The sequence below is a fragment of the Protomyctophum parallelum genome (assembly GCF_964188405.1).
Source record: "Protomyctophum parallelum genome assembly, chromosome: 5".
NCBI classification, from domain to species: domain Eukaryota; kingdom Metazoa; phylum Chordata; class Actinopteri; order Myctophiformes; family Myctophidae; genus Protomyctophum; species Protomyctophum parallelum.
The window spans coordinates 46,869,771-46,941,859 of NC_139702.1; the positions used below are offsets into that span (position 1 = coordinate 46,869,771).

The 72,089-nt window shown below is 39.5% G+C and overlaps 2 protein-coding genes across 2 annotated transcripts; both read left to right on the plus strand.

The window, feature by feature from the left end:
* Positions 1-9,720: 9,720 nt before the first annotated feature.
* Positions 9,721-16,949, plus strand: fgg (fibrinogen gamma chain; the record flags this gene model as incomplete). The annotated part of the gene is made up of 9 exons (XM_083764510.1): positions 9,721-9,783; positions 10,017-10,067; positions 10,539-10,725; positions 10,867-10,951; positions 11,606-11,736; positions 12,785-12,918; positions 14,428-14,612; positions 15,492-15,769; positions 16,765-16,949. 9 exons carry the CDS (start codon positions 9,721-9,723, stop codon positions 16,947-16,949), a joined length of 1,299 nt encoding a protein of 432 aa, XP_083620636.1.
* A 5,212-nt stretch (positions 16,950-22,161) lies between these two features.
* Positions 22,162-37,050, plus strand: plrg1 (pleiotropic regulator 1). The gene is made up of 15 exons (XM_083764702.1): positions 22,162-22,310; positions 25,387-25,493; positions 25,778-25,896; positions 26,666-26,719; positions 27,206-27,299; positions 27,655-27,739; positions 28,179-28,277; positions 28,732-28,824; positions 28,946-29,095; positions 30,947-31,048; positions 32,023-32,125; positions 32,594-32,702; positions 33,307-33,446; positions 35,283-35,476; positions 35,933-37,050. Exons 1-15 carry the CDS (start codon positions 22,302-22,304, stop codon positions 35,990-35,992), a joined length of 1,518 nt encoding a protein of 505 aa, XP_083620828.1. The 5' UTR covers positions 22,162-22,301; the 3' UTR covers positions 35,993-37,050.
* Positions 37,051-72,089: the final 35,039 nt, after the last annotated feature.

Sequence of the window (72,089 nt, forward strand, 5' to 3'; positions counted from 1 at the left end):
TCATTAACCTCATTTGTAGTTTAACAGTAGTTGTGTGTGAGAGTTTATGTGCACATGTTTGTGTTATAGGATTTTTCTTTTTTTTTACATTAATCACTTGAACCCTATAGAATTCCTTTTCTGAAGGGAACCTTAGCCGAAAATCTGCAAGCTCACAAATCTGCAAGCTCACAACGCCTCATGCTGTGAGGCCGGCATTGTGAGCTTGTATCGGCATTTCTTTTTTGCAAAGAGGTTGGCGTATAGGGGGAAAAGACAGATCACGTTTCAGCTTAGATCAGCCTACACATTTTCCAACTAATGTGTGCAAGTGGTTAACTGTCTAAAAATGCGAATCCAACACTGAGGATAGTGCTGTCAAACAAGTCTATCAAATCTATGAAAAGGTTTAATCTGCAACATAATGTTTATGCAACGGTATGTTGTGGGGGTCCCTGCTGGCAGCTAAGGGGTCCTTGGCCTGAATAACATCGAAGACGCCTGCATGATTTTTTTTTTTTTTAAGATATTTCTTTGCGGCTTACGCCTTTTATTGATTTTTTAAGGGACAGATAGTAGGCTGACAGGAAACGGGAGAGAGATGGGGGGATGACATGCGGTAAAGGCCGTGTCGGGTTCGGGAGTCGAACCCGCGGCACACCGCGACTGGATCATCAGTCCGGTGCCCAGACCGTTACGCTACGGCCTGGGCCGCCTGCATGATTGATGGATCGCTGAGTCAGGGAAATATATGGTTGTGAGACTTATACTTATTAGTAACTTATTGTAGTATTTTTAGATCTATAGTCTGACCTTCAGCTCAGCCCCCAATGGATAACAATACTTCAACATGCAGTCAATACCTCCAAAGAGTTAGAAACTCAACTGCAAAAATGCTGCACTGACAAAAGTGACAATACATTAAATGATAAAAGCAAGTAACTAGTGATCATATATTTACACAGGCCATATATTTTTTAATATATTTACACAGGCCAGATATATCACGCCTAAAACACACAAAAAACAGACAAACCAATATCTTTGGACAAACTGTAAAGGAAAACCCACAGTGGTCATAATGAAATTTAAAGTAGGCCTAATTAATTAGCATCAACCCCAAACGTGCAAGTGGATGACGTTCTTTTAATTATGGGGTTGTTTTTTTCTTTTTTTCTATTAGGGGTGCAGATATGACCATTAGGGGTGCAGGCCAGGGTCTAGCACTCCCCTCGTCAGGAAAAGCATTTGAATACCAGCAGTGGTCTAAAGTAAGTACTAGGTAAATACTGCACTTACAGTAAGTACAATTGTAATGTATTTTTTTACTTTACTTGAGTACTTCCAACTTTCAGTACTTTTACTTCTACACTGTACCATTTCTCTGCTAGAATTATTTGAACACTTTAGTTACTAGTTACTTTGCAGATTTGGATTAGTATTACCAGTAAGACGCCTGAGGGCGAGAAGCGACCTCGCCCTAAATGGCGTGGCCACGTGCACGCATTTGCCTGGGTGACCGCAGACTGCTGGGCGAGAGCTGGCGCTTTGCATGGATGGTCAGATCAACATATGGGATGAATTCTGTACTGGCCATATATGGAGGAGTGTGCAGGGTTTGATGTGGTCAGATCAACATATGGAATGTCAGAACAGGTCAGTCACTGACTGACTGATGGGAAATGCACAATTTCATAGTTAACTGCGACCTGTGGTCGCAAACAAAACATGCATATTGCCCACTTCATACATTTCGGTCATTTTAAAATACAATGTGTCATGGTTGTAAGCTTGTAGATTTGCTATTTTCAATAGATTTTTATACATATACAAACTTGTGAAATTGGAACATTGTGCATTTTGATACCAATAATGCTTTTGTACATTTTGATACCAACAATGCTTTTGTACTTTTAAGTAAATGTTGAATTCCAGACTTCTACTTCTAACATGAGTGTTTCTACATTGCTGTTTTGATGCTTTTAAAGAAAAAAGTGAGTATTGTTCCACCACTGAGTAGGCTATCAGTGATTCTGTCCCAGTTGGGGATGGCGATGACATGAGAATGGAGGCAGCATGGGGGGATTTAGTTAGTGAGAGAAATAACCTTATGAGCTGAAACATCCAGCAGCCAATTATACCTTGTAATCCTGTATGGACTCTTTAGGAGGAAAGTTGAGAAACATCATAAGCCTCTTTTGGAGCTTATACGATTTTACGACTTTTTTTTACGACTTTTTTTCCTTGACCTAGAATCCTAGATAAAGCGCTAGAACATCTACTGATATCGAACATGAATATCTTCAAACTATCTTAAAACTTTGCCTCTTTCTGTAAAGAGCACATTTGTGCCATTCATAATTGTCACTCTTGTACATGCCCTTTTTTAAATACATTTTAATACTCTAATATTGTTGCTGTCGGGCAGAAACCTCTTATCTTTTACAATTTGTTCAAACATGTATATCTCTGCTGTTCAGAGGAAACCTCATAACACCAAAATGTTCATTTTTCAGGAAATGAAAAAAATGTTTTTTTTAAAGGAAATGAATAAAACCATATATTTTTTAAATGATGCAATACTGCCTCATCAAAGTTGGTGTTGTGACTTTAGATATTGTCAATTACTTGCATGAGAAGGAGAGAGGTGGTGGAGTTAGCTGTCTTAGCAGACAGTTTGAGGATCCAATGGAGTTAAGAGGTTTTGTCCAATGTGTTTTTTTATTACTTTCCATGAATTGGTTCAATATTTTTTAAACGACACACAGACGTAAAGGGTGTTCAATAGCACAGATTCATGGAATAAAATCTAAAACCTAAAAAATTGAGTTATGAGGTTTCCTCCGGACAGCAACGTAAGTTGTTTGTGAAGTGAGTAAATTGGCAATGAAATCACTTTCCCATAATGTGCCTAATTGCTGTTGCAGATTATATGCATATGTTCTGTGCTGTTTCACAAATTGTATCTTGAAGGCCATTACAGTATATTTAAGTGACTGGGGACCTCCAGGTGTCTAGATCACATCCTTTATCTGCTCTACAACAAATCTCTTCACCGAAAATAGAGCAGAGCTATAAGCTCACAACACGTCACAATGAGACCCCTTATGAGCTTGTATATCTGCTATGTTTCCCCAAGAATGGGGACACTAGGGTTAAATAAGGTTTTCTAATTCTAAACAAAAAAATGTCTATTGTGGTCCAGACAGCCCCTCTGTCTGTATGTAAACTAAACAAACCAAAATAAAACAAAACAAGTGTTGATCAATGGCCAGACCCTGCTCATGAACTTGTGTCCTCTGGGTATAAACAGAAGTTTCTGGAATGAGATATGATGTGCTGTAACTGTAGGCTGACCGCAACACAACTCATGTTTTCACTAAGAGCAATGCCGGGATGTTAGACATGTTATCCAGTCTGAATTGTAGATTATGTTAATACAATACAATAACTTATACAATTTTGGTGGTTGTATTTTGTCTCCCTGCTCTTTGAGACGTTTAGATTGTGTCAAAGATCATGTCTCACCTAAAGACACAAAATTTGATCTGATGGTGAAGACTCATTTATCCTGTGAGCAAGCAGGCAGGCTCTATTGGATCAATGGGAAATATGTCAGCAGGAAACAAGGCTCCCATCTGGGGTAGAAAATAAAAAGTACATAATAGTGCAGCTTTACTTTCAACCTGGCATACCTATTTTGGGCATGTTAATATAGGCAAACATTTGCTCACATTGTCAACCCAATCTGCTATTTAAAAAAAAAATTAAATACATGCTATGAAATAACCGCTTTGGGACATCACCAGATAGAAAGTGGTTCAAATCATCAAATGAGAGCCTAGCAGCTATTTTATATGTGATGTTTTTATCACTATGCCAAAGTCATTGCTGCACGCACGCACGCACGCACGCACACACACACACACAGTGAGCTGTGGGGAGGGTCACCGCATTCATCCAGGTCATACCATGTTCAGCTGAGGGAGCTTTAACCCTGCGACCACATGCTGGACCTTCAGGCAGCATTAAAACAGAACCTTTGCCCTCTGTGTCACTTATAAGATTTTCTCCTTGGCCAAATGGCCCCATACTTATAGTTATGGCCACTGGGGGACTCTAACTAGACCCTCTAAACCTCAATTCCCAGTGGGGGCCACCTGTGAACTGTCTGTGAATGGCTTTGTTCCGCGTGGCCTGTAAACTTGAGCTGATTGATTGCACAGATGCATTTTTTTTGCATTTAGAGTTCAGTCAGCGCCCTGATCAAATAATGATGAGGAACCAAATGTAGTAATCGGTGATCAGTTGTATACAGTCCAGAAAAGAGCTGTCAATTTGCAAATAACTTCCTCCAACAAATCAGTAAAATATGAGCCGCTTCTGTACGTGTGTGTTTTAAAGAACATGATTCTGGAGAACCGCTGATCTGATCAACTAAGACTGTAGGTCGCAAATACTATGAAAACCTGCATCTCCCGTCCGTCCGTCCGTCCGTCCGTCCGTCCGTCCGTCCGTCCGTCACCCATGCCTCCATATATGGTCATGCCCCGTGACATGTCTCCATCCATATATGGTCACGCCTCATGACATTAAGTGACATCATGAAGACCCTTAGCTCTCCATACTGTATGGTGTCTCGTGACACATCACGCCACCATATATACCCATCTCCATATATGAAGATCACAACACTGACCTCATCTAACCCCGGATAACCATACATGGAGAAGACTGGATCATCACCTAGATCTGCATATATGGCCAGGAACTCTACATCTGACCTCAAACCCTTAGATCTTCATATATGGAGCTGACCTGTTCTGATATTTCATATGTTGATTCCCCCCACCCGTCCTTCCGGTTCTGACATTCCATATGTTGATCTGACCTCATCAAACCCTGTAAACGCAAGACACACTCCATTTATGGCCAGTACAGCATTCATTCCATATATGTTGATCTGACCCCCATGCCAAAGTGCCAGGGCTCGCCCAGCAGTCTGCCGTCTGCCGTCACCCAGGCGGTTGCGTGAACGCTTCTTGTCCTCAGGGCGTCTTACTGGTCCGTACTTTTAGTAGGCTACTTAAAATATAATCTTGAAGCCAACAGCCACTTTTGTACATTGACTCAAGTGAAGTTCTGAATACAGCATAACAGAGTATTTCTATTACATTGTGGTATTATTGCTACTTCTGGACTGGTCTGGAGTACTTCGTTGAGGTCTCCTCTGTGTCGTGTCATGAAGAAGCACTTTCCATCTGGTGTTCGCTTCAGTTCAAGCAGAGTTCACCACTGTTTAGGTTCACGGGTCTGGACAGTTCATTCCCAGGTCAGCCAACAGGCAGCATATCTCTGCCTTGTGCCTGCGCTTTCCGTTCCTTTTTCCCATAATAAAACTAGGTCACCAAAAGGTAGCCGAGGTGTCATTCATCATGCAGTGTCAACATCGGATCCTGCAGATTGAAGCTATATATTAATCTGTTATGTTATCACATGTACCTTTAAAAGTTTGCTCTGCTGTCATCATAAAGAACCAGGTGATGCAGTTGTACCGTGAATATGCGCTTGTTTATCTGTGAGCTTGTATATATCTGTGAGACAATTGTATATGCTATTTCTCTGAAAAGTATCCGTTTTGGTTTTCCACCCGACAGAGATGATATGCATTAAGTCAAGTTAAATATATTTACAAAGCACATTTCATATGGCAAGCACAGACTTAATGTGCTTCACAATAAAAACAGAAAAATGGTAATGGTCAATGAAAACAATTCACACAATTACATAAAACATAAAAATGAATTAAAATGAATGACACAACTGCACACCTAAAACCTAACTAAACCTTGTGAAAATAGATGGGGGTTTTGTCTGCTTTTAAAATATTTCACTGTAGCAGGCTTTTAAAAGAGGACACTGTACCAGGCCTTAGATCAACTGTATAGAAAAATCAGACCACAAACCCTCTTTTCATTCAAATTGCTATATTTCTGGGATCTCAATCCACACTGTAAAATCCAGTGTCTAATATAACTCTGACAGTGTACAAATGGAACCAAAATGTCCGCAGGCCTGATGTTGAATGAGAACCAGTGGTATAGCGCACATTAGCATAATCATGTACAGTGTAAACAATAATTGTGGTATTTTTGTCCAAAGCTTAGTCCAGACATTGAATAATTCATCCTTCTTTGTGGTTGCTGTACAGTAGCTCACATTAAGCGTTATCTCATGGTAGCTTTATTGAGCTATTGTATCTCTCTCTCTCAAGAATGATACATTGCACACTTAATGGTGTGTATAATTCCTGTGGTGTCGGGAGACGATTAGCTACTATATCTTTTTTTCCCTTCCCGCGGAAAGGAAGTGATGAGTGCATTGACCCACTGACTGCATGTCTGACCCTAAACAGTAAACCAAGCAAAACCATGGAGACAGTAGACTGAAATCATTCTCCCTTGTATGGGCGGAAAAAGCAAGTGGACTAAAAAGCAACTGCATTAGATTAATAATAATAATAATAATAATAATAATAATAATAATAGTACAGTTGCTTACTTACTTACTTACTTATGCCTATCGCTCTTCATGGAGCATAGGCCGTTGACTACAGTTCGCCAGCATCCTCTATCTTGGGCCTTCTTTTCCAGCTGTTTCCATGTCAGTCCACACTGCTTGGTGTCAGTGTCAAGGTCCCTGCACCAGGTGTTCTTCGGCCTCCCTCTCTTTCTTGTGCCTTGTACTCTAGTACAGTAGACTAGAGTAAATGTACTTATAGTTACTTTTTACACTACAACCAGAAAGGTCGGTAGGTCAGGCTGGAGGAGAGTGAATGTACTCACATCTGATTTCGCAACCTCCTTTCATAGTTAAATCCCTTGAGAACACGCCAGTAGTACCTGCCTGGGCAGTGGGCACAAATTCGTAAAAGTACCAAAAAGTGCTATATTCAAAAGTTTTGTTGAGTAAAATGTACACAAATATCAACATATACTTACTGTACCAAAAGTGCTCCAGTTTTTCAGAATTTGTGAAACGTTTAAAAAAAAAATCAGATATACAAGATCACAATATATCGCATTGTGACACGTTGTGAACTCATAGATCAGCTATCTTTGAATAGACAGTATAAAATACAGCCTGATTGGTTAATGTATGTTCTGTCAGTCTACAAAGTAACGTGTGTAACTAAATAATAACATGTAGTATTTGCCTCTGAGATGTAGTAAAATTGACATAGGCTACTCAAGTAATTGCCTCAAAAGTACTATAGTACTTTTCTGTATTTTTCCGCCACTGTTTCACAGCCAGTATATCACACTGCCACCGTAACAGGAGTCAGGCACAATGTGTTTTTTAATTAACCACATTGTTTATTAAAAAAATATACATTTCTACATCCAACAGGATGGAAAAGTGATGGCTCCATTGACCCCCTGACCTTTTCACCCTATAACCTTACCTTACAGTAGACAGACATAATTCTCCATTGAAGTACAGTATATATGAAAAGCTTTCCAACTGCGTTGGCCTATGAGCGATCGGTCATGCCCAGGGTAATGTGTCTCACGTGACACCATTAACAATGATAGTTTAACCCTGTAAAACTAACCGTTGCCATGGTTGACTGGTTATTTGGCATTTTTACCCTAGTGTAAACATAACATTTGATTGTTTGATATATAGTCCAACATCTCAGAAAGAAATGACGCAGTACAATGGCACAGAGTCAAGCAGAGAACAGTTATTGTTTTGTTGCCGTCTGTTCCTCACTAAAATCCCCTCCAAACAGCTTAGCGATCAGTGCTTGCATGAGCTCCCAGCTTGCTGCACTTAAAAACCTTTGGCATTCTGCTGCATTTAGAACAATCATCAAGTTCAAGAATAGAATAATAAGCCCTGCATTGAGCTTCACACTGACTGTTTGATTGTTTCTTGTTTGACTACTACTACTACACCACCTTGAATGAATGTTGGCACATGCACCTCTGGCAGTTCTTTGAGTTTTATACAAAGTTTGGTCTCACCAAATTACCCTGGAGAGCATCCATGAACCATAATGAGTGTCACAGAGTTCTCTACAGCAGTTGTTCTCAGTCTTTTTAAACCGCAGCTCCCCCACCTAAATAAAGGAAATAAAAACACACTTTGCTTTGTTTTTGATGCAGTAATTTTTAGAGGTATAGGCAACACAGTCTTATGCACAGGCTAGAGTTATAAGAATGATCTTAAAAGTATTAATTGTCACTTTAGAAATGTGCAGATACCCTGATTACTTTTCATACACACACACACACACACACACACACACACACACACACACACACACACACACACACACACACACACACACACACACACACACACACACACACACACACACACACACACACACACACACACACACACACGCACACACACCCCTCTGGGTGTCCCAACCCACAGTTTGGGAAATATTATTAGTATGATTATTTTACATTGTGGCTGTTTCTACTTTTACTTAAGTAAAATCAAATCTCAGTACTTCTTCTATCACTGGGTCATGGTTACATTTAAATTGTAGGCTCTCAAAAGTATCTGCATGGTCCAAAGAGGCATCATGCCCACTAGTGGTTATGTGAATAACTGCAGCCAAAGACCCAGGTGGATGGTTGTGGTAATCTTTTCTTTGCTGGAGATTACTATCATGTCATCAACTCTGACCTTTCTTTTGGACCACCACACTCTGACTCATGGTGTGTTACCCGTTCAAATCATGTCATAGAAATAACGGTGATGGGTCGCATCACAGCCTTCATCAGTGTCACACTGATGAAGGCTGGATAGCCGAAACGTTTGTCTATTATTCACTATGCAAGAATAAAAACTAAAGCAGTTCTTGGTGCATGCGACCCATCACCGTTATTTCAACTCTGACCTTGAAATCATTTACATTTACCTTACTGAAAGAATGTTTGGACCCAAAAAGAATGGATTCTGTTTTGCCAAGATGTAGTGAGTTTGTTAGTTCGGGCTTTAGTGTCGTCTTCCGAGATCAGCAGTGCTGAGTCGTCAGAAAACGGGAAGGATTTGCCGTTACAGGCAGCATTCATGTCGTTAATGTATAGTAACTTAGTAAGAACAGTATGACGACCCTAGTATGCTTACTTGGGGAACCCCCCACAGTTCACTGGGGAGAGGACATGGTTCCATTGATGTCAACCATTTGTTCTCTTCCCTCAAGGTAAAGGATTTCATCCAGTTTAATGATGCACTATCAAAACCGATTGCCTTCAGCTTGTCCCACACACATTTTCCCATGGACCACCCCATACATTGATTGAATGAAGTTCATTGCACTAGACTAAGTAAAATCATTTTAATAACATAATAAAATAAATAAACATAATAAGCCTTAATTGGATTAATGCGTCTCAGTAGAAGACTCTTTGAAACTTGAGACTCATTGACTCTGCCGGTCATCAAATTAGAGCATAAATATTTGTCCTACCATACATGTACATGTAATATTGTGCACAACAAAACATGTTTGTACGGTATATTCGGGAAATGATCAACAAACGGGGACATTTGACTCATAACTGTGAGTCAGACGGTGTGTGTGTTGTTTACACGTGCAGTCCTTATCAGACATCGGAGCGAGGACCTTGGTCAGATAAATATACGGCAGTGGTCCGTCTTCTCCTCATTCTCCATAAAGGACCCCACATCACCACAGCGGCGGCACCTGACACAACCATGGCTCCTACACTTCTACACAGAGCAGTGGGACTTCTCTTACTGCTGTCCCTCTTGTCCGTTGTAAGTGATCTTAGAGGGGGATATGACTTAAACTCACTATCACGCAGTGTTTTACCGGATTCTCAATTAATTGATTGACCTACATGAGCAAGATTAAGTTGGTTATTCGTTTTATCCATATCCGTTTGTATATATTTGTTCTGTTAATTGCCCAGCCCATATTTTATTTTTTTGTCATTCAAAGCGTTTTACAAGCAACAGGAATCTAATTCTAAACTGTTTCTCCCCCACAGGAAATGAGAGGAGACAGTGCAGCGGATGCATGCACACCAGACGACAGATTTGTAAGAATCTTTTGATATTATTATACAATATGTTACTATATTTTTGTTGACTTTGAACACACTTTTATTATTATTCCCAAAAGGAAACATTTGTTGATTACTTCATCATTATTATTATTTCTAAAGGAGTCAAGTGGAATATTTTGGCAACTATGAAGTATGGATGTAAATAGCCTGCCATCATATCAACAGCACAATACATGTTTTTTTTTGTGTCTTTAGCCTTTATTTTATATTTTTTATGGAGGGACAGACAGTAGGCTGACAGGAAATGGGGAGAGAGATGGGGGGGGGGGAGACATGCAGTAAAGGCCGTCGAACCTGCGGCACACTGCCAGACTGGATTGCCAGCCAAGGTGCCTGAGCCACGGCCCAGGCCTCAATACATGGTTTTAATGACATCTGACAGTCATGAGTTCATAATAGGTATGAAAGCATAATGCTTAAACATAATCTCTGTCTGTATTTTAGGGGAAGTATTGTCCCACGACATGCGGCATATCGGACTACCTGTTCACGTATCAGCCATCGGTAGACCATGACCTGGAGGAGATGCTAGACGAGCTGGACAGAATTGCCAACCTGACGCAGGAGGCAGAGGATAAGGTGGTTTATATGAAAGACTCTGCCACGTCAGCCCAGAAGAGCTCCCAAGGAGGTGAACACGATCAGAACAGAAATGGTTTTCGGCGCAAAACTCTTCCTTTTACGGTTTATAATTAAAGTTGAATATTGTGAACCTTAAGTGTGTGTCTACTGTACTCGTACTGAAGCAGATTGTTGCTCTCATGTCCTCCAGACACTTACATCAAAAGCTCATCCAGCATGTTGGACGACATCCTTCGCTTTGAGAAGACAATCATCACTCAGGAAACGCAAATGTAGTAAGTTCTCAAACATTGAAATTAAGCCCAGAACAAAAAGACAGAACAATAAGTCTAACTATGTGGTAGTTCACATTAAAACCCCTCAACAAACTGTGTTAAATTAGGATTAGTTTTTACCAGAATATCCCACTTAAGTTGAAATACTGTCAAATGGCACAGTACATAGACTACTGACTGACCATTTTGATATGAGTATGTCCTGTCAACCAAATCCATATTCCGTTATGTTCTCTAAAGTGGTGGTGACCGTCTTTTCTTTATCAGAAAACACTCTGAAGGTTTACGAGGGAAACAAGGTTAAAACAAAGCAACTTCAATTGAATCTCCTCCTGATTGTGACATAAACTACTCTGAGATAGTAGAGTCAGTTGAAACTTTTAAGACCTGAGGCTGATTCTACAAATTCCTTCTAAATTAGTAGTTCTCACACTTCTCAAAAATAGCAGATGTACAAGCTCACAGTGCATCTTTTTTTGTATTTTTGAATAGCCAATGCTAAAACCTAGAATGACACAGATGCTTTCCCGGTTTTAATGCGTTAATGTGTTTGGGAATGGACTACTAAACTACATGTAATTAATTACATGACTTTCTTTCACCGAATATGACCACAGTATAACGGGTGTATTTTTATTTATTTTTTGTAACCAGTGAACTTCAGAATCAGATAACAACCAATGAGAGGCGGATGGCTGACCTCCAACAGATGACTCTGCAGTTGGTACAGAGATGTGACGAGCCATGCAAGGACTCTGTGGAGATCCAGCCCACCACGGGAACGGGTAAATAAACAGCATTTGTCCCCACTGTCCCCCCCCGTCCCCGTCCCCCCCAGACACACCCCGGTTAACCACGGGTCGTCAGGTCCAGCGTTTTGTCCTTGTTGATTTAAGTTCAGACACAAATCGATAGCTGGCAGCCATGGGTACACTGAGTGAGTGGGCTGAGGGTGCTGCTGCTGTGTAGACCTGCTGTGAACAAACATGAAGTAATGTTCCTTTGTTTATCAAATTTGAATTATGTTCAGATGGATGGATGGATGGATATTCTTGGTTTTGTGGTATTTCGTAAATGAACGCCCTACATGATCCTACTACACCATACTACAACAAAAGAGGCAGATCAGCTACTTTTGATACTTCTACATTTGAATCCTGAAAAAGAACAGTTTTGGACATATGCGGTTTCCACCTGACAGAGACAATATTAGGGATGGGTCCGATTAATCGATTAATCGATTATCGTTGATAGGACCCGAAATCAATTATGAAAATTAATAATCGATAATCGTTTTTTTCTTCTTTAAAAAAAAAATGAAAATCTGTTGGAAAGGCAATATTGTCATCCAAACAGGACAGGGCTATAGGCCTACCAAAGTGTGCCTGGGATGTGTCTGTGTAGCTGCATGACTGAGAGGAGTGTGAGTGGAGATTGATTCCAATCAAGATACAGGTTTGGAGGATTTAGCAGGTGTTGGGAATTTACCTAATCAGGCCTAGGCTGGGGTTGCTATGGTGATCAATTGGATCAACAGTGGTCCAGGGACCACCAGTGGTCCTCATTTAAAAGAGTTAGTAACCAAATGGACCCTATTTAACTCTCAAGAGTTACAATTATTATTAATCAACTACATCAGGGGTTCCCAAACCTTTTTGACTTAGGTACCCCTTGGGGGGAAGATTTTTATTTATTTGTAGGGTTCATAAAAAAATAAAATAAAGAAATGATACCCCCCCCCCCCCCCCCGTTAATATTGAATTATACAAATCGATTTTCATTTTGGACACATTTACACATCCCTAGACAATATATGAATGTATTGTTCCTCAGACTGTCAAGACATTGCCAACAAAGGAGCCACCAGCAGTGGGTTGTATTACGTGAAGCCCAATAGCGCCATGGATCAGTTCCTGGTCTACTGTGAGATCGACAACTATGGACGTGGTTTCACTGTCCTGCAGAGGGTAGGAAACACTTCATGTAAAACAATGCTACTGTGTTGTCTATGCATACACTGTGTGTTTAGACTGTTTACCCACTTAAAGGAGTATAGTTCACCTGAAAAATGATAGCCATGACTTATTTTCGGTCAATTACACACCTCATGAAGCCTTGAATTCATGGATTTTGTTTTTATGAATTATTTTGCTTTCCTGAGCCTATATTTGGATGACTGGGTGGCTGGTCAGTAGCAGAGACTCCACTGGTCATCAAATTAGGAATGCAACAAAAGCAAAAAACATATCCATGACTTCAAGGCTTCATGGGGTGTGCAATTGACAGAAAATAAGTAACTTTTTGTGTGAACTACTCCATTAAACCCTACTATGTTGACCTCCCTCCCTTGCCCTCTACACCAAATCTTCTTCTGCGATAATACGTGACCGAATGTAAGCCCCCAGAAGAGGGATGGGGTGCTTCAGTTACGTAAAAGTGTGTGTGTGTGTGTGTGTGTGTGTGTGTGTGTGTGTGTGTGTGTGTGTGTGCGTGTGCGTGTGCGTTATTACTTTGTGGCTATCACATTTAATGAGGCAAAACTGCACTTCCTGTTTGTAGCACTAGATAGATTGCTTATAAACATGACTTTAACCAGGACATTGTTATCTGGAAGATTCACTGACCACTGTAATGATGTTTCTAAATACAGAAGAACGAAATAGATGGATTAGATCCACTTGTCATCTTACTTTGACTTGTTGTGTCTTTTAGGGCTAAAAGCCACGACAGAAATATTGGTATGATATTGTATGAATAATAAGCAATGCCGTAACTGTCAGCTACTTTGCCCTTTATGTTTCCTATGAATCTTTTACTCGTTTTACTTCTTCTCCTACTTTAATTCCTTCTACTCTTTATTTCTTTTTAAATGCTTTTGTATGCCTTATGTCAAGTATTTTGAATTGCTGTTGTGTATAAAGCACAGAGTATCACTCTATGATACTTGCTCTTCACAGGTGCATATAGGCTACATACAGTAGAGTAGCACCCATGCACCTGTGAAGAGCATGTATGCAGTAGGTCTTACAACTAGAACACATGCATGGTTATGCTTATATATGTTTAAATACTGTAGAATATACTGTAGATTAGAAGACCTAAACTTAGTTTTTAGTAAAACAATAGTGGACCAGGGCTGGCTCTAGTCTGTACTTGGTCTGCTCTTTTTACTTGGTCTGTGATGTCTTTTTAAAGCAAACATTTTTAACTCAAATCTTTGCTTCTGGGGGTCCCTGGGAAAAAATATATATTTTGAGATTGGGGTCTGCAGACAAAAACATATAAACTTGGGGGTCCTTGACATGAAAAGGTTTGAGCACTACCGATATAGTAACATAAGTTTTTTCACAAACTGTTTTAGATTTAGAAGACATTTTTCAGCCATCAGGTCTGTATACTGGCCCTCACTGCATGGTGAAGAATGGCACATTTGAACATTGTGTGTGTCTCTCTCTCTCTGTGTCTCATGTCTACAGAGACGCGATGGAAGCGTGGACTTCCATAAGAACTGGATCCAGTACAAGGAGGGCTTCGGCTACCTCTCCCCCGACGACACCACAGAGTTCTGGCTCGGAAACGAAAAGGTCCACCAGCTCACTGTTGCCTCTAACATCCCCACCGTGCTGAGGATCGAGTTGGTCGACTGGGATGGCAACAAAAAGTATGTAAACCCCAACATGTCTTTGACATTTTGAGACGATATACAACTATACAAAAAGTTTTTTTTTTGCTATATCAGGACTACAGTGAAGGCACGCAGTTCCCAATTCAGAGGCAAATTAATTCATGCTCACAACTTGTCAGAATACAGGTTGTGCCTTTAGTTTAAAAAGCACTGCATCAGATTCCAGATTATGCAAGAGGAGGAGGAGAGCAAAGACCCATGAGACAAGGCAAACATAACCCTGTCAGGGTCCATTGTGGGCTAACTTGTAAAACATATATATGTTGACTTGGCTAAAAGTTACGCTTGTGTGCCGATTTGACCGTCTGAGTTGGAGCAGGAGCAACGTACCTACTACCTTCCCAACTCAGTGGAGGGGGTTAGATTCCTCCACGGCGCCTCTGGCTTGGCCCGTCCAGGAGACCGGGCAACACAATTGGTCACTTTTGGCGAGTCCCAGTTCAAATATGATGCTTTTGGGGGGTCCCCCGTTCAAATATGATTATTTTTGGGGAGGTCCCCACTCCCCAGTTCAAATAATATTATTTTGGGGGTCACAGCCTGAAAAGGTTGAGAAACAATGGATTACACACCATATACACGTAGATACTGCCTTGGCTGCTGCTTCTTGTTGGAGGGCTGCGTCAACGGGGCCTCCATATCCTCGAGAGCCTCGACTTCCTAATGCATGTACATGAAGCAGAAGATCTCCACTTTTAAAATGGTAATTCTCAATGCGGTGCCAATGTGGTGCAGTAGAGGTGAGCAGTGAGAGGGACTGTAAACATAGGGGAGAATTTATGGGGGAGGGAAAGCAACTATTGCTTGCGTGCCAAATCCACGCATCCAGTTCTAATCCCATGCGATCCTCAACAGGTATGCTGACTACGCAATGTTCAGGCTGGGGGCCGAGATAGACATGTACCGCCTGACCTACGCCTATTACTTCGGAGGTGACGCAGGGGACGCGTTCAACGGCTTCGACTTTGGAGACGACCCCAGTGACAAGTTCTTCACCTCCCACAACGGCATGCAGTTCAGCACCTTCGACAAGGACAACGACAAGTTTGACGGCAACTGTGCCCTCCAGGACGGCTCCGGATGGTGGATGAACAGGTGTCATGCTGCCCATCTCAACGGAAAGTACTACCAAGGTGAGACCAAAACATACGGTGAGACCAAACCTTATGGTTAGACCTAACATTATGGTTAGACCTAACATTATGGTTCGATCTAACCTTATGTTTAGACTATAGTCTCGCCTAACCAGACAACTATTCCACAATTTCCGAATGCTATATAGAGTCAGGAAGCTGTCACCTGTTCGTCATTTCCGTTCACGAAAATATATATTAAAATATCTTTACATTATTTATTTTTTAGTGCTGTTTATTATTGCCATTGCTGCTTTTGATTTATATTCGCATAGTTTTGCGTGGTTGTAAAGATGAAGTGGGAAGGAGGCACTATATGGTTACACCAAACCTTATAGTTACACCAAACTTTATTGTTACACCAAACTGTAAGATGAGACCAAATCTAAGTTGAAGGTCCTATCTCCACTCACTACCTACCACACACACAAAATCAATTCGGACGCTTTTCCACATGCATGCACTGTAGGCCTAGTGCTTTTGTTTGGTTCAAATGTCAGTCTAGCCAAATTGAAAAGGTCTCTACAAAACGCTGAATACAAATGTAATGCAAAATAGGTCTACTAATAGGTTTTCTTTCACATCTTGAGAGAATGAAACTTAACTTTGAAACACTTAGAAACTTTCACATGACTATAAATAATACAATTTAGGAAGGAAGGATGTGGACCATTGAAAATGTGCCCTCGTGCCACAATTGGCTCACAGGGATGGACATGTGTGCTTTGTAGCACTGTTTCCCAAACAGTGGGTTGGGACCCATCTTTGGACCCCTTAGATTTTTGGTGAATTGCTCCGTTTCCTACATTAAAATATGTGTTAGTTCAAAAGATTTAAAAGGGTTAACCCAATAAAATTAAAGACAATTCCAAAGTTTTTCTAACGTATTTCACGAAATAATGTTTAAAATAAACGTCTTCATTTCTCTTTTAGGGTCTCTTGAGCTAAAAAGTTAACCCTGCTTCATATGGTAAAACCTCACTCTCTCCATCTAGGTGGAAGGTACACCGAGAAGGACGCGGGCGAGTTCGGCTACGACAACGGCATCATCTGGGTCACATGGCACAACCGTTGGTACTCCCTGAAGGAAACCACTATGAAGATCATCCCCATCAGCAGAATCACGGCAGGCAGCGGGCAGCAGGACAACCTCAAACAGTTTGGAGGATTAGGCATCTAGAACCATCAAACGTTCTTGTCTCAGATCACCCCTGTAAATAACTTTTTCATACAAGGCACACCCCCCCCCCCCCCTGAAATACGTTGATACTTTATAGAACCTTACATTCATGTTTACAGTATGTACACATGTCAATCTTTTCCCCTAAGATACTTGTGTCACAAGGAAAACTTGAGAGAATAGTAGTTTTCATTATAACTTTATACTTTAACCACTTGAACCCCAGCATCCCTATTCAGGGGGGAATCTTCACCAAAGAAAAAAAAAGAAAACTCACAGCTTCTAAGTTTGTAGATCAGCTATTTTTGCGAGGAGATTTGGTTGTCCGTCTGACTAAGTCTAGAGGGTTTAAGTGGTTAAACTGAAGTGATATTGATGAATTCCAAATATTATCGAAGTATTCTGGACTTCCCACTTTGAGAACGACTGATCTAGAATATGTTATGCCTTGTTTTATTGTTCTATACAGGTGGCAAACTGAACTGTGGCTTGAACTGTTGGTGCACCTGACTATCTTGACCACTTAATCCCTATATGCTGTACTTTAGTAGACTGGGGGTATACCCCAGGGCTCCACTAGTACACTGGTCCAATAGTACACTGGTTCTTGACAAAGAAAATATCTGAGAACCACTGCACTAGTAATGTCCCAGTAGGCTACACCAAATCTCTTCATCGAACATCGCTGATCTACAAGCTCGAAGGCATGTACATCTGACATCTGCTATTTTCACCGAAGGTTCACCCCAGAATTGGGATGCCACAGTTCAAGTGGTTAGAAGCAGCATTTGCATTATACAGTATAGCACCCCTCCAATCAATCCCAGGGTGGTTGATTCCGTGCGATGTGTAAAATGTGCATCTTGTGTGCATTGTGAGATGTCTGCTCGCCACTGTCCTGTCAGCCTCAAGATGTCGTCTTTAACCCCCTTCACAAATGTTTTGACCTCTAAATAAATGTCTCTTCTTTATCTAAACATGTTTTGTCTTTGATTAGAAATCGGTTATGATAGATACACAGACAGACAGACAGACAGACAGACAGTCAGACACACACACACACACACACACACACACACACACACACACACACACACACACACACACACACACACAGATACAGGAAAAGACAGAAGTAAAAAGATATCACACCAGTGTGAACTGAGTGGTGCAACTCCCCTCCCCCCTCCTCCCTCTCTCTCTCTCTCTCTCTCTCTCTCTCTCTCGCTCTCTCTCTCTTATTAGCAGGCAACAGTGCAGCACGTGCAACACTATCTCTCTCTCTGTTTCTGGCACAACAGCGCCCCTACTGGTACTAATAGTCATTCTGGTGCTTATGGCCACATACATAGGCGGACACATAGGTGAACACGGACATTGCTGTTCCTTGGAGTGGTTGCACTCAATAATAATAAACAAAACAAAAAAGTAGTAATGCAAAGGAATTAGGAGTAAAGTAACAGAACCAAATCAGATAGGCTATAGGTATACTACGAGTACCAGCTCCAAAGCCACCCTAAAAACCACAGCACATTTCATTATAACATGTGTTCTGACAAATTCAAATGAGATCAGTTTTTAATTGATTTATTGATATTGGTCTGCTATTACAATTTAAAGCATGTATTTTTTTATTCTTGATGCCTATACAGATCGACACTCACTCACACATGTACACGTGCACGCACGCACGCACGCACGCACGCACGCACGCATGCACGCACACATTAAGGCAACGATAAATGGGAGGCAGTATTTATTGTCATAACACTGCACAGGCTTTTGACTAATGGACAGCGTGGCTTCACAAGGGAGCTTTTAGAGATATTAAATACAAGAACTGGAGAGAAAAAACAAGAGAGCATTTCACAGATGCTCTTTGTCAAGAGCCCCTCAAATTAGACCGACCAATTGGTTCCAGTAACTTGCCCAAAGGCACTTTGACAAGGAAGGACAAAGGTCAGGGACACATTGGCACACATGCTGCTTTCTCTATTATGTTCAGCATGCTAAACCATGGCTGTTACTGTTAGAGGCAATGGGACACTCCTTCTGTTAAGGGATATTAGTGTAAGACAGTGATACCTTTATATGTTTTACTGCAGCAAAATAATAACTAGATCAAATTCCCCTCGGTGCACATGTCTCTACTCCACCTGGGCAGGTCAGGTTGTGGCCTCCTGGTGGCGCTATAATAGGCCAATGTGAAAGGGGTGCCATTTCTTCTTGCGCCTTGGATGGCAATTGGATGATTTGAGGCATTTTGTTCCAAAAATGTGTTTCGCATAAATCCACCTGTTGTTATAACAGGCCAATGTGAAAAGGGTGGGATATATTCCTCAGCCTAGTAGCCCAAGAAAGATTTCACGTAAATTGCACGCTGCGTTCATGATTTCAATCAATCAATCAATCTGTATTTATATAGCACATTTTTCAGGCAGCGAGTGCAGTTCAAAGTGCTTTACAGTGAGCAAAAAATCAAAAAAAAATCAAAACATAAATAAATATATATATATATATATATATATATATAACAAAGAGCAAAAACACATAGTAATAACAAAACAAAAAAAGAAAAAAAGTCAGCCTACTGGTGGCGCTATAACAGGCCGTTCTGGAAATGTTGGGGCAGAGGTTCAGCGTTGGCATCTAGGGCGTGTGTATGCAAAATTTGGCATAGACCGGGTTAACGGTGCCAGAGATTATAGCCTACACACGGACACACACACACACACACACACACACACACACACACACACACACACACACACACACACACACACACACACACACACACACATGGACGGACGGAGTGCAAAACATTCCTTCGGCCTGGTGGAGACAATGATAATAATAATAATTAAATTAACATAGAAGGTATGCACGTGACATCATCATCAAACCAAGAAGTTATGCAGGAATGCCTACTGAGTGGCTAAAAACTTTGCCACTGGATTTGCCACTCTATATAGGAACACAGTAACTGTTTGTGTTTGTTGTGATTCACAAAGACTTGCTCCCAAAACAAGATGCAGTTCAACCCAACCATGAATTAGTTGAGAGATGCAACAGGTTCCATTTACAGCAGGGGTATTCAACTAGATTAGGTCGGGGGCCACAGCTGTAGAATGGTTGTGTGTGGAGGGCCGCACAGCGTGCGCGCGAAGCGCGGATTTTTTTTTATTCTACAAAAGCATTTTGTGTTCAAACACAAAGATCTATGTAGGCCAGGGGTCCTCAACTAGAAATGCTGAAGGTCCACAAATAATAAGTAATAATAAATATGTTTTGAATAAGACCATGGTCCAGTCTCATGCGTGCGCAAATAAAATTGCGGGTCGCGGGCCACGTGGGCCCCATGGGGTGGGGCTGCCCCCCTCGCCCCCCACCCCTAGAAACAACTATGCCTGATTACTCTCATTATGATAATCTAGCACTTTATATACTGTATCGCACACATCATACCTGTAACTTTATCTCTAAAAAAAAAAAAAAAAAAAAAAAAAACATTTTTTTTTTTTTTTTTTTTTTCCAATTATTATTCCAAGGGCCACTAGGGGGCGCGCGGCCCGCGGGCCGCCAGTTGAATAGCCCTGATTTACAGTATACCCACGTTCTATTTGCTATTTTATTTGTCAAGTACATTGACCTTGATTAATTTATGTACAATATGTATCTGCTACCTCCCCAACCCCAACATATGGCATTGAGTATACACACAATATAAATATTAATTGGAATATTAATATATTCATATTGTAGGCCTATGTAGCCTATAATGCAAACAGTGAGGTTCTCGCATAAGCCCCCCTAGGGTTTCTTAACTGCCGCCTAACTGACATCTTCTGACTTTACCATATTATGCATAGGCCTATGTAGATAACTGTTGTGCAAATAAAACCATGCACGCACGCACGCACGCACGCACGAACGCACGCACGCACGCACGCACGCACGCACGCACACACACACACACACACACACACACACACACACACACACACACACACACACACACAGACACACACACACACACACACACACACACACACACACACACACACACACACACACACACACACACACACACACACACACACACACACTCTCAATCTTTTTTGTGTGTTTTATGCTTTTGACTGAGATGTACAAACATCAGAAATGTTTTGAGTTTATAATGAACTTTATTTTAGAAACATTTACAGGATGGAAACATTCTCTTGAAATTGATAACTTTATAAGGTAAAAAAAATAAAACCTAAAAAGAAACACAACAACATTCCAAATTTGAGTCTAGGCCTTATTTTATGTACATTGAATGATGACATAGGTGTGTGGGTGGATGCGTGGTTGTTTGACATGCAGACACATGTTAGCCTATGTGGGTGTATTTGTTGTCTTACAATGCATCAGTACACTGACCAATTGAGTCAATATTACCCAACTATTCCCTCTGGCTTGCTGTAAAAGGATGTTAAAAGACCTGCCATACAAATTGTGATACACATTCAATTTAAAAAAATTGAATGTTTGTTGAATTACATAATCACATTTTCCTTCCTAAATTGTTTATAGCTACAGTAGAGTGGGCCTATGTAAGGCTTCTTAAAAATACTATAATTTACTATTTACCATGTAGTTGACTATAATATAGACTATTTTCAGTTTTTACTGACATATTATGTTAAAAGGGAAATCCAAATAAATGTTGACATAGCTACTGCTTTTTTATTAAAATCTGAGTGCCTTTCTAGTGACTAACATCATGGCTTTGAAGCATTTAGATAACCATTAATCTATGTACCTTTTTAGACAAACAATTTTCAGAGGTAGGCCTACATAGCAGGCTACAACACAATGCAAATATACACTTTGAACCCATGGTCCGTATCACATATATAACTAATATAATTATAACTTACACTTATTTATACTCATCATGTTATAATGCTGAAATACTGCACAATGGGCGTGTGCGAAGTGTACTGTAAATTCTACAAACTGTTAATAAATATTTCAATCAATCAATCAATTTCTTTATTTTTCAACCTTGCTGTAATGAATAGTTTGAAGGTTGTTTGTGGCGCTTGTATTTTAATTCATACAGACCACTAGATGGCGCACATCAACAGCCAGTGTAGTTTTTAATAGATTCTGAACCGGAAAGAAAAAGCCCGTACCGCTCTCCGTGTCCATTGTTTATATCCGGAGCGTTCATTCGCGCATCGTTTGTAATGTGTGTGAGTTTTGTCTAGTGTGGAAACTTATTACATTTTAAACACAATTAACTGCAAATAAAGTTGTTTATCGGAGGACTCGACGCTGTCTTTCAGCCACCTGTTGAACGCCACGATGACGGAGGTAAGGGAACATTCCTCGTGTTTTGTTTTGTTGTGAATACGACGAGCTAACGTGTTGTAGCTACGTCCTGTGTTCAGGCAGCCTTCATTTATACTGGGGAAGAAATGGCAGAAACTTGCAGACTCTTTAAATCTCACAGCGGTTGAAGTAAATTCACCCGATGCACTCAACTATAACTACACATATTATTTAACTTTGTTTTAAGAACCGTTCTTATCCAAGTGGATGGCTGAGTTTAGCCACAAGTAACTGAGATGCTATGCATGCTATCTGCTAGCCCCCTCCATCATAGACAGCCTCAGAAAAGTCCTGAATCTAATTGTAATATATAATTAAACAATGGTTATCGCATCAATATTGTACCATTATGGACAGCTTGGGTTACTCGTTGTCTTTGTGCAGTCACTTCTCCAACACTGCCCTTTGTCATCTATGCCAGCGAAGGAACATTTGATTAAAATTGATTGAAATTCAATTCAATAAAAAAACTGTTACTGTGGACACAGCATGACACTCACACTTGTTTACAACAGGGTCCATCATTTTCAATTCATCAGAACATTTTGAGACTACAAAAATACACTTTTATTAAAACAGGACACCATATAAAGAAAGTAAAAAGGGGAAAACATCTCTCAAGTTAGATGCTTCCTAGCCGCAATTTGCAACTCTAGATTTTTTTATAATTGGATGAATCTAGCCCCTCTCGGGACCCTACATAAAGCTTTTCTGAAATTTTGATGAGTTTTATGTTGGGTCCCTGGTCAGACCTATATTTTCGTATGGAAATTCCAGTACGCGGAAGTAGAAATTCTCTCTAAAATAGGATCTGCGCCAAGTGACGGCATTATTTTCCTTGAGTTATTCTGAATTCGGTAACTTTAAGTAGCTATACATCCCGCTGCGAATATCTCCTGTGGCGCGGAAGCCGTTAAGTATTTTTAATCTTTGTTTGACCGATTTGGTCGCTTTATTTCTTCTTGTTTGTTTACCGTTTATTGTACCGCCTCCCGGTGTGCGGTTGGCTTGTGAGGCTACGTCCCTGCCTCTGATCTGCTGTGTCATAGCTATAGCGCCACTAGCTAGCCAGATAGGCGGTACAATGAGGTGTCAATAAACAAGGAAGGAAGAGAAGAATCCAAGCTTCCAAATCGGGCAAACATATATTAAAAATACTTAACGGCTTCCGCGCCACAGGAGATATTCGCAGCGGCATGTATGGGTACTTATACTTTACATATTCAGAAAGCCTCACACGGAAACATTTCGTCATAGAGCGCGGAGAGGCGCTAAACATGGAGTAAATGTTTTAAACAGGTGGCATGGTAGTAGTGCAACAGGACCCAATGCTATCTGGGTCGTCAAAATGTCAGAAACTTCAGTAGCATTTGGGTTCTGCTTGGAGGGCTAGGATGAATCTAGAGTTGCAACAAGCTCCATCCACTTCCTATTCATAATTTTTGGTTTGTGATCTGCTTGTCTTAAACGACGTTAAACTCACCAACATTGCAGCTGTAGTCCAAGCTTGAATTATCCTCTTTCAATCTGCCGAGCTTGTTTTTCATAAAAATCCACCGTAGAGATGTTATGAGATAATTTCTGTCAAGACATCCTCTGCAAGTGATTCTTTTTCTAAGTGTTGCAGTTTGGAAGCACTCGTTTTTGTTAACGGGTCGCGCTGCTGCCTCCTGCATTATGTGCAATTTCGAAACAGGTGGAATGCAGGGCCGTTCAGTGACATACGACGAGTGCTTCCAAACTCCAGCACTTATAAAAAATAATCACTTGCAGAGGATGTCTTGACAGAAAGTAGCTCATAACATGTCTACGGTGGATTTTTATGAAAAACAAGCTCGGCAGATTGAAAGAGGATGATTCAAGCTTGGACTACAGCTGCAATGTTGGTGAGTTTAACGTAGTTTAAGACAAGCAGATCGCAAACCAAAAATTATGAATAGGAAGTGGATGGAGCTTGTTGCAACTCTAGATTCAACCCATTGTAAAAAAATCTAGAGTCGCAAATTGCGGCTAGATGCTTCCAGTCTCAATCAGATTCGGCATAACTGGTTCATTTGATTTTACTAAATTACTGTAATGGTCTTTCCCAGACTGACAAAGCAGGTTCTAGCTTTGGATCAAGAGTCAAGACTATCATTGATGTATTTTATTGCGTTCCCTTTTTTCTACCTGTGATTATTATCTTTGCATAGAAGTGTATGTCTTTAAATGTTTTAATGAATTGGAAATGGAGGACCCTTATGTAAACAAACAAACAAACAGTACAGTTTCCTTGAACTGTACTGTACCCATTTCTACAAACTAAAAAAATAAACATGATTATCTATGATAGTCTTGATCTAAAACTGCATCAACTACAGCTTGTTCGGGATTCTGCTGCTAGGGTTTTAAACAAAACCAAAATATGTGAACATGTCACCCCTGTTTTATCCTCTCTTCACTTGCTTCCAGTGAAACAATTGCTTTTTTAAGAGCTTAATGTTTTAATCTCTCAATGGCGTAGCTAGCTCCTTCCTTTGTATCTTATATACTCACACCAAATATCCCTTAATTTGATCATCAGACAAAGGTATCCTCATTAAGCCCAACATGATAAACTAAATCAAGTGGGTTTCGACTTGAGTGTGCAGTTTTCTATCTATCTTACTTTCTTTGTCGATTGTCACCGTTATTTTCTTAGGTGTTAAGTATATGTATTTGTGTCACTGTTGACCGTGGCATTTTGTCTGTTTTTATCTTGAAGCACATTGATTCTGCACTTTTCGTATGAAATGGGCTATGTAATTTATGAATCTGACCTCTATCTTTTTTATATGTTTTCTTTTAAATTATAAACTAAATGAGACTTTACTTTGTTTGGGAGGGGGGGGGGCGTCATCACCGTCATGTTTCTGTTGATAAACTATCACGACGATGTGTTTTTGTGTTAAGCTTTCGTGTTATTTTAACTCCAATATACTGTTCAATATCACAAAACATGGGTTGAATATATATGGGTTGATGCATATTTCAATATTTTCGTAGTTTAATACATGATGTCTTTGTGGTTGTTTTGCAGGACGTGCAGAAACATTCGGTCCACACTCTGGTGTTCAGATCTCTCAAAAGGACCCATGACATGTTCGTGTCGGACCACGCCAAACAGATAGCACTGGATGAACAATGGTACGCATCATTTAATCTGGATTTTGGTATTTAACCATATATACACACACACTCTCTCTCTTAGTTGACTGGCGTCTGGTCTATAGATGTTTTTGTATTTCCGTCTAGACTAAATCTCTTGGTCGAAAATAGCCGATCTACAAGCTCACAATGTTATATCTTGATCTACAAGCTCACCCCTGGTATTCCCTCCCCAAGTACCCCTGGGGGTTCATGGACGCCACTTTTTAAAACCACTGGGCTACACGGCTTCAGAAGATAATCATAATGTTTCTGTTTTACAGCCACAAGGTGAAGATGGCTGCGAAGCTTAGAGCTGATTACGCAGCAGTGTTGCACATGCCAGTACTGAAGGAAACGAAGGACAGAGTCCAGATGCCTGGACAAACCTACACACAGCCAGGTGATACACACATAATCTGTGCATGTTCATATCCGTCTGCTGTACATTAATTATCTAATGCAGAGGTTCTCAAACTTTGTTTATTTAACTCTGGGCGACTGGCATAATTAGTTCAGGCAGCCTTCATTTATGTAATGGCAGAAACTTGCAGATTTTAAATCGCACAGCGGTTTAAGTAAATTCACCCAATGCAATCAACTATAACTACACATATTGTTTAACTTTGTTTTAAGAACCGTTATTATCCAAGTGGATGGCTGAGTTTAGTAGTAAGTAACTGAGATACTATGAATGCTATCTGCAGCCCCCTCCATCATAATGGAGAAAAGTCCTGAATCTGATTGTAATATATAATTAAACAATGGTTATCGCATCAATATTGTACCTTTATGGACAGCTTGGGTTACTCGTTGTCTTTGATGCTATATATATATATATATTTTTTTTTAATGATGTTCAAGCCAGATTTAAACATTGGTGCGCGCCAGTGTCGTCCACCGACAATAGCAGATCTACAAGCTCGCTGTGCGTCATTCTGCAATGCGTTGTGAGCTTGTAGACTTGCTATTTTTGGTGTGCAACAAATATAAGTCATTAAGTTGTTTTTAAAAATAAGGCTTTATAAGTTATTACTACCAGGAAAAGAGTACACTGTTGCTATATCACAATATTGAAAATCCCAGACGATATTGTGCTATTTACATATTATTGCCCAGCCCTAGATGCCACGCTGCTAACTGTGTGTGTGTGTGTGTTTGTGTGTTCTCAGGAGATGACCCAGACTACCTGGTCACTGGGACACATGCTTATCCATCTGGACCTGGTAATGACACACAGCCTACAACAGTGTTTCTATGACATGTCTATTCACTAGGTCTGAAGTTGATTCCAATAACAATGTTTCTAAGACACGTCTATTTATACAAGCAGGGCACTCTCGATTATGACATTTTACTTGATGATTAATTGTCACTCAAATAATTGCATTTCTGTTTGGCTTTTAGGCTTTGTAAACAAAAGCTGCACAGGGCAGATAGGACAAATCCATCCAGATATGACGAAGATGTAACTAAAACACCGAAACATTGTCGCTTTTTTACTTGCACCCTGATAATAAAACAAGGGCTTAAACTGTCTGGAGTTGCTCCAGTGCCTCCTTTTCTCCTCTCAAAATAACTTTTGATTTAATAACTTAATTCTTTCAGAAAACACGATGCATTTTGAGCTTCTTCTTTTTTTTGTTGCATGATTGCATGATTATTATAATAATTGAGACAGGCCTAAATACCAGTGACATTTTGTTCCACAGGGGTGGCCTTGACCGCTGACACCAAGCTCCACAGACTGCCCACTGAGGGAGCGGTCCATGCTCTGGCACTGACACTGCCACCTTCACAAGCCAGGTAATATGCTTTACTGCAGTGGTTCTCACACGTTTGCGTGACCAGGACCCCCAAATTGATAGCTATTTGTAATTATGTATGGAGCGGACCCCCCATCTGAAAATGTTTTGTGCCTGCGGGGAGCAGGATCCTTAGAAGAGAAAAGTCTTTATCTGCTATTTTGGAATATTTTAAATATAAATGGATAAAGTGGTTCAAATCAGTGTGATGCTATATTAAAGCTGCTTAACCTTTTTTAGTTTTTCTTTGTTTTTATTCGGACAGCCAGCAATGGGTAAAACGCACTCAAAACATTTAGTCTCTGTGACACATTCTATGGTGATCAGTGTAATTGAACCCTGTGCTTTACTTTCAGACAGGACGCCAGTCGGACAGCAGCCAGCGTTGGCGACATCCACAGGCATGCGGGAGGTGCTGAGAAAAGCACCTACTCAAACATGGTAGGTTGTTGTTTGGCACAATAAAGCAGTGGTTTTCCTCAGACCACAGCAACAACGTTTGCAGTTTAGAGTAGATGCATGGCGAACCATTAGTGTGGAGTGGGCGTTAGATAGTCCCCACAGGAATCTGCAAATCGCGGAATATTAAACGCAGAATCAAGGATTGTTCTCCGCAGAATCAGAAATGTTCTCCTCGGAATCAATACTTTTTCTCTGCGGATTCCTGTGGGCACTAGTTTCAGACTGGTAGGAGAATCCATTTGGTTCATAACTGTCAACAATTCAGCTGGGACATTTTTCACTGCTGGTCCTGAACACTATTTTCATATTTGTGCAAGCATAAATGCCAAACAAAATTAACCTTGAACTTTGAGAACCAGTGTTCTAAAGTAAAGGAATTTGCATATGATGAATGTGATTCTCACTGTCTTTACTGCAGTCGCTCCTGGAGGCTGGAGGCACCAAAACTTCTTCCCTGGTGAGGAAAGCTCCAACCATGCCCAAGCCACAGTGGCATCCCCCGTGGAAGCTGTTCAGGGTAATTTTTATTATTTATTTATTTATTATGTATACTATTTTATTTCCTATGTGTCTTTTTTTCCTCTCTGCTTATTGGAAGTGCTCAGCTGTGGTTTAAAATGACACACATGATCCTATACTTTAATATTGAGGCCATGGTCCATAACCAATGTTATTGCCTTTGACTGTCACTGGATGCATAGATTCTGGGATTAATGTATGTCAAACTGGTATTATGAGTACAATGGAAATAAATATTTACATTTTAGAACCTTGGTATCCCTATTTTGTGTTATGTCATTATAGGCACAAAAAAGAACAAAGCCGATCTACAAATTCATACATGAGCCACCTTTTAATATTCGTCATATACATTTAGGCTAGGGTATAAGTGTTTCAGTCACGTGTGTAGCATTTAGACAGGATTAGATCCACACTGCATCTTAATCATGCATCATGACATGTTTCTGAAGGTCATCAGCGGTCATCTGGGCTGGGTGAGGTCCATTGCTGTGGAGCCTGGTAACCAGTGGTTTGTCACTGGCTCGGCTGACAGAACCATTAAGGTGCGTTCTCACTTCTGTATCAAAGTCTGGTATCGTGACAAACCTATAAAATATAACATTGGCTATGATGCATGTTAAATGAGCCCCTTTTCCCTGAAATTCCCTCCCGTGTTTGTATCAGATCTGGGACCTGGCCAGTGGGAAGCTGAAGCTGTCTCTGACGGGTCACATCAGCACGGTGCGCGGCGTGGCGGTCAGCAGCCGCAGCCCCTACCTCTTCTCCTGTGGAGAGGACAAGCAGGTCAAGTGCTGGGACCTGGAGTACAACAAGGTACTACCACCTGACCACTGTCTTTATGAGCTTAGGGTTATGGGTTAGTACAACAAGGTACTACCACCTGACCACTGTCTTTATGAGCTTAGGGTTATGGGTTAGTACAACAAGGTACTACCACCTGACCACTGTCTTTATGAGCTTAGGGTTAGTACAACAAGGTACTACCACCTGACCACTGTCTTTATGAGCTTAGGGTTATGGGTTAGTACAACAAGGTACTACCACCTGACCACTGTCTTTATGAGCTTAGGGTTAGGGGTTAGTACAACAAGGTACTACCACCTGACCACTGTCTTTATGAGCTTAGGGTTATGGGTTAGTACAACAAGGTACTACCACCTGAACACTGTCTTTATGAGCTTAGGGTTAGGGGTTAGTACAACAAGGTACTACCACCTGACCACTGTCTTTATGAGCTTAGGATTATGGGTTAGTACAACAAGGTACTACCACCTGAACACTGTCTTTATGAGCTTAGGGTTAGGGGTTAGTACAACAAGGTACTACCACCTGACCACTGTCTTTATGAGTTTAGGGTTAGGGGTTTTGACATTACAACCAATAACAGACTAATGTTTAATAATCGAGAAGCAAGGTTTTATGGTTTCTTTATACTGTACAGTGCATCAATGACCCGACACAAAATGGTTCACTTTGAATAGATTTTCTATAATCGACTAACTTGATTAGTCTGATTAAACACTTAACACAAGCGGCATGTTATACTTCGTTGCACAATGGTGGCGTGTGGAAATAGCAGATCGACAAGCTGTTGTATAGCGACGAGCTGTGAGCTTGTAGATCTGCTATTTTCTCACTTTAATTTTGTTTTTAATTAATCGCAAATCGAGGCAAAGCTTTTGAAATTAACGTGATATTGATTTGAAATCGCCCAGCCCTAGCTTACCGTTTGTAACTGTTATTGCCCTGAGAAATGACAATCTATGAGAGACACGGCTGTAAGTTGAAAGCTTTGTATGTGATATATCGATGCTTGTGCAGAAAAGATTGTGTTCAACCTTTTTCTTTTATTTTGCCATACATTATTATGCCCTACTTACACAACCAGTGAAAATAATAATTGGAAAAATAATAATCTTCACTATAACATTTTGAAAGTGGTTAAAGGCACTACAACATGCATTTTAAAACTGTTTTTAATATTTAATACATAATATGTGGTTGCAGCATAAAAAAGCACTAGAAAGTACAGTACATGAGGTGGTTAGACATACGGTGCAAAGAGGTCCACATAGCAGTAGGTACCGTTGACGTCCAGGGTAACCAACACACCATCCCCCATGTGGGTCCTCCTCAGGTCCACATAGCAGTAGGACTATGACGTCCAGGGTAACCAACACACCATCCCCCATGTGGGTCCTCCTCAGGTCCACATAGCAGTAGGACTATGACGTCCAGGGTAACCAACACACCATCCCCCATGTGGATCCTCCTCAGGTCCACATGATTGGATTTTGGCTTTAATATTCTTAAGTTTAGCATACATTACCATACACTTGGTAATGTAACATTGTCAAGGGCATCAGCTGATGCAAGGTTACAAAGTGTGCGCATGTGGGAGACACGACGGAGAGAGAGCGAAACTGTTATTTCTTGACAAGAACATTTTAGGCTGTGAATGATAATACCACATTAATATTAAAATAATATAAAACCAACCAAAAAAAAAAAAACTGAAAACATGAAAGATGTCTTCTTTGTGATGCAGATAGGATAAGGTATATAGTATGTTAGTTACATTGATCAAATCTGGAACACGATTGATTGATCATAAAAATGTACATGCTCTGAAAACGTACGTGTCATGTGTTGGTTGCGTGTTAGGTCATCAGGCACTACCACGGACACCTCAGTGCAGTGTACGACCTTGACCTCCATCCAACCATCGATGTGCTGGTGACGTGCAGCAGGGACGCCACCGCCAGGGTACGAATATTTGTACTCGTAAAACACACACACACACACACACACACACACACAGGTGGCAATGCCAATACCGAACTTATAACCAAATTGAGAAGCAAGTTTATTTTTATTTGAATCAATGCCAACAAGATTCTAATAGATTATTTTTTAATAATCCAATCAATTCATTAGTCTGATGTTTGTTATGCATAACTTTGTTATGCAATGGTAGTGTACAACACGTCACCCTGTGATCATTCATTGTAATTGAGGTAAAAGTTTGAATAATATTAATGCAACTATATATAATATAGAGGTCATATCGCCCGTCCTACTAGCGTGTAACGTGTAAATGGCAACACTGTTATTGTTTGGCCCTTGAGGAAGACATGTCAAAACAATGGCTTTGTGATTCAGCACGATGCCATTAAAAGAAGAACTGGATGAAAGGAACATTCCTCTTCCAACCAGATGAAACACAAGCTTTTAGCTGAGTGGGTAGAAATACTGTCTGAGAACTGGAAGCCAAGGTCATCTGTCCCTGAACAAGGCACTTAAAAACATTATGCAAAGCTTGTAAACAGTATTAAATGTAGTTTGCCAAGTTTAACACGGATTACTCTAAATCCAACTTGAATCAATTTACGTAAGTAAATGTAACTATACCACAATGTGGAAATAGTAAGTAGTGGGAGGTGGAGCTGATGGTCGGTGTGGCGCTCCACCTCAGCAATCCATCTCCCAGGGAACTAGCACCGATTTGTAACAGGATAGACTCCTGTGTCTCTGAATCTCGGCGAATACCGACAATAAGCCTCTTAGAATCAACGAGCGGGTTGTTCAACTCTGCGACAGATATTCTGTTACTTTATAGCTTTGAGTCTTTTGTAGCTGCCGGTGTGAACGCTGCAATAGACTTCAGTCATAAGTCATCATGAGCGTCATTTGTATTTCATGTGCTGTTTTTCTCCATGTTGTTGTTCATTTCTTTTTAGGTGTGGGATATCCGCACTAAAGCCAACGTCCACACCCTGGCCGGACACACCAACACAGTGGCTACCGTTAGATGTCAGGCAGCAGAGCCACAGATCATCACAGGTACCCGAGCGTCACACACACCATGTGTGTATGGTGGAAAATTACAGACATTTTAAATTGGATTAAACATTCATCAGTTAAAAAGAAGAGCAAAAATCTAATCGAAACTTAAAATTAAAAATAGAAATAAAAATTTGAACTTCAGGTGAGTCATAGATTTTGAGAATCGGGACACCCATGTTAGGGGATGTACCAGATCTGACTTTGGATCTGTTTAAATCATACATTTATACATAAATCACATGTATAAATGTGACTAAATATCCTAACACCATAGGGAAAAAAAATCTTAATTAATGGAAGGTTTTCTAAGTTGTTACTAGTACTGCAATGACAGGGCAAACACGATCAGCCACCATAGTAGCTAGTCTTGTCAGTGTTGGCTCTCAGGTGTATTCGGCAACTTTCTTTAAAAAATGAACACTGGATTTTGCAGCGTTAACACTTCATATTATTGTGATCTGACAGGAAGCCATGACTCCACCATCAGACTGTGGGATCTGATCGCTGGGAAGACCAGAGCCACTCTGACCAACCATAAGAAGTCTGTCCGAGCTCTGGTGCTGCACCCCAGACAGTAAGCTATGTGTTCTGATTGAAGGGACCGCTGTTCACACTGGAAGCACAAATCGAATGTTTGTGGCAGATTCAGATTGGAATAGGATTGCACCGAGTAAAGTTCTCAGTCATCACAACTTCTTCTATGGAAGCATGTTGCATCCTGAAAATGGCAGATCTACAAGCTCACGCATGAGCTTGTAGATTGACTGTTTTCAGTTAACACATTACACAAGTTATTTTTAGATGACCTAGTATTTGTAGTGGTCAAACAATATCAGCAAAGCAATATCAGAAGCATCATCCATGAAACACGAATGGCCTTCATAAAAGCAAAGGTCAAAGTCTATCTGTGATTTCTTCAACTGGTTTGCTGTATGTAGAACGGCAGCAACATAGGTTTCAGAATGATAACTAACACACACACACACACAAACATCACTGAATCAAGACTACCAACGTGGGGAGTTTGGAAAAACCTTTACACCCAAAATATGCGTATGAACAGCTCAGTGAATCGGGCCCAGGGTCTCGGTCTGCAGTTGACTCTCTGGACACTGAAACCTGATGTTAAAATAGCCGATCTATAAGCTCATAACGTGTTATGCTGTGTGTTTGTCCAGATACACCTTTGCGTCTGGTTCTGCTGACAACATCAAGCAATGGACGTTCCCAGACGGAAGCTTTATCCAGAACCTGCCTGGACACAATGCTATCATCAACACACTGGCGGTCAACTCTGATGGCGTGCTGGTGTCTGGAGGTACAGTGCTTCATCACAACTTCCTCAACAAACCCAATTTACAAAATAAAAATGGGTCTTGAAGCTCTCACTGGCCCATTTTCCACCTAAAGAACTTCAGTTATAGTTATAGATTATTGGAACCTTGGTGCTTGCCTTTCACAGGATATGTCCTGAATAGAGTGCATTGATGATCACAGTTTACATTTATTTATTACACAGTGAAAATCAGTCATCATTGGTATTCACAGTTTCCCGAAATATACTAGTTTGCACACATTTCTTTAAGTGGAACCAATATTTTACGATTAAGGCTGTCAATGTTGTGAATTGATATACAGTATGTATGTAGCTACATAATATCTAAAGTGGGTATGAATAGCTGATTTGTGTGTTTAAGACACGCATTTTGTCGCTTCGTCTGGATAAATAACTTTGATGAGGAGTAGCTGCTGTTTTGTGTCAGGAATGCATTCATGACAGGTTACACCCCTTAGAAATGTATGACATTATACTCATTTCATTTTACACGAGCAGAGATGAGGATTACTGAGACTTTGTGTCTCCTCGAGACATAATACATCGCTGTGTGATTAAGCTTGACAGGTTGTAGTCTACAAAATATTACAAACTAGAAAAAGTGCCCTTCTGGGCACAGGTCTCCACCAGGTTATCCACAGATCCGTGCAGTTAGAGGTAAAAACACTTTTGGGCCAGTTATAGCGCCACCTTGAGGCTGAGTTGAAATTGTTCATGTGGCATTTCGTCCTCGGCCTAGTGGGAATGTGCGTGCACAATTTCACGGAAATCACGCGATGTGTTCATGATTTGCAGCATTTTGTTTGAAACTGAGCACTCCTGTGAACTTTGGAAGCCAATCTTAACCAATCAGGATGGAGTCTGAGAAATCTGAAAGACCCGTTTCGTTGAATGGCTCTAGAGAGACTGTGTACTAATTTGCGTGATGTTTGGACAAAATCTGTAGGTGTACTGTGAAAAAACTTGTTTTGCACAAAGCGGCCTCCTGGTGGCGCTATAACAGGCCGTTCTGGAAAGTTTGGGGCAGAGGTTCATGGTTGGCATCCAGGGAGTGTGTGTGCAAAATTTGGCATCGACCGGGTTAACGGTGGCTGAGATTAGCTGGTCACGGACGGACGGACACACGGACACACGGACGGACGGACGGAGTGCAAAACATACTCTCCCCATGCCTTCGGCTGGTGGAGACAATGAACATCAGTACACTAAAATACAGTGACTGACACATTAGTGTTATCAGTCACTGTATTTTAGTGTACTGATGTTCCCCCGAGTGGTAAATTATGAAGGTGATATAACCAAACAGCCCTGATGCATATAGTGTCTATCAATTTATTGTTAATCAAAAAAAAAAAAAAAAAAAAAAAAAACCCTAAACGGTAAAGCAACAATGTTGTCCCAGATTGATAAGTCAGACTGTTTACATTTTTGTTCTTGAAATGTGACAACACAGAAAATCTAAATCTTCAAAATCGTTCTATTCAAATCTTACTTCAAATTGAGTCATGGGTTTTCAGAATCGTGACACCTCTATTATGGGATAAGCCGACTTTGGACCAAAATGTATGTGTGACTAAATATCCTAACCTTTTGACCCCACCTTGGGGAAAAAAAGAATGAAGGGTTTCTATTGCAACGAGACGGGGCAAACTCGGTCAGCTACCATAGTAGCCATCTGTCAGTGTAAATCTGAGTCTGCAGTAATCTGTAGTAGGCTGTTTTGGTGGAGATCTACCTGTATGGCATGTGTACTGACCGGTCGAGTTAACCAAGGCCTCCCTCAAGTTCCTCAACACATATTGTATTTCCTCTGTCCAGCGGACAACGGGACCATCCACATGTGGGACTGGAGGACGGGCTATAACTTCCAGAGGATCCATGCTGCCGTGCAGCCCGGCTCCCTGGACAGCGAGTCGGGCATCTTCGCCTGCCTGTTCGACCACTCTGAGAGCAGGCTGATCACCGCCGAGGCTGACAAGACCATCAAGGTGTACAAGGAGGACGACACGGCGGTAAGTTAACACCCCACACATCAGGGTCAGACAGAAATGACAAAAAACTGCCAAATGCAGACCCCTCCACCGTCATTAGACCTTGCTAGGTTACTAAATTCTTTTTTTTTTTACAAAGACGTCCACAGACGTCCTGGGCACTACATGCGGTAGTTCCTAGGATGTCTGTGGACAACTTGGGCATATATTGTAGGGAAATATGTTTTCCCCCTTTCCTTTGGCCTTTCTTCATTTGCACAATAATTTCCAACCCTAGTTTTAGTAAGTAAGTAGCCTTGTAAATGTATGTTGCAGGAACCCCCAATTCAATTTTGATGCTGAATGCCAAGAATGGAGTCATTTTGTACTGCTTTCAAATGTACATGCTCTGGACAGAGTGTAGCCTCATGTGAGTGTATTGAGGTTGTGTATTGCAGTGTACCCACATGAGCTCAGTCCATCTTTCTCTCTGTACAGACGGAAGAGAGCCACCCAGTCAACTGGAAACCGGAGATTCTCAAGAGGAAAAGATTCTGAGCCATTTCACTTTTTACCTTTTTATTTTGTACTTGCTTTTGTTTTTTTGTGCTTTGTTTTGTCATGGAAACTACCGGTATCTTCGTACTGTGTCTACAGTAACATGCAGTCACTCTTGTCAACACACCCAGAACATAAACTGTCCACAAAAGCTACTAGCTCGACAGTCAACTAAAACTTCAATCCGGGACTCATTGTAATAAAATAATTTTAACCAATCTGTATGGTATAGTATGTTTATACAGTACAATTGCAGTGGTTGGAGGCTGACAAAACGTACCAATTGTAGCTTTTTAAGTAAAAGACATTGGAATAGGTAGAGGGAGGCCTTTGTTCTTTATCTAAGATACCATTTACAATCTGCGGTGTAAGACGTCAGTCCAATAAAGCTGCCATTTTGGACGGCCAGAAACCTCCCAGAGTGTTTGTTCTTGATGAGCACAGCTCTCTCGTAGCTCTGGTCCCTCTCATCCGCCAGTAGGACCCACTCCTCTGCTACGTACGGACTGGCCTTTGTGTACACGTACTCTCCATTGGGGTCAAACCCTGCCAATGACACACGCCGTTCACAGTTAGTGTTAATTATCAATAACTTATTTTTGTGCATGAATAAAACATTTTATACAGGTTGCACAAAATGTTAACAAAACTGCTTCCCAGATGATTAGCTTAACTCATTTACTGCCAGTCTTATTTTGACGGAGAAAACTGGAAGTAAAAAAATGAAGTCCTGCAATCATGTAATTCACCCCAAAAAAAAACCATAATTTTTTTACTTAATGAGTTAATGTGCAACATTGTTCAATTATGATCATTTTTGGAGTGATGGCCTGAAAGGTTTGGGAACACGTGTGAGTAATACCTACTCTTACATGTATTGTTGGTATCGGGAGGACACCTACTGGTTGCAAGAGGTATTGCATGAAGCTCAAACTTAATTTGCACACTGGAGTTACAAAAGGATACATTTACACTTGAGGATTTTACTGTGCAGGACAAGTAATACAATTCTTCTATTATAGAATAATGCATTGAAGAGACTGTCTTTGTTTTGATGGAATTTCCAATTGTACATAAAAATAAGTAAAGGTGCCTAGGCTTCAGCGTAATGTTTACATCACAATGTTAAAATAAACAACACTTTAGTCTAGGGCCCCCTGCAAAATGTTATATAGCATAAATCAATTTTAGCCATTTTAATATATTTATTTTTGGTCTTTTTACTCGAGTCGTGAGACTCGTGACCGATACAAATTGGTCCAAGACCCACAAATGGATCCTGGCTAACTGTTTGGGAAACAGTGGTCTACTCTAGACTATAGAGGCATGTGAACAGAGATGGTTCTTACCGTATGTTATGTTCCAGGTTAGTGTAAACTGTTTCTCAGCCAACTTAAGCTCTAAACTCATCCCTATGTGCCTGCACTGCATGGCTAATAATGCTAAATGAGTTGTTTGACGAGCGACACCAATATTAAACGATAGAATAAAATGAGGCTTAATACTGAGGTTTTGATCATGGCTCTTCAAAAGGGGGTCGGTCTGGGGCCCCTTAGGGTTACTGGGGGGTGGAAAAATATTTGATGGGAACTTTATTATTTGTACATTAACCACTTTAACCCTAGCAGCATCACATCACAGGGAAACATTTGTAAAAAAAAAAAGCAGATCTAAAAATTCAATGTGTCACTTGTAGATTAGCTATTTTTGGTAAAGAGGTTTGCTAGACTAGAGGACTCTAGTTACTACAGAACCAATGGTAATTAAGGTTTACAAAATACACATTAATTCACACAACACTGATCACAATGCTGTCAAACAAGTCCATGAAGCTATCCATCTATGAAATCCATGTAAAAGTGAACGGTAACACAATATTACACTAAGTCATTAGGGGGTCCCTGCTTCATCTCTGCCTCAGCTAAGGGGGTTCTTGGCAAGGCCTCTGGTTTTGATGAACTGTGTGACTGAGAAAGTTCCCCCATCATTAAACGTAAAGTTCTTCCAGAAGGCCTGCACTCACCCAGGTATCCGTCGGTGACCACATTGCGGTAGTATTTACACCCACTCCCCTTCACCTCCTCCCAGTAGCTGCTCTCTCCTGCCTCCTGGTGGAGCTCCACTGTGTTCCTTCTCTCACCCTCTGGATGCAGTTTATGCTCACCTGTCAGGATGGATAGGCAATGCTTTGGTTGTTTACAATGGCAGAAAATGTAAACGTTCACAAGATTAAAAAAGAAATGTCAGATGTACAAGCTCGCAGCGTGGCACAAAGTGACGCACTGTCAGCTTGCAAGTGTTGTAGAGTCAGACTCTTCTTGAGTCCACATTTTCATTTACTCGGTCTCACCCCTTAATTTGACTTTGACTTGACTCGGTCTCGGTCCAAGGGACTCGGGACTCTTCCCCCACAGAGTCCACACGAGTCACTACAATGCAATGAAATAAATGTATTATACCCTTATTATGAGGAGCCCATTCACATTAACATTATAAGAGAGCTGTATGGTGCTTATAGACAGCTGTCTTGTTAAGTAACGGAGTGCAGCTGAAGAAAAAAAGAGGAAAGAAAATCTGGTCTCGACTGGGACTCGAGTCACTCGACCCCCTCCCACAATCGGTCTGGACTTTGACTCGCATTAGGTGGACTCGGCTACAACACTAGAGCTTGTTGTACATCTCCTACTTTTAAAATGCCAAAGTATAAATATGGTTGAAGACCCCGGATCCCACTTTGAGAACCACTGGTTTAAAAAACAAATTAAAAGCATGTTATAAAATAATAAAAAACATGATCCCCCAAAACTAAAATGCATCTGAAACTTGTTTATCTTTAGAGTAAAGCCTTCCTGATTGATACAATCGTATAATTAATCACCAAGAACACAGAAGGTTTGAAATTCCTGTTTAACAATAGCCACTATTGTTTAACACAAAGCCAAGTTACTGCTTGTACATTACTGTTGTTGTCAAGCCTTAACTTAATCCTTATGCTCAAACAAATGTGATTGTTTTGTCAGCATGGAGACAAACCAACTAACAAAATAACGTTCACCTGGTGGAGCACGTGGTGACAGACACATTTGGCTTATTGTCTATCAGTCTAAAATGAGATGATGCATTTCAAGGGGCCTATCTAGACATCTTAAGTAGACACCATTATGGTCCTACAAAATGTGGTAAAAAATAATATAGTTCGGGTTGGGGATAAAGAGTTAAAAATAAATAATTACTTGACCTGGGAAACAAGAAGAAATCTTAACTACACCATAAGTGTCCTCAAAATGGTTAAAAAAATATGTTTTTCCACTTAATTGTGAATATAGCAGATCTACAAGCTTGTGGCGTTGTGAGCTTGTCGATCGACTGTTTGCCTCTTTCTTATATTATTTGCCAATGATTGACCAGTTTTGAATAGTATAGTGATTACTATTTTGTTTATTTTTTGGTGGCTAATTAAAAAGGTCTTAAAAGTCCTTAAATTGTCACTTCAATGTCATCTGTCTATCACAGCTAGCGGTCCCCAAACTTTGCACAGTGCACCCCGTTACCTCCTGACCTAGCTGATGCACCCCCAGCGCTAAGTCTCGTTGTATTTGGCCGAAAATGATAAAAAAATGTAATATGATTATGGCAAATAATCACAGAATGTCACTGCACTGAGAGACATGCAGCTGCTGTATATTCCCACAGCTGCTCTATACACCTCCTTACAAGAGTGGTTTACCAGATTGTGCCGTTTGTGCTGCTAAATAACACAATAAAACCGCCATTACCCTTTTCGTGTCACGCACCCTCTAGAAGGTGGTCGCGCACCACAGTTTGGGAACCCCTGGTCTATGTCAGTCACAGACCTGACTCGCAGAGGTAGAGCAGGGACAGAGCGTGGCGGAAGCATCTTCCAGGTTTCTTCTTCAGGACGGGGTGTTTTCTGGGTTTCTGCTGGTCCACCTCCTCTTCCTCCTCCTCACAGGTCACCACCTCTACAGAGAGTAGGTGACTTGCATTGAACATGATCTCCTCTTCCAGAGACTGCAGACACTTCTCAAAGTGCTCCTCACTGCTCTCTGCATTCCTGGAGGGTCAGATGTCCTTGGAGAATTAAATATAAATGTAGCGTATATACAATATAAGATACTGATACATCACAGTTGCTTGGTGCTGATGAAGATTGGAACCAACCACGGCAACGGCAGAATGAATTTAGCATCTATCCTATTTATAGCGGCTGTTGGTAGGGCATTCCAGTTTAGTGGCATACGCGTGACATTGAGTTAACCAACCCCTTGTTTGAGCTGAATCTGGGTTGAAGGTGGTGGTGTGGCCTTCACTCACCTGAAGTCGACCCAGAGCATGCCAGCAGTGATCAGACCGAGCCACTCACTGGCCTCCCAGTTCTTAGCCAGCATGACAGGCACCATGATGACCTCCCTGCTGTCCGCGTAGTTCAGCTCCTTCTTACAGCTGCGAGAGGCCTGATAGGCTGGCGTCATGAACGGACACACCACCACAGCCTCCTCTACACCTGCAGCTATGCTAACCACACACACACACACACACACACACACACACACACACAATTATGTTTGATTATAATTCAACAATTTTAGCACAGCAATTAAAAAAAAAAGAAAATCGGTGCAACTTCGGTAATAAGAAATCAGCCATAACTAACCTCAAAATTGTCTTCACAATCACAATGTCTATTTCTCAAACTTGTACCGACACATTCCATTGACCAATTGCATGATTGCTTTTTTACTTTGACCTTGATACTGACCTTTGTTTTAAACCCTCACCAAATTCCATCATAAGTATATTGCCAAGTTATTCTTTCCCCACATACAGACGGGTATGTCTGTGTATCACAGTATAGTGACAGACAGTACAATATCCTGTCATACATGCATACATATGGGCAGGTTAATCAGATGGTTTTATACTAGTATACATACACACACCATAATACACACAAATAGTTGTGGCCGCAAACTCACGCATCGTTGATGTTTCCTGTCACCCCTCCCTCGATGTCCATCCACACTGGTAGACCATCGTCTCTGAGACGGTCGTAGAGCCTCTTCACCAGAGCCTGCTCGTTCCACTGGTACGACAGCATGATGTGAGATGGCATCTTGTTCAGATCAAATAATAATTAAATGATTCGTTAAACCAGTACCTTGCTGAAGTAGTGTCGTGTGGCTATGGTGCTCTGTACAGTGTCGGTAAGAGGGGATTGTTTTCAGACAATGAGAATGTTGTAGCTACAGGTGATGCTGTTTGTTTACTCTGGGTAATGGCTCAGGTTCCATCTGTTGCCTGGTTACACAATGTGCCCCAATGGGATGGTGAACGCCGACTAAAGCTGACTCCATGGCATGTCTGCACATGCACATGGTTATGTTAATTTAGTTTTGACTCTTTGTCCCTCAGAAAGCTATACTAGTGTATTTTACTGAGTATGTTAATACAATTAGGGTGGTTGTATTTTGTCTCCCTGCTCGTCTATTGAGCCATTTAGATCGTGTCAAAGCATAAGCTTATGTCTCACCTATAGACGGGATCTGACACAACTTTTGACCTGAAGGTCAAGATTCAATTTATCCCCTGAGCAAGCAGGCAGGCTCTACTAGCTCAATGGTAAAATGTCAGCACTTGGTCAGGACATCGGTTTCAAATTTGGGGTAGAAGAGAAAACTTACTGCAGCTTTTACTATCTTTGCAGGAAAATGGCAGATTTACAAGTGTGAGCTTGTAGATCTTCTATTTTCTGTGAGTTTTCCCCCACAATTCGGATGCTGTTTTTGGTGGTAAAGATTTTACTTGAGTTAAAGTGGAAAAGTACATATCAAAATACTTATAGTAACCCTATCAAAATTGAAAGTAGGCCTACTTATTATGCAGAATGAACCCATTTCACCATTTTATGTTTTTCAGGCTACTATAACACACAATTTGTCAAATTGTTTTAAAACAGCAGATCTACAAGCTCATAACGTGTAACGACCTGTTGTGAGCTTGTAGATCTGCTGTTTTGAAAACCGATATTTGGGTCCAGATCCTGAATTACAGATAATTGGTGGCTTGCCTATTGGATTTAAGATGCTTCAGTAAATTAAAAGTAGAAATGGAGTAAAGGGTTTGTTTTCTTGTTTTTTGTTTTGAAAGGGGAGAGGAAATAATGGTTTTGAATCTCGCTTTAAATTGAGAAAACGAGATGTTTCCTTCTCTCCATTTTCATTTGTTCCATAAAAACCAAAAAAGGAGAAATAGAGTGGTTTTCTCGTTTTTGAATGCAGAAAACAGAATGCAGAAAACCAAAAAGGAGTGCATGGTTTTGTCCTTTTCTGATATGTGCACCTCATGCTGGAGACAAATTTAGTACCGTGAACTAGTACCCTGACCGACGCAGTCTTTTGTGTGCTAGAAAATTAAGAAAACAAACCAATATTTGTTATTTGTTCAGAAACAAACATCAGATCAGATTATACTAAGATCCCCTGACAATTACTTTATTGTGGGATCCACGTAAAAGTGACTATTCTGAATTAAACAAAAATAAAGTTGCTGTTTTTAATATTAATGTATTATGCACATTATGCAATCATGGTCTGAAATTCTTTGAAATCAGTGGTTTCACTTGGAAGAGCAGGGTCTCTGTAATACTGTGAATGTCCACAAGATGCCAGCATACACCAACACTGAGGTGGGAGAAAGCGGCATAAAGTATATTATTCCCATGAGCACACTGACACATACTGTAAATTGTACTGTCCTGTGTATAAAATTGCCTACAATGGGGAAAACAATAACTTGACATGACATTAGTTATCATAAAGTGAAAATTGAGAATACAGTATGTGTCCACATTGCATTTAGCCTACAAAATCTCTCTCACCCAGTCAGTTTTCATTGCTATAATGTTTGTTCAATGGGTCTGGTTTTAACGGATCTCTCCAGCTCTTTAGTAAAAATATGTCGAGTGGTGAGTTACCAATTTCTTCCAATCAGGAGAGAGAACCCCACAAAGTCAAAATATCAGCTTACATTTTACAGTTCCAGTTACAATTTTGTCTGCTCAATTATTTATTCCAATTTCACTGGTTTATTCTCTATCCTGCAAGAGGGCTCTATATTCTCTACCTTAGATAAACTTGGTGTCCCGAGTCCTGACCTAAAAATATATTTATCTGTTTACTAAAGATCTATAGAGACAGGGAGATTCAGCAATTCATTGATGTGAAAAATAAGACATTTTATTGTACTTTAGTTGTACTTAAGTACATTTAAAATAAAGTACTTTTTACTCTTACTTAAGTAACATTTTGACTGAGCTACTTTTACTTGTAGTGGAGTAAATCTGAACAGGTATTTGTACTCTTACTCAAGTACTGGGGTCGAGTACTCTGTCCACCTCTGGTTCCTTGACATATGTCAAGGAACTATGCTCTAAGGTTGTTTTGCTAAAATAAGTGGTCTATATTCTCATATGTTGGCGACTATAAAAGACAAAATAACCATTTTGACCGGCAGGCATGCAGGCAGGCAGGCAATCAACCACTGTCATACCCAATCACGTTCACTCCAAAACAAAGGGTGAGGCGAAGGGATTGGGCCTTGGGCACCTAAAAGTAAAATGTGAACTCTGTAGGCCTACTGAGCTAGCAAATTAAACATTTGTCTTTCAGCAGACCAGTGAAGTGTAGCCATTCCATTGTGGGGAGGTTCATTTCAGGTAGCCACAGGCTGAATCAAACAGTTCTCACCTTTTTCCCATATTCAGTACTTTTGCTCAACTTGGGAAATGTTTTTGTATGCGTGTTGAGAGAGACCGGGAGATGGATAGAGACTCCTGCATGTGCTGTTGGTCTTGACCTTGTCTTAAGTTGTACACATTCAATCAGTGTCTAAACTACAAAGCCAAACTACTGTATGCTCTTGGTAAAATGTATTACAGCAATACAGTTTATTCTCCACAGATAACCTCCATGGATTAAACAGAGGTCTGTTGATAGTGGCTCATTGAGAGTGGCATGTGGATGAGCTGTGCAAAGAGAGAGAGAGTGTGAGAGAGAGAGAGACAGACACAGACAGACAGACAGATAATATTAGTCGTTTTTGGTATTAAAGTGACATTATGCAAGATAAACATACATTTTAAGATACATGAATATCTATGTTGGACCCTGGAAATATATTCCTGATATATTTTGGCCACACAAAACATATTTTACCTGTGTAACAACCTATTGTTTTAGGTTGGCTTCTCAATTTTTCTGCTAACAAACTGAAAGCAGAAAATGATTTCTGAGACCCAACAAATTCTGTGGTAGGCTATATCGAGAGAGAGAGAGAGAGAGAGAGAGAGAGAGAGAGAGAGAGAGAGAGATACCAATGACCCCAATAATTCTCTCCCTCCCTCCCTGCCTACATAATGTACCTCCTTCTTTGGTAGGGCTCTGCAGTTGTCATGGTAACCCAAAAAAACAGAGTAAATGCTGTAGTTAAAGCAGCTATAACATGAATTTTAAAACAGTTTTTAATATTTAATATCATATTGTCTATGGCTTCACTCACACGGTCACAACAGATTGTTGTATAGCTGATGCATGAGACTTATTTACTGATGCAAGCTCAATTCATTTCCAATGGGAGACACATGGTTTGACACAACATGTTTGTATGAGGGGGAGGGGGGCATTCGAACCACAGCCGAAAGCCGTACAACATTTTTGTTGTACGGCTTTCATACAAACCATGTGACTCCCATTGGAAATGAATTGCGAGCTTGCATCCCTTGGCTTACACCATGTGTCCAGGCCAATTGACTCCTAACTCCTAATTTCCGATACCGATATCAACTGATACCAATATATGCGGTCGTGGAATTGACATATTATGCCTAATTCTATTGTGATGTCCTGCTAGATGCATTCATAAATGTAAGGTTTTCCAAATAACAATTAATAAATTCGGGAGAAATTTTAATTAATTAAAACCGATAAGTGATATTTTCTGATTTTATTTTATGCAAATATCGGCCGATAATATCGGGAAGCCGGTAATATTGGACATCGGATTCGCAAAACACAGCCAAAAAAATAAACCAGTGTGCATCCACCTTTAAAGTGGTTCAACTGGTTTTGATGCTATGGTCTGACAACACGGAATGTACTGCATGCCACCAGATACGCTTTGAGCATCAGCTCTTTGTCAGACAAAGGAGTTGTGCTGGGAAGTGCTTTCACCCACCTCCAGATTAAGTCAGAAGTCATATAGGGTCATCTTTTTATCTTTTTTCTTCATTAAATTTGAAAAAGACAGACAGAGAGAGACAGGGGGTGGGGGGAGAGAGTTGCAGACAGTGTGGATGGTTCTGGATTATTTGGCGTGCAAAGTGATTGAACCACTAGGGTGGACCTTGTGTGAACCTCCTCCAACACAACTAGGGTCACCGTGCTTACCCCTCCCCTTATTGAAATCCCTCTCCGGGAGCTGGAGGAGAACTCAGATGACTCTCTTGTCTGCTTTGCACGTTGCACGTCCCCAGAAGACCCGCATCATTGGGCTCCATTCCATTCACTCCACTCTCCGTCTGTGTTTTTCTCAGACACCTTATGATCAGCCGTCTGCTTTCCTCTCTGACTCTCACATAAGTAGGGCAACGCAACGGAAGGCTTAAGAAAATCATCCTGTTTTTGCTCCAAGGAATCATATGTTATTGTGTTGCATAAGAGGCTATAGGTTCATCATTGCCATTTCTCTTTCTTCATAATTCCCTGTCTGACCCCAGTCTTGATCTCAAACAGGTTTGTGAGCTCCCCATCGTGTATCACTCTACAAGTCATTCCAGAATAGCTGTTTTTGATTATGTTGACTAGCTTAGTGGGCACTCCATGGTGTCTTAGTAGCTTCCATGGTGTTGCCGAACTAATTCCTGTCGGACTGTTAGTATGTCTAACTAACCAACATATGCACCCTGTATGGTTATTAGACTCAGAGCAATAATCCACTCCCTGACTCCTTCCCCAATCAGAGTTCAGAGTTTGAATGAATGTAGAATTTGCATACGGATTTGAGGGGACTTCATTTAATTGACTACATTTTAAGAGAAAAATCCTCTCTCACACAGTGATCACCCTCCCCTGTGCCAACATTCCAGTAAGCCTGACCCGGGGGGATATGATATATTCTGTTCAGCGAGGTGAACAACTGACTCATGCCTGTACATACTGTACATACTGTACAGTACTTCTATAGGTTCCTTGAGGGAGCTAAGGATGGAAAACAATGCAGCTTTCGAACAGAGCTTGTGGTTCTACATCACTTGTCAATAGGCCAACACCCATTGAATAGAGGAGACCCTGACGAAGGCTTGTAAAGCCGAAACACGTCGGTCTATTTTAATGATCTTTGCCATGCCGTTACGATAAAGCCTTTTTTCACTTGACTGGAACAGAGTGCCTTGGACTTATTTAAAAAGATTCAGGCCAACACCCATGCTTGAATATCAGTAAATGTACCATCCAATTAGCAATTTACTGACTAATAATGGTGTGGCTTCCCTGTGCATCTCTAGCATCGTCAGCTCTTTCCCAAATAATAGGAGTCTTGTGGAACACCATGGACACACAGACGGACACATATGTGTTGGACTGATGGACGGACGGATGGACTGATCAACTGATGGGCAGGCGGACGGATGGACAAATTCTCCTCTAAACTAAACCAGTGGTTTCCCAACATGGGGGTTGGGACCCCCATGTGGGTCCCCACATGATATTCTATTCTATTGTATTCTATTCTATTCTATTCTATTCTTTTGGACCACTTCTTTTCAGACCACAGCTGTTTGCGTTTGTGCGACATGAGGACAGTGGAATTAAATGAGTGCATACATGGAGGCTTGAGCTTCAATTCCAAAAGTACTTCATGCTTAAATACTACAGAAGAGAATCAGCTCATTATGATCCCTCTGTCAAGAGGCACATGTACGTATGTATGTATGTATGTATTTGGTTAAAATGGGTAGGGTTTAAAAAAAGGCACTGGTCCATCGGACTCCACATTCCAGACCTGAAATGATGAGGTTAGCGATAGAATGGGATTGAAAGTGTGTGTACAGAGTTGTGTGTATTAGAGACTGACACGGCTGTAACTGCCGAGAGAGCCAGGCCTTCAACAAGCTGTGTAAGCGCCATTACTCTTTGCCACATCCCGCTCCTCTCTACTGCTCTCTGTGTCGTCTCGTCTCATGCCTCTGACCCCCCCACGGGCCGGGCCGGGCACACAGCAGCCGGGGGTGGCTGCTGTGTGCCCGGCCCGGCCCGTGGGGGGGTCAGAGGCATGAGACGAGACGACACAGAGAGCAGTAGAGAGGAGCGGGATGTGGCAAAGAGTAATGAACTGACGGAGAGCAGGGGAGCTGGTTGTCGGGAAGGCGGTGGCACTATACGCACTTTAGAGTGAGAAGCTCTGGATGGAGGATCCGTTGTGAGGAGCCAGTTCCAGTTCGACCAGAGGTGAGGCGGCGCTGCGGCAGAGAGGTTGCGATACTGCAAGCCAAAGACAGATGGGCCCAGGTGAAATCCTGGGTCGCCTGTAAGTATCCAACCGCAGTATTGCCAACGTGAACCTCTCGGTGGAGCTGTGAATGTATAGAGTGCTATGGACTGGCATATATTTTCTTGTGTGTTTCAGTGACTACAAGAGATGTAGAAGAGTAAACCCGTTCCCTGATTGCCTGCACAACCTCCCCTTGCTGTATTGCACTTTGCTCATTTGCACATTGCTTCCGGACATTTTAATTGGGATTGATTGGTTTGTTTTGTTTTGTTGTTTTTGGTTAAGATTTTAGTTGGTTAGTTATTTAGGTTATAGGATTGGTTAGGGTTTTAGGCTTAGGGTGCTTTTAAGTATCTTTGTATTTTCTATTGGCCATTTTAGAGTGCCCCCCTGTCTTAGTCCAATAAAATGATTTTGTAATCCCCCACCTTAATCCTGTCCAGTGTTCAGTCTTTCCATGGTTTTCCTTAATTTATTGCTCTTTTTAAACTGGTTTTAATATCGAACCTGAGTGTCCTTTTATTGTTTAATCTAAGAGTCAGAGTTCCCTTGACTCTTTTAATCCAATGGTGGCGTAGTGGTGTGTGTGTGTGTAGTCTGAAGACTACATACAGCTGATTGGTTGAAGATAATATGAGACTCTGTCCCCGTACAGGTCTGATTGGTTAAAGATAATGAGACTCTGTCCCCGGTCCCAATCAAAAATCATGAACAATAGTCCAATCAACCCCAAATTTTAATAACATGTCGAGGGTGGTGGAATCAAAAGTTTAATTCCATTTTCACCCATAGGAGGTGCCGGATTAATCTCCCCCACATTACCCATGATCTCTGGGGTGACATGGCAATGTAATTTGCTTGCAAAATTAATGCGAGGGCATATTTCTTGAACACAGGATCGGGTCCCTGGGGACATCGGTGTCATCAAGGCACTTAATTGCAATTTCCCCAAATTGCACCTTCTGTCACTCACTCCATGTCCCAAACACTCTATCCATGTATTTTTATTATACAGCTCTGTTGTCCATTAAGTCATTAGGTCCTGTCATAATATACTGCAGCAGTAGGCCTATGAGAGGACCAAATTACATAATCACATAACTGCTGGAGAGAGGACTATGTCGGACTATTGGTATGTTGGACTAACGTATGCCCCTCATCCAAAGATGGTCTAGAAAAGGTAGAAACTGAAATGTATTTGACAAGAGTTAGATGAAATTGAGCGCAAAATTAAAGACGGATTGAACAAATCCAAGTTTACAATGTCATTTGACTCATTTATAAAGGGTAGAAAGCGCGGAATTAGGGAGACAGGTGATACAATAAACATAGCATCTCACATTGAGCATATTCAAAATGTAACCAGATTCTAAAATGAATCAAAGCCATTTAGGACACGTGAAGGACAATGCTGGTGGTCTGGTATGTTTAACCCATTGATTATACAATTACCAAAGCGAACCATCTTTCAACGCATATTGTGTAGCATGCCAAAGTTTGTGCTATTTCCATAGAGAATGCATTGGGTGTTTAAGTTAAATAACTCAGAATAAACTACAAAACATTTCAAAGTAAAAAGTTCCAGCATGTGTACCCACAGTAAGCTGAATTATAAAAAGGGTGAATGGAGTTTCTAGGTGAAAGTGACTTTTTGAGTGCCAAAGAGCTGCCATTGAGCCCCATTATAAATGTCTCAAATTTGAAAGCACTATTTCTAAAACTATGAAACATTTCAAAGATTCCTTTTCAGGCAAACATGTCCACCGCAAGATGAACCTAAATAGGTTTGAATGGGGTTTCTAGGCGTAAGTATGTAGGACTAGTAGCATGCCAAAGTTTGTGCTATTGCCATTACCCAGCTAACATGTCCACCTGGGCCCAATTGGGTTTTGACATGGGCTATGGGCTTGGGTTCCAAGTGGGCCGTGCACCCAGTATTCACAAAGGGCCCACCCGTGTTAGCCCATATGGGCTTATGTGGGTTTCTAACTGGGTCTTAGGTGGTATCCAAATGGGCCATTTTATTTCAGAACCATGTGTGCCACCTGTGTTTGCCTATATGGGTTTGAACTGGGATCTGATTGGGCCTTAAGTGGGTACCAGCTGGGCAAATTATCAGGCCACACTTGTGTCCGTCCTCATTGTCTTCCGTCCTGTTTCTGTTGTCACCTGCTGTCGATTGTTCATTCCTACGGATAGGATGCAGTGCGCCACATTGGCGGTGTTTCCAGTTTTCTGTAGTAGTTTCTTCAAGTGTTCAAACTTTATGACTGGATAGCACTCGATCCGTAGAGTCCTACATTACTATCTCCTACGATCAAGGGTTAGGGTTAGGGAACTGTAGCATGCCGTTTTTCATAATTTTTGAGGACGAAAATCACTCCGACACCATGGACTATAGCCCATGGTCTGGAAGTGATTTTGTCTTTTTTCAAATCCTCGTTTTTCATCGTTTTTGACCATGGATTATAGCCGGGTTAGGGTTAGGGTTAGGTTCCACGGGCTAATAAAGTGTAAATTCGGGGGTCCTTGACAAGAAAAGGTTTGGGAACCACTGTTGTAGAGGGTCTATACTAGATGATAAGTTAGTGACTTTGACAGTGTACAAATACATTGATACATTGAAAAATACATTCTGGATGTGTCACTTACAAGCAAACAAACAAAAAAGCAGTGTGAATTTTCTGGAGCCAGTGGCTCAGTGTGTTAGAACACTGTCCACATGTTTGGGAGATGGTGAGTTCAAACCCCAAATAAGTGTTTATTTTCAAGACCAATTTCAGAAGAAGAAAACAAACAAAAAAGCAGTGTGAATTGTCTGCAGCCAGTGGCTCAGTGTGTTAGAACGCTGCCACATGATCGGGAGATGGTGAGTCGGCAGTAGAAATGAGGTACAGACAACCGTATGACTCTCAAGCTGATCTCACTGCGGGATGAACTCTGAATTTATGTTTAAGAACTAACAATGCATTGAAAAATACATTCTGGATGTGTCACTTACAAGCCGAAATAGCTCAGTTGGAAGAGCATTAGACTGAAGATCTAAACGTCCCTAGTTCAATCCTGGGTTTCGGCAGTTGAAATGAGTTACAGAAAACTGTATATAGTTTCGGAAGACTTACTATAATATGTTGTTTTTCATGATTTTGAAGGATAAAAAAAAGACATAATATAGTTCATGGGTTTGGAAGACATACATGTGTACTTCATGATTTGGAGGATTAAAAAATATCAGCCAAAATCCAACTCCAAACTCTAACTCACAGGCAAAGGAAGACTGTTGTTGCAGATAGCAATAGGTAACTGAGTTAGGGTGCTGTAGTGGTTTTTGACGTGCCAATCATTCTGATTGACAGATTCCTTGGCCAATCAGATCGGTCTGCCTTCAGCCAATCCTAGGGCTCCTTACATTGTCTCCTCCAATCAAATGGTCGCAGACCCGGACCACTTCTTTGTTTATAACTGGATGAAATACTCTGACCTGTTTTAGATTTATAGTGATTCTTCAACTTCATTTTCTTCATTTTCACAGTTTTTGACGTTTTATTAATATAATTGATCATTCTAGATCACTGCTAGATCTGTAACAATCTTCTCTTATGGGGTTAGGGTTAGGGTTATGGTTAGGGTTAGGGTTAGGGTTAGGTTCAGGTTCAGGTTCCACGGGTTAATAAAGTGTAAATGTGGGGGTCCTTGACAAGAAAAGGTTTGGGAACCACTGTTGTAGAGGGACTATAGAATAGATAGATGTTGATAGTATTAAGTTTAAGAATTTAACTTAAATGGCCAATGCATTCTCTATGGCAATAGCACAAACTTTGGCATGCTACTAGTCCTACATACTTACACCTAGCAACCCCATTCTAGCCTACTTAGGTTCATCTTACGATGGACATGTTTGCCTGAAAAATAATCTTTGAAATGTTTCATAGTTTTAGAAATATAGTGCTTTCAAATTTGAGACATTTAACATAGGGCTCAATGGCAGCTCTATAGGCACGTCAAAAGTCACTTTCACCTAGAAACTCCATTCACACTTTTTATTATTCAGCTTACTGTGGAGACACATGCTGGAACTTTTTTTTATTTTTATGTTTTGTAGTTTTTGAGTTATTTAACTTAAATGGCCAATGCATTCTCTATGGCAATAGCACAAACTTTGGCATGCTACTAGTCCTACATACTTACACCTAGCAACCCCATTCTAGCCTACTTAGGTTCATCTTACGGTGGACATGTTTGCCTGAAAAGGAATCTTTGAAATGTTTCATAGTTTTAGAAATATAGTGCTTTCAAATTTGAGACATTTAACATAGGGCTCAATGGCAGCTCTATAGGCACGTCAAAAGTCACTTTCACCTAGAAACTCCATTCACACTTTTTATTATTCAGCTTACTGTGGAGACACATGCTGGAACTTTTTTTTATTTTTATGTTTTGTAGTTTTTGAGTTATTTAACTTAAACGGCCAATGCATTCTCTATGGCAATAGCACAAACTTTGGCATGCTACTAGTCCTACATACTTACACCTAGCAACCCCATTCTAGCCTACTTAGGTTCATCTTACGATGGACATGTTTGCCTGAAAAGGAATCTTTTAAATGTTTCATAGTTTTAGAAATATAGTGCTTTCAGATTTGAGACATTTAACATAGGGCTCAATGGCAGCTCTATAGGCACGTCAAAAGTCACTTTCACCTAGAAACTCCATTCACACTTTTTATTATTCAGCTTACTGTGGAGACACATGCTGGAACTTTTTTTTATTTTTATGTTTTGTAGTTTTTGAGTTATTTAACTTAAATGGCCAATGCATTCTCTATGGCAATAGCACAAACTTTGGCATGCTACTAGTCCTACATACTTACACCTAGCAACCCCATTCTAGCCTACTTAGGTTCATCTTACGGTGGACATGTTTGCCTGAAAAGGAATCTTTGAAATGTTTCATAGTTTTAGAAATATAGTGCTTTCAAATTTGAGACATTTAACATAGGGCTCAATGGCAGCTCTATAGGCACGTCAAAAGTCACTTTCACCTAGAAACTCCATTCACACTTTTTATTATTCAGCTTACTGTGGAGACACATGCTGGAACTTTTTTTTATTTTTATGTTTTGTAGTTTTTGAGTTATTTAACTTAAACGGCCAATGCATTCTCTATGGCAATAGCACAAACTTTGGCATGCTACTAGTCCTACATACTTACACCTAGCAACCCCATTCTAGCCTACTTAGGTTCATCTTACGATGGACATGTTTGCCTGAAAAGGAATCTTTGAAATGTTTCATAGTTTTAGAAATATAGTGCTTTCAAATTTGAGACATTTAACATAGGGCTCAATGGCAGCTCTATAGGCACGTCAAAAGTCACTTTCACCTAGAAACTCCATTCACACTTTTTATTATTCAGCTTACTGTGGAGACACATGCTGGAACTTTTTTTTATTTTTATGTTTTGTAGTTTTTGAGTTATTTAACTTAAATGGCCAATGCATTCTCTATGGCAATAGCACAAACTTTGGCATGCTACTAGTCCTACATACTTACACCTAGCAACCCCATTCTAGCCTACTTAGGTTCATCTTACGGTGGACATGTTTGCCTGAAAAGGAATCTTTGAAATGTTTCATAGTTTTAGAAATATAGTGCTTTCAAATTTGAGACATTTAACATAGGGCTCAATGGCAGCTCTATAGGCACGTCAAAAGTCACTTTCACCTAGAAACTCCATTCACACTTTTTATTATTCAGCTTACTGTGGAGACACATGCTGGAACTTTTTTTTATTTTTATGTTTTGTAGTTTTTGAGTTATTTAACTTAAACGGCCAATGCATTCTCTATGGCAATAGCACAAACTTTGGCATGCTACTGATCCTACATACTTACACCTAGCAACCCCATTCTAGCCTACTTAGGTTCATCTTACGGTGGACATGTTTGCCTGAAAAGGAATCTTTGAAATGTTTCATAGTTTTAGAAATATAGTGCTTTCAAATTTGAGACATTTAACATAGGGCTCAATGGCAGCTCTATAGGCACGTCAAAAGTCACTTTCACCTAGAAACTCCATTCACACTTTTTATTATTCAGCTTACTGTGGAGACACATGCTGGAACTTTATTTTATTTTAATGTTTTGTAGTTTTTGAGTTATTTAACTTAAACGGCCAATGCATTCTCTATGGCAATAGCACAAACTTTGGCATGCTACTAGTCCTACATACTTACACCTAGCAACCCCATTCTAGCCTACTTAGGTTCATCTTATGGTGGACATGTTTGCCTGAAAAGGAATCTTTGAAATGTTTCATAGTTTTAGAAATATAGTGCTTTCAAATTTACAATGGGGCTCAATGGCAAAAATGATGAAAAACGGCGTGCTATAGTATGCCGTACGATATGGGCCATAGCCCATGGTCCAAAATGATGAAAAACAAGGATTTTTTTTTTTCAAAAATAAAAAAACGATGGGCTATAACCCATCGTTTTTTTTTCTTTTTTTTTTTTTTTTTCAAATCCTCAAAAATGATGAAAAACGGCGTGCTATAGTATGCCGTACGATATGGGCTATAGCCCAAGGTCCAAAATAATGAAAAACGAGGATTAAAAAAAAATTCAAAATTCAAAAAACGATGGGCTATAACCCATCGTTTTTTTTCATTTTTTCATTTTTTTCAAAACCTCAATTATGATGAAAAACGGCGTGCTATAGTATGCCGTACGATATGGGCTATAGCCCATGGTCCAAAATGATGAAAAACAAGGATATTCTTTTTTTCAAAAATTAAAAAAAACAATGGGCTATAACCCATCGTTTTTTTTATTTTTTTATTTTTTCCAAATCCTCAAAAATGATGAAAAACGGCGTGCTACAGTATAGTATGCCGTACGATATGGGCTATAGCCCATATCCTTGCGGTGTATACCGGTGTATGAGAATGGGTGTTGCGGAGGATGAGACTCATCCTCCGCAATACAATGCATTCTCTATGGCAATAGCACAAACTTTGGCATGCTACTAGTCCTACATACTTACACCTAGCAACCCCATTCTAGCCTACTTAGGTTCATCTTACGGTGGACATGTTTGCCTGAAAAGGAATCTTTGAAATGTTTCATAGTTTTAGAAATATAGTGCTTTCAAATTTACAATGGGGCTCAATGGCAAAGATTATGAAAAACGGCGTGCTATAGTATGCCGTACGATATGGGCCATAGCCCATGGTCCAAAATGATGAAAAACGAGGATAATTTTTTTTTTCAAAAATAAAAAAAACGATGGGCTATAACCCTTCTTTTTTTCTTTTTTTTTCTTTTTTTCAAATCCTCAAAAATGATGAAAAACGGCGTGCTATAGTATGCTGTACGATATGGGCTATAGCCCAAGGTCCAAAATGATGAAAAACGAGGATTAAAAAAAAAATCAAAATTCAAAAAACGATGGGCTATAACCCATCGTTTTTTTTCATTTTGTCCTTTTTTTCAAAACCTCAATTATGATGAAAAACGGCGTGCTATAGTATGCCGTAAGATATGGGCTATAGCCCATGGTCCAAAATGATGAAAAACGAGGATATTCTTTTTTTCAAAAATAAAAAAAACAATGGGCTATAACCCATCGTTTTTTTAATTTTTTAATTTTTTCCAAATCCTCAAAAATGATGAAAAACGGCGTGCTACAGTATAGTATGCCGTACGATATGGGCTATAGCCCATATCCTTGCGGTGTATAGCGGTGTATGAGAATGGGTGTTGCGGAGGATGAGACTCATCCTCCGCAATACAATGCATTCTCTATGGCAATAGCACAAACTTTGGCATGCTACTAGTCCTACATACGGGGTCATACCTATGTTCCCTCAGCCCTATGTTCCCTCAGCCCCGAGGTGCGCTGCGGGTCGGGAGAGGGTTGCGGTTAGGTTTAGGTGTCTGCCCCGGGGGAGGTTAGGGTTAGGGTGAGGGAGGAGGTAGGTTGTCGTAGGCTGAGGGAACATAGAGCTGAGGGAACATAGGTACGGTCCCCTACATACTTACACCTAGCAACCCCATTCTAGCCTACTTAGGTTCATCTTACGGTGGACATGTTTGCCTGAAAAGGAATCTTTGAAATGTTTCATAGTTTTAGAAATATAGTGCTTTCAAATTTGATACATTTAACATAGGTCTCAATGGCAGCTCTATAGGCACGTCAAAAGTCACTTTCACCTAGAAACTCCATTCACACTTTTTATTATTCAGCTTACTGTGGAGACACATGCTGGAACTTTTTTTTATTTTTATGTTTTGTAGTTTTTGAGTTATTTAACTTAAACGGCCAATGCATTCTCTATGGCAATAGCACAAACTTTGGCATGCTACTAGTCCTACATACTTACACCTAGCAACCCCATTCTAGCCTACTTAGGTTCATCTTACGATGGACATGTTTGCCTGAAAAGGAATCTTTGAAATGTTTCATAGTTTTAGAAATATAGTGCTTTCAAATTTGATACATTTAACATAGGGCTCAATGGCAGCTCTATAGGCACGTCAAAAGTCACTTTCACCTAGAAACTCCATTCACACTTTTTATTATTCAGCTTACTGTGGAGACACATGCTGGAACTTTTTTTTATTTTTATGTTTTGTAGTTTTTGAGTTATTTAACTTAAACGGCCAATGCATTCTCTATGGCAATAGCACAAACTTTGGCATGCTACTAGTCCTACATACTTACACCTAGCAACCCCATTCTAGCCTACTTAGGTTCATCTTACGATGGACATGTTTGCCTGAAAAGGAATCTTTGAAATGTTTCATAGTTTTAGAAATATAGTGCTTTCAAATTTGAGACATTTAACATAGGGCTCAATGGCAGCTCTATAGGCACGTCAAAAGTCACTTTCACCTAGAAACTCCATTCACACTTTTTATTATTCAGCTTACTGTGGAGACACATGCTGGAACTTTTTTTTATTTTTATGTTTTGTAGTTTTTGAGTTATTTAACTTAAATGGCCAATGCATTCTCTATGGCAATAGCACAAACTTTGGCATGCTACTAGTCCTACATACTTACACCTAGCAACCCCATTCTAGCCTACTTAGGTTCATCTTACGGTGGACATGTTTGCCTGAAAAGGAATCTTTGAAATGTTTCATAGTTTTAGAAATATAGTGCTTTCAAATTTGAGACATTTAACATAGGGCTCAATGGCAGCTCTATAGGCACGTCAAAAGTCACTTTCACCTAGAAACTCCATTCACACTTTTTATTATTCAGCTTACTGTGGAGACACATGCTGGAACTTTTTTTTATTTTTATGTTTTGTAGTTTTTGAGTTATTTAACTTAAACGGCCAATGCATTCTCTATGGCAATAGCACAAACTTTGGCATGCTACTGATCCTACATACTTACACCTAGCAACCCCATTCTAGCCTACTTAGGTTCATCTTACGGTGGACATGTTTGCCTGAAAAGGAATCTTTGAAATGTTTCATAGTTTTAGAAATATAGTGCTTTCAAATTTGAGACATTTAACATAGGGCTCAATGGCAGCTCTATAGGCACGTCAAAAGTCACTTTCACCTAGAAACTCCATTCACACTTTTTATTATTCAGCTTACTGTGGAGACACATGCTGGAACTTTATTTTATTTTAATGTTTTGTAGTTTTTGAGTTATTTAACTTAAACGGCCAATGCATTCTCTATGGCAATAGCACAAACTTTGGCATGCTACTAGTCCTACATACTTACACCTAGCAACCCCATTCTAGCCTACTTAGGTTCATCTTATGGTGGACATGTTTGCCTGAAAAGGAATCTTTGAAATGTTTCATAGTTTTAGAAATATAGTGCTTTCAAATTTACAATGGGGCTCAATGGCAAAAATGATGAAAAACGGCGTGCTATAGTATGCCGTACGATATGGGCCATAGCCCATGGTCCAAAATGATGAAAAACAAGGATTTTTTTTTTTCAAAAATAAAAAAACGATGGGCTATAACCCATCGTTTTTTTTTCTTTTTTTTTTTTTTTTTCAAATCCTCAAAAATGATGAAAAACGGCGTGCTATAGTATGCCGTACGATATGGGCTATAGCCCAAGGTCCAAAATAATGAAAAACGAGGATTAAAAAAAAATTCAAAATTCAAAAAACGATGGGCTATAACCCATCGTTTTTTTTCATTTTTTCATTTTTTTCAAAACCTCAATTATGATGAAAAACGGCGTGCTATAGTATGCCGTACGATATGGGCTATAGCCCATGGTCCAAAATGATGAAAAACAAGGATATTCTTTTTTTCAAAAATTAAAAAAAACAATGGGCTATAACCCATCGTTTTTTTTATTTTTTTATTTTTTCCAAATCCTCAAAAATGATGAAAAACGGCGTGCTACAGTATAGTATGCCGTACGATATGGGCTATAGCCCATATCCTTGCGGTGTATACCGGTGTATGAGAATGGGTGTTGCGGAGGATGAGACTCATCCTCCGCAATACAATGCATTCTCTATGGCAATAGCACAAACTTTGGCATGCTACTAGTCCTACATACTTACACCTAGCAACCCCATTCTAGCCTACTTAGGTTCATCTTACGGTGGACATGTTTGCCTGAAAAGGAATCTTTGAAATGTTTCATAGTTTTAGAAATATAGTGCTTTCAAATTTACAATGGGGCTCAATGGCAAAGATTATGAAAAACGGCGTGCTATAGTATGCCGTACGATATGGGCCATAGCCCATGGTCCAAAATGATGAAAAACGAGGATAATTTTTTTTTTCAAAAATAAAAAAAACGATGGGCTATAACCCTTCTTTTTTTCTTTTTTTTTCTTTTTTTCAAATCCTCAAAAATGATGAAAAACGGCGTGCTATAGTATGCTGTACGATATGGGCTATAGCCCAAGGTCCAAAATGATGAAAAACGAGGATTAAAAAAAAAATCAAAATTCAAAAAACGATGGGCTATAACCCATCGTTTTTTTTCATTTTGTCCTTTTTTTCAAAACCTCAATTATGATGAAAAACGGCGTGCTATAGTATGCCGTAAGATATGGGCTATAGCCCATGGTCCAAAATGATGAAAAACGAGGATATTCTTTTTTTCAAAAATAAAAAAAACAATGGGCTATAACCCATCGTTTTTTAAATTTTTTAATTTTTTCCAAATCCTCAAAAATGATGAAAAACGGCGTGCTACAGTATAGTATGCCGTACGATATGGGCTATAGCCCATATCCTTGCGGTGTATAGCGGTGTATGAGAATGGGTGTTGCGGAGGATGAGACTCATCCTCCGCAATACAATGCATTCTCTATGGCAATAGCACAAACTTTGGCATGCTACTAGTCCTACATACGGGGTCATACCTATGTTCCCTCAGCCCTATGTTCCCTCAGCCCCGAGGTGCGCTGCGGGTCGGGAGAGGGTTGCGGTTAGGTTTAGGTGTCTGCCCCGGGGGAGGTTAGGGTTAGGGTGAGGGAGGAGGTAGGTTGTCGTAGGCTGAGGGAACATAGAGCTGAGGGAACATAGGTACGGTCCCCTACATACTTACACCTAGCAACCCCATTCTAGCCTACTTAGGTTCATCTTACGGTGGACATGTTTGCCTGAAAAGGAATCTTTGAAATGTTTCATAGTTTTAGAAATATAGTGCTTTCAAATTTGATACATTTAACATAGGTCTCAATGGCAGCTCTATAGGCACGTCAAAAGTCACTTTCACCTAGAAACTCCATTCACACTTTTTATTATTCAGCTTACTGTGGAGACACATGCTGGAACTTTTTTTTATTTTTATGTTTTGTAGTTTTTGAGTTATTTAACTTAAACGGCCAATGCATTCTCTATGGCAATAGCACAAACTTTGGCATGCTACTAGTCCTACATACTTACACCTAGCAACCCCATTCTAGCCTACTTAGGTTCATCTTACGATGGACATGTTTGCCTGAAAAGGAATCTTTGAAATGTTTCATAGTTTTAGAAATATAGTGCTTTCAAATTTGATACATTTAACATAGGGCTCAATGGCAGCTCTATAGGCACGTCAAAAGTCACTTTCACCTAGAAACTCCATTCACACTTTTTATTATTCAGCTTACTGTGGAGACACATGCTGGAACTTTTTTTTATTTTTATGTTTTGTAGTTTTTGAGTTATTTAACTTAAACGGCCAATGCATTCTCTATGGCAATAGCACAAACTTTGGCATGCTACTAGTCCTACATACTTACACCTAGCAACCCCATTCTAGCCTACTTAGGTTCATCTTACGATGGACATGTTTGCCTGAAAAGGAATCTTTGAAATGTTTCATAGTTTTAGAAATATAGTGCTTTCAAATTTGATACATTTAACATAGGGCTCAATGGCAGCTCTATAGGCACGTCAAACGTCACTTTCACCTAGAAACTCCATTCACACTTTTTATTATTCAGCTTACTGTGGAGACACATGCTGGAACTTTTTTTTATTTTAATGTTTTGTAGTTTTTGAGTTATTTAACTTAAACGGCCAATGCATTCTCTATGGCAATAGCACAAACTTTGGCATGCTACTAGTCCTACATACTTACACCTAGCAACCCCATTCTAGCCTACTTAGGTTCATCTTACGGTGGACATGTTTGCCTGAAAAGGAATCTTTGAAATGTTTCATAGTTTTAGAAATATAGTGCTTTTAAATTTGATACATTTAACATAGGGCTCAAAGGCAGCTCTATAGGCACGTCAAAAGTCACTTTCACCTAGAAACTCCATTCACACTTTTTATTATTCAGCTTACTGTGGAGACACATGCTGGAACTTTTTTTATTTTTATGTTTTGTAGTTTTTGAGTTATTTAAAGGTATATTTCGTGATTTCACTAAAAAAACCTTAGGTTTCGTTTTTGGCTGTGGGACCCAGCCTTTCGTCCAATCAGGATAGAGAGTCAAAAACGAAACCTAAGGTTTTTTGACCCCCAGGGGTTAACTGGGGACAGGGAGGAACTCCTTATATGGCCAGCACACTCTATAGTAGGGAGGATTATCACAACAAAACAAAAAAATAAGTGATATTTGAATTAAGTGAAATGAATACCAATCACTGAATATACCTTTAACTTAAACGGCCAATGCATTCTCTATGGCAATAGCACAAACTTTGGCATGCTACTAGTCCTACATACTTACACCTAGCAACCCCATTCCAGCCTACTTAGGTTCATCTTACGGTGGACATGTTTGCCTGAAAAGGAATCTTTGAAATGTTTCATAGTTTTAGAAATATAGTGCTTTCAAATTTACAATGGGGCTCAATGGCAAAAATTATGAAAAACGGCGTGCTATAGTATGCCATACGATGTGGGCCATAGCCCATGGTCCAAAATGATGAAAAACTAGACTAGACGACTAAAACACGTCTATTTTTAGACGTGTTTTAGACGTCTATATAGCCCATACTGTCTAATAGCCCATACTGTACGGCATACTATAGCACGCCGTTTTTCATCATTTTTGAGGATTTGAAAAAAAAAAAAAAAAAAAAACGATGGGTTATAGCCCATCGTTTTTTTTTTTTTTTTTTTTAATCCTCGTTTTTCATCATTTTGGACCATGGGCTATAGCCCATATCGTACGGCATACTATAGCACGCCGTTTTTCATCATTTTTGAGGATTTGAAAAAAAAAACAAAAAAAACAAAACAATGGGCTATAACCCATCGTTTTTTTTTTTTTCATTTTTTTCAAATCCTCAAAAATGATGAAAAACGGCGTGCTATAGTATGCCGTACAGTATGGGCTATTAGACGAGCGTCTAAAAATGGGATAAAAATGTCTAAAAATAGACGTCTAAAACACGTCTAAAAATAGACGTGTTTTAGACGTCTATTTTTAGACGTTTTTTATCCCATTTTTGACCATGGGCTATAGCCCATACTGTACGGCATACTATAGCAAGCCGTTTTTCATCATTTTTGAGGATTTGAAAAAAATTAAAAAAAAACAAAAAAAACATGGGTTATAGCCCATCGTTTTTTGAAATTTTGAAAAAAAAAATTACCTTGTTTTTCTTCATTTTTGAACATGGGCTATAGCCCATACCGTATGGCATACTATAGCACGCCGTTTTTCATCGTTTTTGAGGATTTGAAAAAAAAAAAAAAAAAAAAACATGGGTTATAGCCCATCGTTTTTTGATTTTTGAAAAAAATGAAGAAAAAAAAACGATGGGTTATAGCCCATTGTTTTTTTTTTTTTTTTTTTTTTTTTAATCCTCAAAAATGATGAAAAACGGCGTGCTATAGTATGCCGTACAGTATGGGCTATTAGACAAGCGTCTAAAAATGGGATAAAAATGTCTAAAAATAGACGTCTAAAACACGTCTAAAAATAGACGTGTTTTAGACGTCTATTTTTAGACGTTTTTTATCCCATTTTTGACCATGGGCTATAGCCCATACTGTACGGCATACTATAGCAAGCCGTTTTTCATGATTTTTGAGGATTAAAAAAAAAAAAAAAAAAAAAAAAACAATGGGCTATAACCCATCGTTTTTTTTTCTTCATTTTTTTCAAATCCTCAAAAATGATGAAAAACGGCGTGCTATAGTATGCCGTACAGTATGGGCTATTAGACGAGCGTCTAAAAATGGGATAAAAATGTCTAAAAATAGATGTCTAAAACACGTCTAAAAATAGACGTGTTTTAGACGTCTATTTTTAGACGTTTTTTATCCCATTTTTGACCATGGGCTATAGCCCATACTGTACGGCATACTATAGCAAGCCGTTTTTCATCATTTTTGAGGATTTGAATTTTTTTTTAAAAAAACAAAAAAAACATGGGTTATAGCCCATCGTTTTTTGAAATTTTGAAAAAAAAATTTACCTTGTTTTTCTTCATTTTTGAACATGGGCTATAGCCCATACCGTATGGCATACTATAGCACGCCGTTTTTCATCATTTTTGAGGATTTGAAAAAAATTAAAAAAAAAAAAAAACATGGGTTATAGCCCATCGTTTTTTGAAATTTTGAAAGGAAAAAAAAAGAACTCGTTTTTCATCATTTTTGAACATGGGCTATAGCCCATACCATACGGCATACTATAGCACGCCGTTTTTCATCGTTTTTGAGGATTTGAAAAAAACAAACAAAAAAAACATGGGTTATAGCCCATCGTTTTTTGATTTTTTTTATTGTATAGCAGTGGCTCACAGCCTCAGCCTGATGACCTCAAAAGTCTCATATCTCCCCTGAGCCATAGGCAGTTGCTTTGGCTTAGTGGTTAAGATGTTGTCCTTCAGTGCAGGTGACCTGTGTTCAATTCCTGGGTGTTACACTCTGATGAATGTGATTCAATGTTCAACTCTTGATTCTTTCAACTTTACTATCTGAAGGCTAACATACAAAAGATCGCTTCAACAGTACAAAGAGGCAGATGTTACTGAGTGATGGTGTAGTAGGGGTTATTCCGCACAGAGAGTTCATTTTCAAATCCCACTCTTCCTAAAGTTTAATGCTAGTTATTGAGCTTCATTTACTACTATTCTAGCAGTGGCTCACAGCCTCAGCCTGATTACCTCAAAACTCTAATTGTCGTAGTGGTTAAGATGTTGGCTTTCCACGTGGGAGACCAGGGTTCGATTCCCGGCTGTTACACTATCATATAAAAGAAGACCTCAACAGCGCTACGAAACATCTGATTAATATGATTCTGTGTTATTTAAACTTTACTAACTGAAGGCTAACGAACAAAAGATCACTTCAAAATGACCAGGAGACTTTGCCTGAGAGTGTCTGACTGATGGTGCAATGGTCTAATCATCAGGCTTTCAGTACAGACATTCCATGTTCAAGTCCTGTTCCTCCTACAGCTCAATGCTGCAGTAATTTGAACTTTTCAAGGCTTGAATGAAAAATAAAAACTCAAAAGCACCAGGAGACATCTGCTGAATGCCCAAAGGTGCCTTGGCGTAATGGTGTGGAGCGCTTGACCCGTTGCCTCTGCTACAGGCAGTTGGCAGGTTCAAGTCCCATGTCATGACATCAAGGTGCTGGAGGACCATCGGGAGAGGGTGCTCTCTCCCCCTGTTTCCTGAGATGTAACGGTTGGGGCTTATGTCTGAAAGAACCCTGTCCAGCTAACCTTTTACCATGAAAATGTCCAATTTAACATACTCTTACCACCTCTCAGTTTGCCCTTTTCCAACTGGCCTGGAAGCCAGACATAAAAGAGGGACTTTCCAACCAAGTTTTGGCCCAGTATGCAAATACACAGACTATTCTTTCTGTCAGATGATGGGCCAAATTGCTATTTTATTTTTAAACGTTTGACCTAATTCTTATCTGTAAAATTTTAGGTGGACAGGGTTCTTTCAAACATAACCCCCAACTGCTACTTTTCAGGAAACAGGGGGAGAGAGCACCGTCTCCCGATGGTCCTCACTAGTACCTTGCATGGGACTTGAACCTGCAGGCAGGTGGTAGCAGAGGCTACCGATCAAGCACACCACACCATTGAGCTAAGGCACCTTGGGGCAATCAGCAGATGTCTCCTGGTGCTTATGAGTTTTTCTTTTTTATTCTAGCCTTGAAAAGTTCAAATTACTGCAGCATTGGTTGAGTATTAGTTTTGAACCAGTAACCTTTGGATTATGAACCTCAGATTTATCTTTTGAGCCACATCGGCATGTAAGGTACAATCGGGAACTTATATTTAACCAGCCGTTTAGAATTTAGATGGACAGTGAAAATGTTCTTCAGGAGAATTGAACCCGGAATGTTCTGCTTATAAACCCCAGGTTTATCTACGGTGCCACACTGGCATGTGAGGTACAATCGGGAACTTATATTTAACCATCCGTTTAGAATTTAGATGGACAGTTCTGTTTATAAACGTCTAAAACAAGTCTAAAAATAGACGTGTTTTAGACGTCTGTTTTGAGGATATGAAAAAAAACAAAGAAAAACATGGGTTATAGCCCATCGTTTTTTGAAACTTTGAAAAAAACAAAAAAAACAAACAAACAATGGGCTATAACCCATCGTTTTTTTTTTTTCATTTTTTTCAAATCCTCAAAAATGATGAAAAACGGCGTGCTATAGTATGCCGTACAGAATGGGCTATTAGACGAGCGTCTAAAAATGGGATAAAAATGTCTAAAAATAGACGTCTAAAACACGTCTAAAAATAGACGTGTTTTAGACGTCTATTTTTAGACGTTTTTTATCCCATTTTTGACCATGGGCTATAGCCCATACTGTACGGCATACTATAGCAAGCCGTTTTTCATCATTTTTAAGGATTTGAAAAAAAAAAAAACAAAAAAAACAATGGGCTATAACCCAACGTTTTTTTTTTCTTCATTTTTTTCAAATCCTCAAAAATGATGAAAAACGGCGTGCTATAGTATGCCGTACAGTATGGGCTATTAGACGAGCGTCTAAAAATGGGATAAAAATGTCTAAAAATAGACGTCTAAAACACGTCTAAAAATAGACGTGTTTTAGACGTCTATTTTTAGACGTTTTTTATCCCATTTTTGACCATGGGCTATAGCCCATACTGTACGGCATACTATAGCAAGCCGTTTTTCATCATTTTTGAGGATTAAAAAAAAAAAAAAAAAAAAAAAAAAACAATGGGCTATAACCCATCGTTTTTTTTTCTTCATTTTTTTCAAATCCTCAAAAATGATGAAAAACGGCGTGCTATAGTATGCCGTACAGTATGGGCTATTAGACGAGCGTCTAAAAATGGGATAAAAATGTCTAAAAATAGATGTCTAAAACACGTCTAAAAATAGACGTGTTTTAGACGTCTATTTTTAGACGTTTTTTATCCCATTTTTGACCATGGGCTATAGCCCATACTGTACGGCATACTATAGCAAGCCGTTTTTCATCATTTTTGAGGATTAAAAAAAAAAAAAAAAAAAAAAAAACAATGGGCTATAACCCATCGTTTTTTTTTCTTCATTTTTTTCGAATCCTCAAAAATGATGAAAAACGGCGTGCTATAGTATGCCGTACGATATGGGCCATAGCCCATGGTCCAAAATGATGAAAAACGAGGATAATTTTTTTTTTCAAAAATAAAAAAAACGATGGGCTATAACCCTTCTTTTTTTCTTTTTTTTTTCTTTTTTTCAAATCCTCAAAAATGATGAAAAACGGCGTGCTATAGTATGCCGTACAGTATGGGCTATTAGACGAGCGTCTAAAAATGGGATAAAAATGTCTAAAAATAGATGTCTAAAACACGTCTAAAAATAGACGTGTTTTAGACGTCTATTTTTAGACGTTTTTTATCCCATTTTTGACCATGGGCTATAGCCCATACTGTACGGCATACTATAGCAAGCCGTTTTTCATCATTTTTGAGGATTAAAAAAAAAAAAAAAAAAAAAAAAACAATGGGCTATAACCCATCGTTTTTTTTTCTTCATTTTTTTCGAATCCTCAAAAATGATGAAAAACGGCGTGCTATAGTATGCCGTACGATATGGGCCATAGCCCATGGTCCAAAATGATGAAAAACGAGGATAATTTTTTTTTTCAAAAATAAAAAAAACGATGGGCTATAACCCTTCTTTTTTTCTTTTTTTTTTCTTTTTTTCAAATCCTCAAAAATGATGAAAAACGGCGTGCTATAGTAAGCTGTACGATATGGGCTATAGCCCAAGGTCCAAAATGATGAAAAACGAGGATTAAAAAAAAATTCAAAATTCAAAAAACGATGGGCTATAACCCATCGTTTTTTTTCATTTTGTCCTTTTTTTCAAAACCTCAATTATGATGAAAAACGGCGTGCTATAGTATGCCGTAAGATATGGGCTATAGCCCATGGTCCAAAATGATGAAAAACGAGGATATTCTTTTTTTCAAAAATAAAAAAAACAATGGGCTATAACCCATCGTTTTTTTAATTTTTTAATTTTTTCCAAATCCTCAAAAATGATGAAAAACGGCGTGCTACAGTATAGTATGCCGTACGATATGGGCTATAGCCCATATCCTTGCGGTGTATAGCGGTGTATGAGAATGGGTGTTGCGGAGGATGAGACTCATCCTCCGCAATACAATGCATTCTCTATGGCAATAGCACAAACTTTGGCATGCTACTAGTCCTACATACGGGGTCATACCTATGTTCCCTCAGCCCTAGGTTTAGGTGTCTGCCCCGGGGGAGGTTAGGGTTAGGGTGAGGGAGGAGGTAGGTTGTCGTAGGCTGAGGGAACATAGAGCTGAGGGAACATAGGTACGGTCCCCTACATACTTACACCTAGCAACCCCATTCTAGCCTACTTAGGTTCATCTTACGGTGGACATGTTTGCCTGAAAAGGAATCTTTGAAATGTTTCATAGTTTTAGAAATATAGTGCTTTCAAATTTGATACATTTAACATAGGTCTCAATGGCAGCTCTATAGGCACGTCAAAAGTCACTTTCACCTAGAAACTCCATTCACACTTTTTATTATTCAGCTTACTGTGGAGACACATGCTGGAACTTTTTTTTATTTTTATGTTTTGTAGTTTTTGAGTTATTTAACTTAAACGGCCAATGCATTCTCTATGGCAATAGCACAAACTTTGGCATGCTACTAGTCCTACATACTTACACCTAGCAACCCCATTCTAGCCTACTTAGGTTCATCTTACGATGGACATGTTTGCCTGAAAAGGAATCTTTGAAATGTTTCATAGTTTTAGAAATATAGTGCTTTCAAATTTGATACATTTAACATAGGGCTCAATGGCAGCTCTATAGGCACGTCAAAAGTCACTTTCACCTAGAAACTCCATTCACACTTTTTATTATTCAGCTTACTGTGGAGACACATGCTGGAACTTTTTTTTATTTTTATGTTTTGTAGTTTTTGAGTTATTTAACTTTTTTGAGGATTTGAAAAAAAAAAAAAAAAAAAAACGATGGGTTATAGCCCATCGTTTTTTTTTTTTTTTTTTTTAATCCTCGTTTTTCATCATTTTGGACCATGGGCTATAGCCCATATCGTACGGCATACTATAGCACGCCGTTTTTCATCATTTTTGAGGATTTGAAAAAAAAAACAAAAAAAACAAAACAATGGGCTATAACCCATCGTTTTTTTTTTTTTCATTTTTTTCAAATCCTCAAAAATGATGAAAAACGGCGTGCTATAGTATGCCGTACAGAATGGGCTATTAGACGAGCGTCTAAAAATGGGATAAAAATGTCTAAAAATAGACGTCTAAAACACGTCTAAAAATAGACGTGTTTTAGACGTCTATTTTTAGACGTTTTTTATCCCATTTTTGACCATGGGCTATAGCCCATACTGTACGGCATACTATAGCAAGCCGTTTTTCATCATTTTTAAGGATTTGAAAAAAAAAAAAAAAAAAAAAACAATGGGCTATAACCCAACGTTTTTTTTTTCTTCATTTTTTTCAAATCCTCAAAAATGATGAAAAACGGCGTGCTATAGTATGCCGTACAGTATGGGCTATTAGACGAGCGTCTAAAAATGGGATAAAAATGTCTAAAAATAGACGTCTAAAACACGTCTAAAAATAGACGTGTTTTAGACGTCTATTTTTAGACGTTTTTTATCCCATTTTTGACCATGGGCTATAGCCCATACTGTACGGCATACTATAGCAAGCCGTTTTTCATCATTTTTGAGGATTAAAAAAAAAAAAAAAAAAAAAAAAAAAACAATGGGCTATAACCCATCGTTTTTTTTTTCTTCATTTTTTTCAAATCCTCAAAAATGATGAAAAACGGCGTGCTATAGTATGCCGTACAGTATGGGCTATTAGACGAGCGTCTAAAAATGGGATAAAAATGTCTAAAAATAGATGTCTAAAACACGTCTAAAAATAGACGTGTTTTAGACGTCTATTTTTAGACGTTTTTTATCCCATTTTTGACCATGGGCTATAGCCCATACTGTACGGCATACTATAGCAAGCCGTTTTTCATCATTTTTGAGGATTAAAAAAAAAAAAAAAAAAAAAAAAACAATGGGCTATAACCCATCGTTTTTTTTTCTTCATTTTTTTCGAATCCTCAAAAATGATGAAAAACGGCGTGCTATAGTATGCCGTACGATATGGGCCATAGCCCATGGTCCAAAATGATGAAAAACGAGGATAATTTTTTTTTTCAAAAATAAAAAAAACGATGGGCTATAACCCTTCTTTTTTTCTTTTTTTTTTCTTTTTTTCAAATCCTCAAAAATGATGAAAAACGGCGTGCTATAGTAAGCTGTACGATATGGGCTATAGCCCAAGGTCCAAAATGATGAAAAACGAGGATTAAAAAAAAATTCAAAATTCAAAAAACGATGGGCTATAACCCATCGTTTTTTTTCATTTTGTCCTTTTTTTCAAAACCTCAATTATGATGAAAAACGGCGTGCTATAGTATGCCGTAAGATATGGGCTATAGCCCATGGTCCAAAATGATGAAAAACGAGGATATTCTTTTTTTCAAAAATAAAAAAAACAATGGGCTATAACCCATCGTTTTTTTAATTTTTTAATTTTTTCCAAATCCTCAAAAATGATGAAAAACGGCGTGCTACAGTATAGTATGCCGTACGATATGGGCTATAGCCCATATCCTTGCGGTGTATAGCGGTGTATGAGAATGGGTGTTGCGGAGGATGAGACTCATCCTCCGCAATACAATGCATTCTCTATGGCAATAGCACAAACTTTGGCATGCTACTAGTCCTACATACGGGGTCATACCTATGTTCCCTCAGCCCTAGGTTTAGGTGTCTGCCCCGGGGGAGGTTAGGGTTAGGGTGAGGGAGGAGGTAGGTTGTCGTAGGCTGAGGGAACATAGAGCTGAGGGAACATAGGTACGGTCCCCTACATACTTACACCTAGCAACCCCATTCTAGCCTACTTAGGTTCATCTTACGGTGGACATGTTTGCCTGAAAAGGAATCTTTGAAATGTTTCATAGTTTTAGAAATATAGTGCTTTCAAATTTGATACATTTAACATAGGTCTCAATGGCAGCTCTATAGGCACGTCAAAAGTCACTTTCACCTAGAAACTCCATTCACACTTTTTATTATTCAGCTTACTGTGGAGACACATGCTGGAACTTTTTTTTATTTTTATGTTTTGTAGTTTTTGAGTTATTTAACTTAAACGGCCAATGCATTCTCTATGGCAATAGCACAAACTTTGGCATGCTACTAGTCCTACATACTTACACCTAGCAACCCCATTCTAGCCTACTTAGGTTCATCTTACGATGGACATGTTTGCCTGAAAAGGAATCTTTGAAATGTTTCATAGTTTTAGAAATATAGTGCTTTCAAATTTGATACATTTAACATAGGGCTCAATGGCAGCTCTATAGGCACGTCAAAAGTCACTTTCACCTAGAAACTCCATTCACACTTTTTATTATTCAGCTTACTGTGGAGACACATGCTGGAACTTTTTTTTATTTTTATGTTTTGTAGTTTTTGAGTTATTTAACTTAAACGGCCAATGCATTCTCTATGGCAATAGCACAAACTTTGGCATGCTACTAGTCCTACATACTTACACCTAGCAACCCCATTCTAGCCTACTTAGGTTCATCTTACGATGGACATGTTTGCCTGAAAAGGAATCTTTGAAATGTTTCATAGTTTTAGAAATATAGTGCTTTCAAATTTGATACATTTAACATAGGGCTCAATGGCAGCTCTATAGGCACGTCAAACGTCACTTTCACCTAGAAACTCCATTCACACTTTTTATTATTCAGCTTACTGTGGAGACACATGCTGGAACTTTTTTTTATTTTAATGTTTTGTAGTTTTTGAGTTATTTAACTTAAACGGCCAATGCATTCTCTATGGCAATAGCACAAACTTTGGCATGCTACTAGTCCTACATACTTACACCTAGCAACCCCATTCTAGCCTACTTAGGTTCATTTTACGGTGGACATGTTTGCCTGAAAAGGAATCTTTGAAATGTTTCATAGTTTTAGAAATATAGTGCTTTTAAATTTGATACATTTAACATAGGGCTCAAAGGCAGCTCTATAGGCACGTCAAAAGTCACTTTCACCTAGAAACTCCATTCACACTTTTTATTATTCAGCTTACTGTGGAGACACATGCTGGAACTTTTTTTTATTTTTATGTTTTGTAGTTTTTGAGTTATTTAACTTAAACGGCCAATGCATTCTCTATGGCAATAGCACAAACTTTGGCATGCTACTAGTCCTACATACTTACACCTAGCAACCCCATTCTAGCCTACTTAGGTTCATCTTACGATGGACATGTTTGCCTGAAAAGGAATCTTTGAAATGTTTCATAGTTTTAGAAATATAGTGCTTTCAAATTTGATACATTTAACATAGGGCTCAATGGCAGCTCTATAGGCACGTCAAAAGTCACTTTCACCTAGAAACTCCATTCACACTTTTTATTATTCAGCTTACTGTGGAGACACATGCTGGAACTTTTTTTATTTTTATGTTTTGTAGTTTTTGAGTTATTTAAAGGTATATTTCGTGATTTCACTAAAAAAACCTTAGGTTTCGTTTTTGGCTGTGGGACCCAGCCTTTCGTCCAATCAGGATAGAGAGTCAAAAACGAAACCTAAGGTTTTTTGACCCCCAGGGGTTAACTGGGGACAGGGAGGAACTCCTTATATGGCCAGCACACTCTATAGTAGGGAGGATTATCACAACAAAACAAAAAAATAAGTGATATTTGAATTAAGTGAAATGAATACCAATCACTGAATATACCTTTAACTTAAACGGCCAATGCATTCTCTATGGCAATAGCACAAACTTTGGCATGCTACTAGTCCTACATACTTACACCTAGCAACCCCATTCCAGCCTACTTAGGTTCATCTTACGGTGGACATGTTTGCCTGAAAAGGAATCTTTGAAATGTTTCATAGTTTTAGAAATATAGTGCTTTCAAATTTACAATGGGGCTCAATGGCAAAAATTATGAAAAACGGCGTGCTATAGTATGCCATACGATGTGGGCCATAGCCCATGGTCCAAAATGATGAAAAACTAGACTAGACGACTAAAACACGTCTATTTTTAGACGTGTTTTAGACGTCTATATAGCCCATACTGTCTAATAGCCCATACTGTACGGCATACTATAGCACGCCGTTTTTCATCATTTTTGAGGATTTAAAAAAAAAAAAAAAAAAAAAACGATGGGTTATAGCCCATCGTTTTTTTTTTTTTTTTTTTTAATCCTCGTTTTTCATCATTTTGGACCATGGGCTATAGCCCATATCGTACGGCATACTATAGCACGCCGTTTTTCATCATTTTTGAGGATTTGAAAAAAAAAACAAAAAAAACAAAACAATGGGCTATAACCCATCGTTTTTTTTTTTTCATTTTTTTCAAATCCTCAAAAATGATGAAAAACGGCGTGCTATAGTATGCCGTACAGTATGGGCTATTAGACGAGCGTCTAAAAATGGGATAAAAATGTCTAAAAATAGACGTCTAAAACACGTCTAAAAATAGACGTGTTTTAGACGTCTATTTTTAGACGTTT

Excerpts from the sequence above, each read along its gene's own strand:
- plrg1 (XM_083764702.1), top strand. Across the intron at positions 26,720-27,205 it reads TGCTTATCCATCTGGACCTG|GGGTGGCCTTGACCGCTGAC; the intron begins GTAATGACACAC and ends TTTGTTCCACAG. Across the intron at positions 28,278-28,731 it reads CCCCGTGGAAGCTGTTCAGG|GTCATCAGCGGTCATCTGGG; the intron begins GTAATTTTTATT and ends ATGTTTCTGAAG.